Raw genomic sequence first — 72,089 nt, forward strand, 5'->3', positions numbered from 1 at the left:
ACCGGTTTGGTATAGGCAAATGTACCCATTTGAAAGATTCATGAAGATCTTGAAAGGGTATGTGTGAAATCATAATCGTCCTGAAGGGTGTATAGCCGAATGTTATATTGCTGAAGAGGCTGTGGAATTTTGCTCGGATTACATGTCTAGTGTGCATACAATTGGGATCTCATCAAGGTATCAGCAAGTACAACTTACTAGGCCTCTATCTAGCTCAATATTACACTCAACTTGTCATGATGAGTTGCATCAAGCACATCGTTATGTCTTGGAAAATGATGTTGACGTTGATCCTTATATCGAGTAATTCTCTTACTTATTTATATTTATTGCACTGTTCTTACATTCTACTAATTAACTTATTAGTATTCCATTAGTTAACTTATCCCTAATTTGTTCATTAGGGAGCACATGGAATTTTTGAACTCAAGCTTTCCTCGTAAAGCCAAATCCAAAAAGTGGCTACAAGATGAGCATAACCGGACGTTTATTGGCTGGTTACGTGATCGTGTGAGAGCAGTTGCAATTCCAGCTCTCAAATATCAGAAAGATTGAAGTGGATAGCGCGCGGACCTAGCAATCAAGTGTTGAAGTACTCTAGTTATTTGATTGATGGAGTTACGTATCATACAAAAGAGCGCGATGATACACGAGCTGTTCAAAACTCCGGAGTAAGCTTAGTTGCACAGACAATGCAAGTTGCTAGTGCGAAGGACAAAATTCCAATTGTGTAGGACATGACTTTCTATGGAGTTATTCAAGAAATTTGGGAACTCGATTATCATAATTTTCAAGTTCCGATGTTTAAATGTAATTGGGTTGAGAATAATACTGGTATTAAAGTTGATGACCTTGGTTTCACGTTGGTAAACCTCAACAGAATTGGATTTAAATCTGACTCTTTTATCTTAGGGAGTCAAGCAAAGCAGATATTCTACATTGAAGATCCTCAAGATCCTGCATGGCATGTTGTACTTGCCACTCCTACTAGGGATCACATGGAATACATAAATGGTGATGAGTTGGAAAATGCTACAATCCACTATCCAAGTTTCACAGGAGGGTTTATATCAATGGAATCAATGGACGTTGACGCCATAGATGAAAATGAACCATCATGCGTTCGTGAAGACTGTGATGGGACATGGATTGACAATAATTAAGTGTAATCTATTGTTTAACCTGTGTGTAAATTTTATTTGTTGATCTATTTTGTTAACATATTTATTCTTATTGTAATATAACTATCATTTGTCTTCATTCTCGCTTTATTTTCTCTATAATTTAAATGCCTAACAGGTTGCTGCCTTTTGCAGGAAATAGGGTTCTCATCAGAATTTGGATGTGGACAATATGGCAGCTAATGCAAAGAGATTACTGAGGATTCAGAAGGCTAAAGAAAGTTCTTCATATTCTACCACTAACAATAGTTGTGAGGGTCAAACTTCAATGAAATCTACAGAAACGGAGTCAACTAGAACATCGAGGGGGCGTACACATTTGGATAGGCTTGTTAGGCTAAGGGTCCAAGGAATTAAAAAGGATGTTAGCTTCAATAAAATTGGACAGTCGGTTGGAGAATTTGCGGGTAAAATGCAAAGCTACATTGGCGTTCTCGTTCGAGAAAAGATCTCAATAACTTACAAATCATGGAAGCAGGTGCTAAATGATGTTAAAGAGTTAATATGGGAATCAGTGAATGTAAGTTAGAATGCTTTGAGAACTTAAATGAGCAGTAGGCTGTGGTTATGCTATATTTAACGTTCTTGTTAAATTTTTGATGTGTTTTTACAGCTGACGTACAATATTGACCCAACTTGGAGGAAAGGATGTTTAAATTCAGCAAATAATAAATGAAGTCAATATAAAGCTTTTCTCACTCAAAAGTTTATTTTCAGCAAGCTAGATAAACCTGATGAGTTGAAAGATCCCCCGATTGGCTATGGTATTTCACAAGAGGATTGGAGTTCCTTTGTAATAACTCGCATGTCTCCCGACTTTAGGGTAAGATTCATAATTGATTTTAATTTTTAGAAGATAGTCCTAATGGTCCTTAACTGATGTTCTACAATAGGATCTTTATTTAACATAGTGTGATTCATTTATTCGCTATTAGTTTTAAAATTTTCAGTTCTCCACCTTCTGAAAAAAAAACCCATACTTTTACTCCTTTCTGAAATCTTTACTTTTGTGATAACATAAAGTCGAAGAAACAAGCAATATGTTTTTGATAATGGCTTAGATAACATTATCTCTCTTTTATTTGCTTTGTTTCTTAATAGAAGAGATAATTGTTATAACAATACTTCTAACAGATAACATTAATTGTTTCCTTGTGTAATTCTAAGGCTAAGGGTTCTCTAACTGTTTGTTTCCTTGAACCTTCCATAGATTGCTATTTTTTCTCTACACCACAGACAATTTGCATTAAAGTTCACATATATATATATATATATATTGAATGTTGATAGTGAACTTAATTGATTTTAATTTTTAAGTAGAGAGTAAGTGATGAACAAAAGAATAGAAGAAGGCAGAATGTATACCCTCATCGGCTGTCCCGTAAAGGATATGCACGTTTCGTTGACGAAATTGTGAGTATGTTGAAGCTGGTGGTTTATTTTTGAATCTGATTTTGTAGGAACAGGGCGTGATTCATTTTTTTTGTAGGCATCTGATTTATGTAATGATGATGATATAAATCGAGCTATTGTTTGGAAGAGAGGACGAGCCAATAAGGAGGGTGAATTTGAAGGCGATGATCTCAAAATTACAGCAAAAAAGATTGTATGTGATACATGAAAAATAACTATTTTTTATTGATTAATTTTGTTGTTAGTAACTATTTTGTTTGTCTGGGCATGTTAGGATGATTACGTTCAACAAAAAAAGGAGGGGACGCTGCGCTTTGAAGGGGCTAGGAAAGATATCCTCACAAACGCACTAGATTCTGAAGAACATGTTGGGCGTGTTAGGGGGATTGGAGGTCATATTACTCCAACAATCTATTTTAATGTTTCCAAAATCTGGAATACTCCTCTGCAGGATGGTGACTTAATCCTTCATCATCAAAAGGAGTTGTTAGATGCAAAGAAGCTAATCTCAGAACAAAGTGCACGGATAGTAGAACAAGATACACGCATATAGAAACTTGAAGAAATGTTAAAAAAGGGTGGATGCGACTTTGAGTTTGAGGAGAAAGGTAGTTACTCGGTGAAGTTGCCTACCACGAGTGAGGATAAGATCAAACCAGAGAAGAGTAAAATTTTGAATGATGAGGACATGCAAGTTTTAAGCAAGACTGAGTTTTTGCAGGTATATATGTATTTAATTGTGGATACTTAATATTATTTTCAATAATGAGTCCATCAATGTGTCACATGATTGATTGTCTTCTAGGGTATGCCAGTTGCACTGTCACTGGAATCAAAGTCCAATATTGTGGCCTATGGTACAGTTATTCATGCCAATGGGGATGGAAAATTACTTCATGGTGTCCCGTTACCCATGAATTGCATGTGCGTCTCGATTGATGAGGTTGTGGAGAATTCAGCAAGGTTGCCCTTTCCCATTCCAAATGAATGTGACACCATTGGTGGCGCAATTGGGACCCATGTTGCTTGGCCTGCACGTTGGGTAGTGATGAAAAATGAGGTAAATTTCTGACTCATTCGGCCACCACACTGTGAGTACAAATTTAATTCTTCATTGGGAATTTTTGAGGAATCATTTCAGCAACCACAAATTTCCAGCTTCTGATTTGGTCAGTGTATGGTTTTTTGATTTTTTTTTTTCTCATTTGCTTGACATAGTTGTTTAGCTGGATTTTTCCAATCAAACCTTCTTAGATTTTGATGGAAGGTTGTACGTATTTGTTGGATACAATTTAGTAATACAAGATATATAAGAGCTAGCACACACATGTAATCTGTACATTGAGGTTACATGCATGAACAAGAACATTGATGGTAATTGAAACCCAATTAAAGGGTTGTTCAGACAGATGCTGAACATAAGAGATAAAACTTTCTACTAACATATTTACATTTGCAATTTGTAGAAGCCTCAAAGGAAGAAAAGTGTTGCAAAAAGAAGTAATCATGTCTTGCCATCAAATGTGCCACGGTCATTACATTTATTGTATTGTTACTCTATGCGTGTTTTGGATAGCCCCGAAAAAACTATATCAATTGTTTTGATCATGATTTCTTTGACCATGAGTACGAACTGCTAGTGAACATTGAAGACATCACACCTATTTATGAGTTGGAGCCAATATCTACTAATTGTCTGGTTGCTTACATGTGGAAAGTTTTCACATCACTCATTTTTTTCATTTTATTTGTATTAACAGGCTAACATTTTTTTGCTTGAATGGAAGGTTTCTCTTCAAAAAGATGAAAAAAGAAAACAAGGTCGATAAATTCAGATTTGTGGATCCACAAACACTTCCAGTAATGCCATATGTATCCAAACTTGACAAAAATGAAAAGATTGAATACTTGAATAACTGGGCAAGTGTGTTAGCTGATAGGTTGAGTGGTGTAACAAAAAATCAGCTAGTTTTGGCACCTCATAATGTTGGGTAAATAAATATTACAATTTCATTTTTAATAGATTTATTTCAACAATTCCATTGAATTTATGTATTGACTATCTGTTTTGTGAATAGTTGTCATTGGATTTTGACTGTCATCGACCCTTATGTGGAGATGATTTATTTGTTCGATTCACTTAATCATCGCAATCGTTATGAGGACTGGAAATATGTAGTGGATATGTGAGTACATATTTGTTTTTTAATTAAGCATTTAATTTAATTTATTACTCATTTGTCAACTCTTGTTGTACAAAGGAGCTTGAAATTGTTCAATTCGAACAAGCAAAGGAAAGGGAAAAAGAAGCCTATGTGGGAAGTTGTAAAGGTTTATATATTTTATATACACACATATGTTTACTTGTGATTAATTTAAAACTATTTAATTGTGCATTATTTGTTGATAATTTTTTGTTAACATAGGGTCCTCGACAACCTGATGCTAAACAATGTGGGTTTTATGTGATGAAATTTATGAGAGAAATTATTGAAGGAAATGCTACCGACGAGATGGATTCACTTAGCTCAATGGTAATATTTGACATATTCTTAATTTTCTCAAATAATTTCTTTTATTTGACTTAGCTTCTTCATTACTGAATTTTTTTACTAAATTAATCTGGGTTTGTTAACAGTTCAAGAAAACAATTTACTCCAACGAAGAAATTGACGAAGTGCGATCCGAATGGGTGGATTGCGTATAGTACTAGACTATATTCATTACTAGGTATAAATTACAAGACTTCAAAAGATGGTTGAACACTTTATTTGTGACTCCATGACTTATTGATTTTGATTCCTTACTGCCAATAATTCTGCATTTCTACCATGAGCATAATTAGTTGACATTTCCCTTATTTATTGCCTCTCTTTGTGGTCCAAAATTAATATAGCTGGGTTGTGTGAGTAGCTTATTTAGTTGTTTCCGAATTATGCAAGGACTGACAATGTGGAAGTTATCTCTTTGTGAATTGTTAGATGATGACCTGTTGTATCTTATGAGTTGCTCTACAAATTTCTTGTTTGTACTCTCCTTATGGTTTTCGTCTATATGCCATGACTTCATCTTGTTTTTCCTCCTATAATTTAGTATTTTTGCTTTTTACAATCGCGAATGACAATTATGATGCTTCATCAAGCACAACTATGTTAATCTATATGCATGTTAGTGATTCCTTGAGAATAATGAAATGAAGAGCTTGTAAAGGCATTTCGTGTATGATCCATAGTATATTGATATACAAAGTATGATTTCTTAATAGTTTGCTCTATATACTTTTGCTTGGACGAGCAGTGTAAATTACCCGTGAATTGCACGTGCATTGCAGCTATTTTTCCAGTTAGATTTTCTTGTTTTGCTCTATATAATGCACGTGCAGTTGCAGTTGGAAATCTATTTTACCCTACCATAACTCATCATGATGATCCAATTATTTTGGTTCAAGTTTTAATTGGATAGGCTTTTAACCCATGTTTTTTACTTTCACTTATGCTTTTGTGATGGGTCTGTTTATTGCAGATCAATTTGCAGCTCTTGGCAACTTGTTACTTGCAAAATGGGAAAGTATATTGTGCCTACCAGGTCTCAAAGGTAATGCAGTTTGGAAAATGACACAGAAAATTGCATGAATATTTTGTTTCAAGATGTTAATGGATGTAATGCGCTTTGCATGGATTCTATTGATCTTGCATGATAGTTCACTTAAATAATGTTAGCTGCATGTAGTGCTAATTATTTAGTAAACTATGCTAAGCTAGGTATCACTGCTCCTAGAAACTTTGGCAGAAATCAACTCCTATGCCACAACAATAATATCTTAGTTCAGTTTCTAAAGGTAATAATACCTTTTCACTATATACATTCTCTGGTACATTTTATGCTGGTTTTAAACTTGCACTATGTTTCATGAAATCATGACTACTATTGTAAAGGGTAACTTAAATTTACTCTTTAATAAGGTGCATGGTTTCGATAGTTAGAAACGATGTTTGCCTCACTACTGCATTGCTCTGATGTGGAAGTTTAATTCATAATTATAGACACAAAATAATGGTTATATCACATTTGCATACATCTATGGTTGCCTCTTTTTATTGTATTCATATTCCTCCAAGGGCAATACATGTTAAAGAGACATTCACCTTCCTCTTTACTTAAGACAACCTTGTTGTGGATAGTTCTGATTTCCATTGCTACAAGCTCACTATCTTCCTTCTTCATTCTACTACCACTGTTAGGAGTAATATCTTATCAATGCAGATGATATTTAGTGATCACCAACCAATGCCAAAATCCACTGTCAGTTAAATCTAGGTGTATGAGTGATACTAATCTTTTTTTTATCATCTTTTTTAGTTACTAGTTAAATACAATAATAACTTTTTGTAAAATTTTTAAGAGAGACATAGATGACATCTTGATAGGCTCCTCAGGCATCAGACCTTCCCTACCAAAAGTCTGAGTTCTCTATTTTTACTTATTAGCATTGTTCATTTTTCTCTTGCAGGTCTGCCAATTCGTGAGGCGGCTTGAGTTTTTTTGATGCAAGAAGTGAGCTTTGTTAGATGTAGTTCGCCTTGCTATTTTGTAAATTAAAAGCCATATGGAGAACAACAAATGGAAAACATGTGATTTAGTGTATATGGAGAGTAATGGAAAACATGTGTATTTTGATGAGTAACAACTCATTTTGTATATTTTTGTATATGTGGCTACAAGACGAATTATATATGGATGTTTATTTTGGATTTAATGTAGTAAATATTTAGTTTTGTATTGGTGGTTTGCTTATAGTAAAATAAGATTGGTTGTTTGGTATTAATGAACATTAAAGACAACAGTTAAAAATGTTGTAAAAACTAGGTAAACCACAACGAAATTTTTTTGTAAAAAGTGATAAAAGATAACGGTTTTATCCGTTGTAAAATATATTAAAACTGTTGTTAAAAAAAAAAAACATGTCAAATATTATCTACCACAACAGTTTATATCTGTTGTAAAACGTATCTACCACAACGGTTTATTTCTGTTGTTGAAATTATCTACCACAACGGTTTTAAAACGTTGTCGTATCCTTCGTAGCCAAATTTTGGGCACATAAACAACAACGGATAAAAACCGTTGTCAAATGTCTACAAAGACAACAGATTCAAAACCGTTGTCGTAGGGCAATACATTCTACAGCACCCTCTGTTACAACGGTTTTTTTACCCTACGACAACGGATAATATCCGTTGTCATTTGCAGTTTTTGTTGTAGTGGGATATAAAAAAAAATCAATATACAAGATTAAGAAATAAAAGATCAAGCTCAAGAAGTAAGAACAAATATAATCAAGGTAAATATAGCAACTATCTAAACATAAATCATACACTAAGATCAAAGTACTAAAGAAACAAGGCAAAAAGTACCTGCCTTTATCTGCAATTCGTATTGCAATAAATCTCACATCAAGATACCCATTTCAAGATCAGAGTCCCTATTATCTCCAATGGTGGTGGTAATAACCCGTGCCCGCGGATGAAACATCTCAAGGCCAGTGATAAGATGGCAGCGTTAGATTTGCGACGTCGCGGACTTGTCTTCGCACTGAGGAGATTGTGGTGAAGGATGTCACCACTATCGGCGGCCATAGCCCGTTCTCGTGGAAGAGTCATTGGCAATTAGTACAGGAAGCTGTTAGGTGGTGGCGGCATGGATCGAGGAAACATGAGGCGATCAAGGTGGCGATGAAGGCGACGATCAGCGGTCGGCGACGTCGAAGCCATCGGGTGGTGGAATTAGGGGCCAAGGCACGGCTGAAAAGGGAGCTTGGGTGCTGGTGGAGGTGCATTGGGAGAGGGCGGTGGTGAAGGGTGGATCGAGAAAGGAGAAGGGACACTGATGCTTGCAGCAATTCGGTGGTGCGATGTGGCGTGGTTTGCGGTGTCGGGTTTAGGGAGGATGAGGGAATCAGGTGTGGAATGAGAGAAATTAAACTTTTATATATATAGGTCTTAGCAATTAAACCCTAGGTTAATATTCTCAATCAACTCCCACTAAATAGATATACCAAACATATTTTCTCCTAAATCAATATATCCGTCTCCTTAAAACGTGTCATATGGATTCCGTTTAAATACAAAAAAAAAAATTCTAGAAAATTTTGTAAAGTTATTTCTCTCGTAACACTTATTAGTTAATTTACCATATCTTACATATTATCTCTAATTAGTGAGTTTAATTGTAAGTTGTGCATATGAGTACAAACCAAATCCATTAAAGTAATCTAACTTAAGCTTATTGGATTTCGGGTTATTATATGTGAGTTCAATGTATAGAATCCTTTAGCTTGATTCGTTATCATTTATGGGCTGATAACGGATTGGTTGCCTATATAAGAGGAGGTTTTCAAGAGTTTAGGGGATCATATCTTGACCTATCTTCTTGTTCCTCATTGACAAGAAACTTTTCGACGCTGTCACCCCTAAGCCCCTTGGATGATCTTTCTAGTTTACATTTATTTCTTCTTCTTCCTCCTCAGGATCTTCCAGACAATGTAAAAGATAAGGAGAATGACTCTTCAATCAGGTTCCTTGTCATTTTTATTTATGCTTATATATTATGTTATGTTTTTGTTGAAACTAGATCATGTCTTGTATTTTCTTGATTTGAATTCTTATTTCATTCCTAGAATTCATACAGCTAGTAGAAAACTCAAGCTCTATCCATTGGTATCAGAGTCACTTTATTTCTTTGAATTCCATGGATTAAAGTTAGGATTTTTTTTGTCAATCTTTTATTTTAGCAATTTGATCATCAAATTACTATAATAGAAAACCTAAGAAAAGCTTGGGTTTTCGAGTTTTTTGCATTTTCATGAAGAACACAAAGAACAACGAGTGAACCACCACTTCTTCGTCAAAATCGCAACGTTTGATCTAATTTTAGGTCAAAAGTGATGGTGTAATCGATTGTCTTGGTCGAGCAATTGATTACCAAGTCTAAAATTGCAAACAGAATCATCCGAAATCGATTGACTTCGGACTTAATTGACTTAATCGATCAGTTGATCCTAATCGATTACGTTAGTTTAGTAATCGATTGGAATGACTGGATTAAATATAGGATTGATTTTAATTGATCAGTTTAATCGATTCGATGTATCAATCGATTGATAGCTCTGAATTACAATAAAATAACTTGGAATTGATAAATTTAATCAATTGATATGAATTCAATCAATTAAGATTAAAGTTTAATTGATTAACGGTTGAAAATTGTAATAAAATCGATTGAAATCGATCAGTCCTGATTGATGAATCGAATAGAATTAAAGTCCAATCAATTAAAGAGCCTGAACGAGTGGCTATATCAATCTTTAATCAACTGATTTCTTTTTAATCAATTGGGATTATTTTTTAATCGATTCAGTTTCCTTATAATCGATTAAACGATTTCTTCGTGAAATAGTAACTTACTATTGCCACATGTATGTGAATGCATAAAAAACCGATTAACGTTGTTTCAACGTGAGACAGTGCACAAGAAAAAAACAACATGCATTAAATATTTATTTATTTATTTTTAATATAAGAATAATTAAATAGTATTAAATAATACGATTTAATTATAAAACTTAAAAAAATTATAGCATGAACATGTAGTATAAAATAGATTTTCAGATTGATTAAGATAATAGATTAGATCATACCAACTAATTATTATAAGATATCAATCGATTAATAAGTCTAATTTTAGATTGTTAAGGTTAATTAAATAATTTCTATTCTAATAAAGTTCCTAAAATTTTCTTGGATCCATCGACACAACGTGTCATTAAGTTGAACTAATATGTTGGCTCAAAGGAAAACACCTTAAGTAAGTTTAGTGTATTTTATGTTGGTGGACATATATCTATGCTAAAAGTAATCATCTCAAAGGAAGATTACTTTTATACCACATATATATACAAGGTAACTTACAACTATGGAACAAAAATATTATTTTGTTTAGATCATATACAAAATATGTCGGCCAAAAGGAACACATTATGTGGCTGATTAATGTTGTTGTGACATATAGACCAAATATAACTTATATAAAGTATTATATTATGCGCATAATGGATCAATCAAATGTGTGGTCAATTAAAATTTGAGTTATATCAGATAATACCACTAACAAATTATATTTTAATCCACTGAATAAAATGCAATTAATGTTGTATTTGTTATCTCTCAAAGAGCACATTTATATGTATTTAAAATTTTATTTTATTGGTATAATTTTATATTATACAGGTTCTTAACTTTAATTAAATTGTGAGTTTAAATAAATTTCTCACTTTAATTTCAGTGTAATCTGTAGCTACCAGTATTAATAACATCCCAACATTAATTAGTTCGAATTTTGCTGAATGGAAATTGATCCGGTGGTAAGAGGGGGCCCCGTCCGCTCGGACACTTGTATGGTTGAGGTGGCCGAACGCAGAGGCGCCTCCGTCCGACGTCTCTTCCGGTTAAGGGGAAGATCGTCCTCTGGCTCGGAGTCCCCTTCCCGAGCGACAAGCTCCCGACTGGAGGTTGCTCCGCCCATGAACTCCACGGGAGAGGTCTGAGCGGCAGACTCCCCAACACCCGCCTCGCTCTCACCCTCGTGAGAGCCAATCGAAGCGATGCCCAATCACTCCATTTCTTTGGCCGCTGCTGCCTCAATCGCTTCGGCCTTCTTCTTCAAGATGTCGAACAACACAGATTCCATCACGATGTTAGCTGCGAAAGAAGAGGAAAAAAATCAGTTAGACGCAAAGTAAAGAAACCAGTAAATTCCTTACCAAAGTTGTTCGGGAGTTTGGTTCGGCTCGGGCTCAGACCGAACATGTACATGACACCCTCCGGTAGCAGTTTGTTGATATCGAGCTTCAGGTCGACCAGCATATTTGCGGCTTGGAGATAGTCTGGTCGGGTCTTGTATCTCTTCAGCTCGAGAGAAGTAGGGGGTCTGACCTGCCACTTCGCTCGGAAGGGAAGCCGCCCGGGGAGACGCAAGAAGAAGAAGTACTCCTTCCAATATTTATTGGAGGAGGGCATTTTGTCAAAAAAGACTAAGCCGATCCGAGACTGGAACAGATAAGTGCCCAGCTCGGACTGCTTGGGATAGTAGAAGTAGTAAAAGACCTCCGGACGGAGGGGAATGTTGTGGATCTTGAATAATACCACAACTCCGCACAGGAGGTAGAAGGAATTCGGTATGAGTTGGGCGAACGGAATGCCAAAGAAATTACAGATTTCAACGATGAAGGGGTGGAGAGGAAACCGCAGCCCGACCACAAACTGATCGCGCAAAAAACAAATCGCGTCGTGCGGCGGTTTGTGTGGGCGGTCGAAAGGTGAAACCAAAATAAGTTCGAAGTCGGAAGGGAGGTCAAAGGCGTCGACCAGGCTCTTCGCGTCCTGCATGTCGAACCGTGACTCCATGGTCGTGTACCATGGGCCAGGAGCGAGCTCAGGGGAATGAGAGGTACTGGCCATCGCCGGAACAGTAGGGAAAGCGAGGGTCAAAGAAAAACGGAATGACCAACAAGAAAAATGATTGGGATTGGAATAGTACTAAGATGCAAAGAAAAACATGAGAGATCGAAGAACCGAAGAGGGGAGAGTTCTTACAGAGGAAGGGATGATCGAAGAAGAAGGCGAGCGACTGGAATGCTGAGGAACAAGTTCGCCGGAGCATTGAACAGCATGAACACGATGACACGGAAGCGGCGGAGGAAAAGAAGACGGCCTTATAAAGGTTGAGCTCAACCGAGCGGAACCATCCGATCCAGGTCACGGGATCCAAGGAGCAGATCCGACCGTAGAATTCAAAAGGCCAAAAGTCACATCAGCCCTGACAGCGCGAGTGAGCGGTGATGGCTGTATGGCCACGTGGCGTCGACTCATGGGTCACATTTAATGAGCCCCATTACGTCGGCGTGGTCGCATGCTCAGCCTTAATAGCAGGGATTTGCACACATTCCAAGGAGATTCTAAGGACCGGCGAGCAAAACTTTCCAAGGGCCAGCGGGTGTCATGCCGAGCGGCAGTGCCCATTCGCGCGGTGCCCGATCGGATAAGACATTTACATCAGTTACAGAACGGTCGTCGCGTCGCCAGGCCGATAGTCCAGTCAGTCGAACTTGTAGCCTCCTTCGACTAGACTTGAAGGGAGGCACGTAATCCAGTGGTAAGAGGGGGTCCCGTACGGGGAGTTATTGAGGACACGTGGAAGGCGGTCAAGGCAGTTAACTCACGCGGGTGGTCGGGCAGATCGCTTGGCCAATCGGGGATCAAACTTAGGTAGCACCCGATCGGCGCAGAGATAGTCCGACCGTGGGTCGGGCTTTCGACGCTCATGAGTTCGCATATGATGGGTGATACGTCGAGCGTCTGATCCGCTCGGCATAGCCGCAGAACAATGAAGTCCACATTTTGTCCGAGTATAGGGCCGAGCGGACTACCCGCTCGGTCCGGTATGCGTCCCGCCCGGACGCCAGCATGGCCGAGCGGCTCTCCCGCTCGGCACGGTAGCAGACAAAAGATGCGGAAGAAGACAAAGGGGAAAACCGAAGATGTCCTTCTCGAGACACACGCCGTCGACAAATAGCATGGTCGGCCACCGGACCGGATAGAAGATCGTACTGTGGAAGTTTCCACTGTCACGTCAGGGATATGCTTGGATAATTGAGGTATGGCATCAGACGTACTTTTCTGACATGACCATTTCTAGGTATGCCTTGAGGGGCGTGCATGCCTCGGAGAGCGTGCACGCGCCCTCGCGGAGCCCTATATAAGGGCCCTCAACCTTTGGCGGAGGTATGCATTCACATCTACAGTAGTTCTTGATCTCGTTGCTATGCTTCTACTTCATCTTGCCATTGCCTGACTTAAGCATCAGAGAGTCGTCGCCGGGAACCCCTTCTCGGCTTGGCTTTGTTGCAGGCTCACCGGAGGTCCATGTCGTCAGCCAGAGACAACAGATAGTGTCACATCCCCAGCGTCCATCGACTCATCGCTCAGACAGGATCAGAAATAATACGTGATTATAGCTTTAGGCTGCATGGATTTAAACTATGTATTAAGGAACGATCGCCCCACATCTTTGACTAGTGAGCAAAGTGTTGAATTTCAGCTGTGGGAGAAATCAAATCGCATGTGTCTGAGTATCATGAGACTTTCTATACCGACACCAATAAAGGACTTAATAACAAAGGGAGGAGATGCTAGAAGTTTTCTTTACCAACTAGCAGATTGATTCACCACAAATGAAAATATTGAGATTATCATACTTCTTACGAAGTTGGTAACCATACAGTACAATTGTAAAGGAAACATAAATGAATACAGAATGGAGATGTCTAATATAACAAAAAAAATCCAAAAGCACTAAAACTTGATATGCCTGAGAATATGTTAGTATATTTCGTCTTAATGTCTCTATTTACACGACTTGCTCTTTTTAAGATATCGTATAATACTCAAAAGGAAAAGTGGGAATTGAATGAGCTTATTCCTCAATGTGTACAAGAGGAGAGAAGACTAAAGATTGAGACATCTAAGAGTGCTCACTTAGCATCCAATTCTCAAAGTGCGAGCAAGAAGTGAAAGAAGATCAATAATAAAGGAAAAGAAAAACAAACTCTAGATTCTGGAGGCAACGGTCATAAGGAACACAAGATGTAGGATAATGAATTCACTTTTTTCTTTTGCAAGAAGAAAGGTCATATGAAGAAAGACTGCCTCAAGTAAGCTAATTGGAGTATAAAAAAAAGGTAAATTTCTTAACTTTGTTAATTAGGAAGTCAATTTAGCGATTGTATCTACTGATACTTTGTGGATAGATACCAATACTACTGCTCACATAAGTATCACTAGATAGGATTGTCTTAAGAGCTAACTTTCTCTTGATAGTGAAATATATATCTATACAGGGAATGAAAAGAAAGCTAAAGTCAAGTCAATTGATGTTTTTAGGCTTTGTTTAGAAAACTAATGTCTTTCTAGATTTAGAAAAATATATTTATTGTATCATTTTTTAGATGAAATTTAATTTCAATTTATTGTTTAGACAAATCAGGTTATTCTTATTCATTTAGAAATGAAATCTTCGGTATTTTCTTTAAGTTAGTGTTGGTTGGCAATGGTTCTTGGTTGATAAGTTTTATAAATTGAATACCTTTACTCCTACGGTTGACAATGTAATAATGCATAATATAGGTATGAAATACAAATTGAACGATGAGAATTCTTCTTTGTTGTGGTATAAGCGTTTACGACATATATATCCAAACAACATCTAGAAAGGTTAATGTCACATGGAATTCTCGATTTTCTTGATATGTCAGACTTTGATGTCTGCATAGAGTGTGTTAAGGGGAAGACCACTAACAAAAGGAATAAGAGGCTAGCTGTTGTAGTGACATTTTAGAACTAATGCATACGGATATTTGTGGACCATTGCTTAAGGCATCTTAGAATGAACACATATATTGTATTAGCTTCATAGACGACTATTCTAAATTTGACTATTTGTACCTTATTCATAAGAAGTCGCAATCTTTGGACATGTTTAAAATTTTCAAATCCGAAATTGAACTTCAACTAGGAAAGAAAATTAAAGTCATCCAATCCGACCGTGGAGGTGAATATTATGGTCAATATGATGGATCAGGTGAACAACATCCAAGACCTTTTGTGAACTACTTTGTTGAGTGTGGAATTGTGCCTCAATATACTATACCTGGTACACCCTGTCAGAATAGTGTATTTGAGTGTCACAATCGAATCTTGAAAGACATGGTGAGAAGTATGATGACCTTCACTTTTCTATCAAAATCTTTGTGGGGTGAGGCACTCAAGACTATAGTTTACTAACTTAATAGAGTACCTAGTAAGATAGTAACTAAAACCTCATTCAAGATGTGGATGGGTAAACAATCTAGCATTAGGTATTTACATGTCTAGGGTTGTCTATGTGAGGCTAGACCTAACATGCCTAATAAAAGGAAACTAGACTCAGGAATAGTTAGTTATATTTTTATAGATTACTCTAGGAAATTAAGGGGTATAAATTTTATGATCCATCTAATAGACTATTCTTTAAAATGAGAAACGCCAAATTCATTGAGAACAGTGGAAGTGATAAGGTCAGGGAAGTATCTTTTAAGGAATACGTTAGCGATCATCCTATGGTCACTACTAGTGCGATCAGTAGTTGTGTGGTTACCATATCGCACACTATAGGTATCACACATCCAGTGAGTATAGTGAACCAAGATATTCCTGTAACATCTCCAATGTAATTGGAAGAATCTATTACTCAAAGTGAGATATTGCCTTATATTGATGAGCAAAAACTTTAATCACCTCAGATACAAGTGCCTTTAAGCCTTGGTCGAATGTCTCTTTTATAAGGGATGAAAGACACTTTCCAGAGGCAAATTTTTATCCCGACAAATTTACTCCTTATCGTCGATGAAGCCTTATGCGTTATCCAACTGAAAGCATCTTCCAAGCTCCCGAATGTGCTTTCTATGAACAGTACTCAAAGCACTTCGAGTAATGTTCGTTTGAGACATTTTGTGATCTTTTGTCCTACAAAATGTGTCAGTCCAACATAAGCAAAATATACCCTGTAAGATAAAGTTATCACAATAAAAATAAACAGTAATAATTAGTTTCTGTCCTTTTAAGACTAGAAACTAGTCAAAGCCTCAATTTAGATTTTTTAAATGGACATAAATTGAACTGACGCCTACTGTTCCTGTAACACCCACGAAATTATAGGATATATATATGAATATTATTTTTCCTTAGAGCATAGAAATGAAAAGAATAAGAGAAAAGGGAAAATAAAAACAAAAATATAGAATAAGAAGAGGTGAGGTCAAGGATTGAACCTTAGATAAATTGATGAATGATAACCACTAGGATAAGGAGAGATATTTGGATAGAAAGGAATGAAAAATTTAATTAAAGGAGAAAAGAAAACTAAGCAAAAAAGAGCAAGAGAAAACCAAGTTGCTTACCTTCTTTTCCCTCTTGGTTAAGAAAAAGAGCAAGCAAAAGAAGAATTGTCTACTTCCCTCCCTCTCTCTATTTTCGTGGGAATTAAAGGAGTGGGGGAAAAGAGGAGTTGAGGGAATGAATGAAGACATGTTTCATTTGACAAAGGGATAAATAGGTTTAGAGAAGAAAAACAAGGGATTAAATTCTTTTTCTTCTTCCTCCTTCTCCCTTCTTCATTCTTCACCGAACCAAGAAACCCTTCCCTCTCCTCATTCCAATAGCTAAGTTAAGTTCTTCTCCAAGGAAGCTAATTTTCGAGAAGAAACCTTCAAGTTCTAGCCCTTCCAAGCAAAGGAAACAAAAGGAGGTACAAGAAGAAGAAGTTTCCTCCTTCCTTGGCACCTAGAATACTTTTCTCTCTAAGGAAAACCACAAGCGAAAGGATGTAAGTTTCCCTCACCTGTGGTACAATAGCTCTTGTTTGTTCTATGAAGATTTGGTTACATAAAAAAAAGAAAAAAATCTAAGAAAAAACCTCATGAAGAATTTCAATCAAGATAAGACCAACGGAAGGACCTAGGAAATGTAAAGATCTAAATTTTGGCATGCTCGATATGTTTCTTGAGACATGTATTTTATGGTAGGGATTTATCCCATGTTTCTATGCTAGAATGTTTAGTAGAACTTAAATCCATGATCCTAGATTTTTCGGCCAAGCAAGAATAAAAGGATTAGGTAAGTTTAAGCCTCAAACTAAAACATGCTCCTTTGTTCTTATGATAGATGCCCTATGATAATGGTATTGTTAACATTTTCTCCTACTTGTTATGTGGATTGGAACTTCATCTCAAGCTCATGAATATTCGGCCATGATAGAACTAAGGGCCTAGGAGAGCTATAACTTAAAACTAAGCATGCCATGTTTTCCCTAAGATAAGATATGAAGCTATTATGATATGATATGCCCATGATTGTATGTTAAGTTGAACTCTATTTTCATGTCTATGAAGGTTCGGCCATGTTTAGATTTGAAACTTAGGAGAGTTTAAAACAAGTCTAAGATACTCATGACCTTCTTGATGAAATGATATGAAACTAACTTAATGTTTTTAAGTTTATTTGTTGCATGGAAATTTGGTTATATGCTTGATAAGTTTCGGCCACATCATGATTTAGGGCCTAGGAAACTTAGAACCTAACTCAACTATGCTCATGTTATTCCTTGAATTATTTACTATGAAAGTTGTTTAAGGTTCTCATGCTTTTAGGACACTTGAACCCTAGTTTTAAGTCCTACAAGTTTCGGCCACATCTTGTTTAAGGGCCTAGGAAACTTAGAACCCAACTCAACTATGCTCATGTTATTCCTTGAATTATTTGCTATGAAAGTTGTTTAAGGTTCTCATGCTTTTAGGACACTTGAACCCTAGCTTTAAGTCCTACAAGTTTCGGCCATATCATGCTTAAGGGCCTAGGAAACTTAAAACCTAACTCAACTATGCTCATGTTATTTCCTTGAAATGTTGCTATGGAAGTTGTTTAGGGTTCACAAGCTTGAAGGATAATTTTTAACCCAATGTATGCTTGATAAGATTCGGCCATGATAAGTTGTAAGCTTAAGAAACCTAGAACTCTACCTAAACATGCTCATGATGTTTCCTTATGGTGTATGGAATAATACTTGTTAGGGTTCACATGTGGGTAGGGAGTTTTTACTTAAAACCTAATCTATAGGTTTCGGCCACTATAAGACATTAGGGTTTGAAATCTAATATTGTTTCCCATGTACCTTATATGCCATGTTTATGAGATTTCTATGCTTCTATGTTTAATTATGCACACTTATGATCTATACATGATGGAAACTCTTATGCTATGCTGTGTGTTATTTATGATGAGCTGTGTGCCCAATTTATATATGATATATGTGATGAGTTGTGTGCCCAAGTTTACATGCTATTATGATGAGTTGTGTGCCCAAACTATGCATGTATTTATGATGTGCTGTGTGCCCAAATTTTACATACCATTATGATGAGCTGTGTGCCCAAAATTCTATATGGTATGATATGATAAGAAATATGAAGTGCAAGAAATGATAATAACCATGATATGTATGACATGCTACTTTACTTTATATGGCTTGTACCAAGGGTGGGCTTCATAAGCGCCCCAGGGTCGATGGACTAAGAAACGGGCCTCGTTAGGGATGGGCTCCTAAGTGCCCTTAGGTCGATGGACTAAGAAACGGGCCTAGTATGTATGCCTTGTAGGGTGCAAGACTTGCTACCTTGGACCTACATGGGACGCGCGCATTTATGTATGTGGTACAAGCCGGGGCCCTAATCATGTTATGATTATGTTTAAGTATGTATGAAATAAGTTTTCAAAGGACATGTTGCATATACTATTGCATGAATCATGTTTTTGAAAGTCATCTTGCATAACACATTATGATTATGTTACGATATACCATGATGCCTATGATATGTTATATTATGCTAGGATGAACCTTATGATTATGTTTTGATAGGTTATGATCATGATCATGTTATGCTAGAATGCACTTTATGACTTTATGAGGATATGCCATGATACCATATGATTACGTTATGATATGATGCTTCTATACATGATATGATGAGTTGTCTTTACGCTTTATGCATTGAAGTTTTATTTATGCTATACGGTTTTTGTAAGTAGGAAAGGATCTTACTGAGCCTTGAGTGCTCACAACTTACTTTCCTTGTACCACAGATAAGGGCAAAGAAAGAATGTACTAAGGGAGCAGCAGGAGGGGGCAAGAAGGACGTGTGTAGTAGTGACTTGGCTAAAGAGGAAAACCTGCTTTTAATTAATAAGAATTATGTTCATGTTGTTTCCTTTATAACTCTGTGACACTTCATCATGCTCTTTAGTATCATGGTCTAAGTTTATGTTAAGCATGTTATGTGACTCATATGATAGGTAGTTGATGATGATGTGTTTAAAAAAATAAAAGAAAGGTTTAAAGAAAAAATATATATGCTATAGATAAGACTTTCGCTGTATAAGAAGAAAAGATAAGTAACCCCCGTCAGCTTAAACAGGAAGGGGCGGGGCGTTACAGTTCCCTCAATCGGGACGTGTCCTCATTGAATCACTCTCCTCCAGTACTTTACCTTCACTTACGGAGTACTACCTCCTTGATGTCCAATCTGACCCACTAGGTCTTCTTGCTAGAATCGCACATCCGAATTTCACCTATCGGGAATCGAACATCCTAACCTCCTGTCGGAATCGCACATCCAGACTTCGACCCATCGAGAATTGAACATCCCGACCTCCTTCCAGAATCCGATATCTGGATTTCACCAATCAAGAATCGCACATCCCGATTGGACTTACTGTCTAGTTTATGATCCTCTTGACTCGTCAAATTAGTCAACCCTACGCACTCAGTAATAAGATTGGATCAACAATATATCTAGTTTTAATTTATTTATCATTCATCAAAATTTAGATTTGATTATTAATGTCAATTGTACCACCACTTGTAAATCCATCGCTGCTAACTCTGTTGCAGGGCATTCCATAAGGCGAACAACTACTCAATTCCAATCCCCTCCTGGTTTCCAGAAGCACCCGTTGCAACATCTCTCGGGATTCAGTGGCGGCCTATCTTCATCCCCGCCCGTGAATGCAACATCATCCTTTGACTATGACCGAGGGGATATTGAGGGGGCGATCTCCGTTCTTGAATCCTACTGGCAAGATGTTGAAGATGCTGATAGCGATGCAAACTTTGCACACTTGCCCAGGCCAATGCACGAGATCACCATTTCAACTAATGATAGACCAAAGCTTTTGAGTTTTCTGACTTCATTATATTACTTGGTGAACTTGGCCTTAATATTAAAGAAACACGTGCATTAATTCTCAACGAATGATGGTCATTCCTTGGATGTGTTTGTTTGTTGAGGGTTGGCCTTGTGAGGAAACTGAGCAAAAGGATTTGTTACAGTCTCATGCAAAAGGACATTTACATGATGGGGAGATAAATTTGGTCAAAGTCTCATGCAAGGTCTCTTCAAATACAGAGTCCACAGCATGAATGATATTTTTTTGTATTCAGATATCAATAGATAGAATTGATGTGTGCTAAATAGATTTTTAGTTTCTTAAGTTTAGAAATAAAGTCGCATTTGGATCTTGAAAATTCCTAAACTCCAGTAGCTATTAGTAAATTTTACCAAATTAATACTATATATATGATCTTTCTCTTAAGTTACCATCTAATACTACTCTAAATTCGAGAACGAGTTCTTTTCAACCCGGAACGCTGATATAAGAGGATTCGTTTGATTTTTTTTATTATTTATGATAAATTATTATTTTTAAAATTTTTAAGTTTTTTAGTATTTTAATTATTTTTGATAATTTTTATCTTTTATAATTTTAAATTTTGAGTCTATTTAGTGATTTTAAGATTATAAATCTGTTATAAATTTTTTTTAGTTAGTATTTTTTTTCATTTCTTTACAAATTAGAAATTGGGGTTTAATCATCCTAGGATATTAAATAAATGTTTTTTCTAAAAAAATTTAAAGGACAACGATTTCTTTTCTTTTTTTCTCCTCAATTTCTCTTCTCGTCAACGAGCAAGATAATCATTATCCTCCCCGACATCATATCCATAATAGTTATAAAGCTTGAACACTTATATGAAGTTGAGGGATAAGATCTACGTGATCAACATATTGTTTGATGGTGGCGGCGATATGTATGTTATAGTATAATGGAGGGGGGATAAGACCGAGATAATCTCCAACAACAAGAAATTATACTGCTTGATGATCATCATGGAAAGGAATCACCATGACGATTGAGATGAGTGTGCTTCCAGAAGGTTACAGTTTATTCACAGAGATATATATCCCAGTTGGTCACATCCTGCTTCCTTGGACTGTCGCAGTGGTGTATCCTGCTACTGCCTCCTTGACACTTGGGTCCATTATTTATCGCCAGTCCGCCAGCCATTTTTGCTGATAGCGGGTGGAATCGCTGGTTGCTTACTAGAGCAGACTTTTAAACAAGTGTATGCAAATGAGTTTCCACTTATGTTGCATACAGATGGCAATTGCTCACAGACAGGGACAGCTACCATCCCCTTTACATTTTAGTATCTTCATTCCCACTGTTTTCGTCACTGTTGATACTGAGCCTACTGTTATGAATGGTGGTGGAGATTACAGATGCCTTTACTATGCTCTTCCTGTAGCAGTTTTTATTATGCGTACGTAGTGTCCCGAACGAGTGAGAAAGTTGTCTATTTAGAGCAAGTGAATCCTCACTCTTTCCAGCTTCCCCCGCCTAAACAGGGTCTCGATCCAGTGCTTCAAGACCTCAACTAGTACTGTTAAAATATAGGACTGTAAATAAGTCGAGCCGAGCCGAGCCGAGCCGAGTCGAACTTAAAATTAATCAAGTTTTTGAAATGAGTGTTCAACCTTGGCTTGATTTATTTTTTATGAGTTTGGGCTTGTTTGAAGCTTGGCTTGAGCTTGGTTCGTTTAGATGTTATCAAGCTCTCAATTCAAGCTTGGCTTGAGCTTGGTTTGAGCTTAGCTTGAGCTTGGTTTGAGCTTGGCTTGAACTTGGTTCGTTTAGATGTTATCAAGCTCTCAATTCAAGCTTGTTTGATTGTTTGAAACTTTTAATTGTTTGATTGGTTATTAAGATTAATAATTTAAATTTATTTATTTATTTATTTATTTTATTATTTATTTAGGATATTGAAAAGAATTTTATTAATAAATATGGTTCATGAACATTGTTCACGAACGTTAACAAGCTGAACACATATGTATTCAAACTTGTTTGTTTAGCTTAACGAGCTGTTCAAGCTTGTTTGTTTAATTAATCTTATGTATATTGAACGAACATAAATAAGCTCTTACCAACCGAATACCAAATTTATTCACGAATGTTTAGTTCATTTACAGCCCTATTAATACACAAGTGTAAGATTGTAATTTCGAAAGTTCAGCGGGAATTAAGAGGAACATTTTATCCTGAAAATTAACTCTACATGCAACTTGGACCAATCTATAATTTCTACAAAGATATTAATTGCTTGTTTTTGTCCCATACTGGCATGCCAGGGCTTATATATACGCATCCATGTTTCTTTTTGGAAGTTGTTATGATTGCGCATAAGATGAATCCAAAGGCGATTTGCTTAATGAGTTTTACATCATCTGCGACGACAGACTGCGACCTAAAAGATGATGGAGCTTCGCTGAACCCTTCAATGGCCGGCACGCTCGTCAGTTGAGCACTGAAAAAGACAGTGAGAGAAAAAGCTAACGGCGACCTAGCTGATCATGCATGAAAAACGAACTTTCTGCAGGGTTTTACTTTTACCATGAGGTGAATAGCTAGAAACTTGTCTTGTTTCCGGTGATGCCATTACTTTGGCTCATGTGGTGTGGCTCGGGACAGGCAACGGGCGAGCAGCGACAGCAGGTCTGCACAGTTTGATACACCGACGTTGACGTGATGCGTTTGTCTTGGCATGGGCGAGAGAGGTTCCCTCCTCTCGCCCAGTCCCTTGTCTGCATCGGTGTCAGTGTCATTAATTTATACTAACGCAAGGCGTCAGGAAAACAGAGGGAAGGAGGAGGGAGGTGTCTCTTTCCGGATTCTGCTGGAACGTTGTGGCACTGAAAATGTGGCCATGCTCGATTCATGATGGCTGCCCACTGGAGCGGATACGGTCAACAGATTGCCGTACGCGTTGTCATGAAAACAAGGGGAAAAGAATGCTGTCTGAGTCTCTGTCTTCCCCTAGTCATTTTAAATTTCAGCGTGGCCTCTGCCCTCTTTCAGTCACCGAGTTTCTTGGATAATCATTTTTATAAGAAACAGAATTATCTTAGACCATTTTTATAAATTTATTATTATTATCATTATTATTATTATATATAATGAAATTATATTTTGGCTTGAAATGTCTACTTATGTTTTAAGTTGCTGTAAATATCAATGATTTTTACTAATTATTATATTTTCAATTTTCATTTGAATATTTTGAAACCCTATGTGAATACGAACATGTGACTAACTGAATAATTGAAGAGAAGTTTAATTTAAATTAATGTTATTTTATGGGATGTTCATAGATATATGTAATATTAAATTTTATGATCGAACTATGCTATTTTAAAATTTCATTATTTTCGAAAGGGGTATACATGCATGGATTTGCCCCTAAATATTTATTTTTTATTTACAAAAGCCTCCAAAAATTTTAATTTTGTCATAATACCTTTCAAATGTTATAGACCCTAGAAATTGTCTAAGTCATCACGTCTAAGATTTTGTAAAGTATTATTTAATAAACAATATAAATTCTAGGAACATTGCCATGTATTTTGCAAACGAAAGATAAACAGAATGCATTTTGACAACAAACGCAAGTTTTAGAGGAAAATAAATTCTTTCAAAAAGTAAATTATCTTGTAGCCTCCTTTCCCATAACAAAATTCTACAATTTATTGTCAATTTATCATATCACTACCATTTTTCTATATCATGTAACAATTCAATTGCACTAACCATATTATAGTATCCATTACTAGCTAATGCATATTGCTAAAGAGTACTGCGTGAAGTTTAGAGATGATTTAAATATAATTAGGCTTTGGCATAGAGGACTTCACGTAATTAAACCTAATTAAAAACAAAGTTTATTTTGTCACTATAGTCAATTTGCCTTCAAGGAATATCAACATTGAAGGAGATTGAAAGACTATATATTTCGAGTGTTTTGGGTTTCAAAACTTCAAGGAGTATGAGAAGCTCTATCAAAGATCCATTTAAGGAGTGCCAAATGGGCATTAGGAGTTATATCTTGTGAATTGAGGAAAGTTTGAAGTTTTCACTTTTCAATGTTTACTTGTTGGTGTTGTTTTGAAGAATGCATTAGAATTACATTGGACTAACTAACTATCATTTCTCTACCTTTTCAATTTGTATATATGCATTAGAATTGCATGCTAATCCCATCTCACCTAAATGCCTTAACATACCTTATGATGACATTCATGCATGGGTATCAAATTAGGGTTCATTATGGAGACTTTAGGGCTCATAATTAATAAAACCTTCAAGTGTTAAATCATATATGCTTATATAGATTCGGCGTAACCGAGCATAACCTCCCCCATGTCTTGACCATTTGCACTAATGGCTAATAGTCACCCGTGATTTACCTCCTCCGTGTTGGCCTAGGGACGGGTTGATGGGGGCGCTGGGGGCGAGCGAATCGTCTTTTTGCCACATATATGCTTATATAGACTCCTCCGTGCCACTTGTCTTCTCAGTCATCTTGATTTATCTTCTCTGTATTGATTTGAAACGGCTAGCGGGGGCGTTGGGGTGAACATATTTATTTTTTTTTTTCACATGTATACTTACATAGACACACCACACAAATAGTATTGATTAATAATTTTATATCTATATAAAGATTGATTTTTGAGCCCATGATCATATAATTGGAAAACACCATTAAAGTAATAAAAATACACAAACCAAGAACTTTACCAGTCGACACTTAGCATTCCACTTGATTAATAGATGGAAGAAGATTGTCGAATTCAGTTCATCCAATCAATCAATCAATTAGTGTCGTGATTGGAGCTCGTGGACGGAGATAGTTTGGACGGCCACTGCTTCCTACAAGAATGGCACGTGATTTGGAGAAGCACCGACGCAATCCGCTTCTTCGCGCGCTCCCTCAACACGTAGGCGTTCTCCAGCTCCGCCCGCGCCTGCTGCCGGATCCGCTTCGCGTCGGCGAACTCCTTCTCCGCCGCTTCTTCGTCGTCTCTCGCTTCCGCCGCCGCATTAGTAACTCCCGGAGGCCCGATCGATAGCTGCAGCTCCGTGGAGGTCGCCGCTTCTTCGTCGGGCGGGATGGAGACGCGAAGCTCGCGGCGGAGGAAGCTGTTGTAGGAGGTGGCGGGGAGCAGCTGGAGCTCGAGGTTGTGGTGGTGGCGCACGCGGTGGTCGTTCGGAATAATTATTGGCGGCGGCGGCGGCGGCGGCCGCATGAACATCGGAAGAAATGGCGGCGCTGCTGCTGCTGCTGAGTTTGGAGCCACTGCGGCGGCGGCGGCGGTGGAGGCGGCGGCGATGGAGAGGGCGAGTGGAGGCCGTGCTGGCGATTGGCTGCTCGGCCGTCCTGCTCGGTTGGCGTCGCATGAATCTTGGTGCTCTATGAAACTCTCTACTCTGCATGCAGTAAATGCATGTGTATTAAGAATCAAAGATCTACCTTTCAATGTTTTGATTTAGAACATACGTAAATTCCTGTTTGATCACAACAATATCTTTAAAATCAGAATATTACTCGATTCAATCGATCAAATAAGGAACTGAAAGTAATCATTTGATATATATATAAAATAGATACTGAAACTTTGATATAAACTAGTAAAAAAAAAATGGAAAAGTGTTCTTGTTTCAATTTTCCTTTTAAACTAAGATTTATCAATGATTATATGTCATCTAAAATAACAAAATAGTATATATTAACGTATATTAATTAGTGTCTTCATATTAATATACATGTTATTTTGGAGTTTGTATAATACTTTGGGATTGGAGAAAGGATAGTGGGGAAAAGGGTCTCCAATTAAATTCTGGGATTAATGTGGGCATTTAATGGCGTCGCAGAAAATTTTAAGCATGAAAGGAACCAATGAGTATAACTAGAATTGGGAATTGTGTAGCTTGTGGGTGCACATGATCAAATTAATTTGTCAGAACAAATTCATTAATAACGATCTCCATTACAAACTCCATCTGAAAATCCTGACTAGATCTTCCACAAATCTAGTTAGCATGCCTTTGGTAAGAGACATCCTGTTAAATTAGATCTAGCTTCTTCATATGGGGAATGCATGCATCTATCTTTAATCAAGGATCTAGATCTTCTGTTTTAGTTTTCAAATTGTTTATTGTAACACTAGATGAAAAGGTTGGGGAAAAAATGACTGATTTGGAACGTTTTAGAGTGCTCCAAAGAAGAGCAAGATGATGTAGGATTTGCCAGAAATAGAAAGGGAAAAGGATAGATTTTGATTTTGATTTTGTTTTTGGAGATTTGAGTGATTAAGAAGGATTGTAAAATTAATAATTAAATGAGTGGCCGGCGTTACTTGTACCTGGAGAAGACGCGGCCGCAGTCGCAGGAGTGGCCGCGGGTGCCGCAGGTCTTGAGGTGGGCCTTGTAGTCGGAGTGGACGGCGTAGGCCTTGCCGCACCGGTCGCAGGCCCACTGTCGGTGGTTGCTGTGCTTCCGGCGGAAGTGCTTCTTGATGCCGACGAGGTCGCCGAGCGCGTGCCGCGGGTCGTGGTGCAGGCAGCTCGCCTCGGGGCACACGAACACCCGCTTGGTATTCCTCCCCGACGCCTCGCCTCCCTGCTGGCGCCGCACCAGCTTCCACGGCACCTTGTGCCGCCGCCGGTGCATCTGCAGGTTCTGCTCCCTCTGGAACCCCTGCCCGCAGATCTCGCACACGTACCGGTCCGCCTCCAGCAGCGTCCGCGGCGACAGCGACACCACCTCCGCGTCCGGATCTGCACTAGTACTCAAACCCCACGTCAGTAACCTGTTCGACGAAATGCCCCTGTGAGTTTTTCCAATTTTTTATGCTATAAGATTCTCATATCCATACCTGGAGTTCCCGCAGGCCTTCTCTTTCTCTTCCCTCCATTGATCTGATCCATAGAAGCTATCGTAGTACTGTTCTTGGGAGGAAGGGCAGCAAACTTGGCAGGGTTGGAAGAGCTTAGCATTTGTGTGCTCTATATTTGGAATTCGGATAATAGATACAAATCCAATGCGTGTTAGAAATTCGGAAATGGGCGAGATATTAAAAAACAGTTGTAGTGGACTAGTGGCGAGGGAATAATAGAAAAGGACTGAGACAGCGGGCGGAGAAAGAGAAAAGAGATGAGCAAATAAATAGAGTTATGGACAGCAGTTACACAGAGATGGTCTTCCCTTAGGTGAGGTGAGTGAACCAGTCTCAAACACCTAAAGCAGAAGCCTGAAGGCAGCTTTCCAAAAGCTAGCTCGTCTTGGGCGCCCGTCAATTCGTTCCAGGATTAACAGGAAAGATATAAGTGAATGGAGGATGAGTTATAGGAAGTATAAGGAATTACACCCTGCCAACCTCGCGATTCAACCACCAATCTCAAGTGATAAATCATCATCCAATTACCATCTCAGTTGAATCCGTGGGGGCTAAAGTTAGAGTGTGAGTGGCAAAAAAGGCGAAACCCTCGCCCTCAGGACCCCCGCCGCACCCTGCCCAGGGTCATCACGAGGGAGGTAAATCACGGTAACTCGGTGGCAAATACGCAGTGGGCCGAGACTTTTTGCACAGGGATAGGGAATAAATCCCCGTTGCCCTGCGGACTCGAACCCATGTTCTCAGTGGCAAACTTCCACGTCTTTACCAGCCGAGATAATCCCGTGGGGCAAGTTAGAGTGTGAGTGAGTGTGTGTGGGGAAGAGAGAGAGAGAGTAAGAGAGGGAGAGAGTGGTCACACAAAGCTTGAAACTTGAGCCCACCAATATCAGAGTTGGGTGGTGGTGACAGCAACATACTCGGCAAGGAAACAAAAACACATACATATAATTTCGTCTCATTATTACTCTGCCCATCAGTTTTAATTATGTTCATGAATAAATATCTGTACTTGGAATTCCAAAGCCATTGAATCCTGCAGCTCAAATTAATCTTACTGGTGTTACTGAGCTAGCTGTTATCAGGCATGGCCCGAGAATCACTACAAGAACAAAATGACAATGGAAACAATCCATCAACTCATTGATATATGTTCTGGTTCGGTAAACTTAGAATCTTGTTTAAGGTTATTTTTCAGTATTATTTATTTAGAAAAAGTTGCACAATGACCCACTACGGCAACCAAAATATGGCTGGATTATCTTAACCTTGAGCGCTGTTATTTCTCAGCAGAGTTAATAGGACCAGTTGAGAAGCTTTTGGCAGTGATGATTACTGGTAAATACTAGTCGTAGTAGCCTAGTGAAGGATGAAAGGTGGTCCTAATCATTGTTTAGTTAAGAGAACAGATGACTGGATTAATTAACCCTAGCCAGATACATAGCTGACACAAAAGTTTTCAGCGCACAACATACAATTTGACATCTTTTAATATAAGGAGAATCATGTGGGTGTTTTAGTGATACATTCATTTGCCCCAGTTGAAATCTTGGAGATTCCATTTTGAAGGAAAAGGAAAGAAAATTAGTCGATTCAAGCGGCTTGGTTTTGTACCCAAAATCAAAGTATTCCCCCTAATTAAACAATATCATCTCTAGCAGGTCTCCAGTTCTTCGAATGAGAGGTCTCTTTGAATCATGTTGTTGTTATTATTGTCATTATTATTATTTTCTTATAATTTTCGGTTGAAGCATTTGAGAAAGTTCTGAAGTGTATTTTAGTAATAAAAGAGTTGTATTTAAATACGATAGGGCTTGAAGATAAATTGTAAATTGATTTATCCAACATTAACTTTTGTATTATACTGATTACTCAACTATAAAGTTTGATCTTTTAGAGGCTTAATTTTTGTCCTCTCACTCTCATTTGGAGTCTATCATTCAATGTAGTGGATTTAAGGCTTTGAATGCAATGAGCTGTTGTTGTTTTTGTTTTTTGTTTTTTGTTTACATCTAGAAAAATCATTTTTGTGAGGATTGAAGATACAAAACAACCTAAGAAGTGGAGACTCTTAGCATTAATATTTTTTATTTCATTACATGAAGATCATGCAATTAAATTGAAAAAAAAATATCACATGTCTTTCCACACTTCAGATGCAATGCTATTTGGTTGATGTATTTAATAATCAGTCTAATAGTGATCATTTTTGTTGTTGTACATGGATAATTTAATTTCGGATGAAAGTTTCACATCAATGAACAAGATTAAAAGTCCAAGAGGCAATCCTTTAAAACATATTAAGGATCCTTTAATATCAAATATGCATGCCAGTGATTCAATTATAGGGAAGTTTGTCTACACAAAATTTTTTACTTAGTTTAGAAAGTTTATTTTACAGTCAATCAATCCAAATCTAGCAAATGCTCCTTTTTTGCATGATATACATAAAAACTATAAATTAAATAAAGGGATCTATTTACGCTAAATGAAAGTAGCCTGTTAAAATAAATAAAGAAATTATAAATTATAAGTTAAATAAATGTAAATAAAGATATCTACTAAAATTAATTAAACGAAAACATATGTAGTTTAATGTGAAAATACATATAAAATAGTTGCACATAACTAAATGAAAAAACCTAATTGAACTAGATGAAGGTGTCACCTATAATCTAATAAAAATTTATATAGAGATACTATTTTAATTAAATTGCTTGAAGTCTTAAGCCTAATATTCACTAGAACTAGAATACAAAGGGTTTCATTCTAGGGGAAATTATAAAAGCCACTTTATGAATTATCAAAATACATGATAAAATCTTCTATAGCCATTAACTTTACAAAATATACATAAAAATTTTATTCTCGTTGAAAATGTAGTAGAATTATGACTAATAATCTCAAAATATCTGAATTTTCACCATGTGCTACAATGAATTTTGATTCACTTAATCTTCAAAATCATATGAGATGTGAAGTTTTTATATGTGTTTTATGTCATTGAGCACCGAAAAGAAACAAAATCATGGCTTAACTGGAAGGCATATAAAATTATGGTTTAACGAATTATGATGATATGCCATTCAAGTACCCCCCAAATGATCTAAAATCACATGAACACAATGATACAACGAGAAATAAAGTCACTTTATAATTTTAAGATCTCTTAGCCATTTGGAAAGCACATAATTATGGCACTAGAAAGAGATGTCGTCATCACAAGTTTTATCAAAATGTACAAGCAATGCACAAGAGAGTGGGAAATAATTAATGGAATATATTGACCCTCACAATATTTAGAACATGATAGATCTGACAAATTAAGGACTCGAACTTAAATATAATCCATCTCTCAATCAATAGACATAGTTCATGTGTTAAAATCCTAATCTTTCTATCCTTATAAACTAATAATACAAATATTTATTAACATATGTTTATGTTAGTCTTTTGAATTTACTCATTTAATTATTAGACAGTTCTTATTGAACAAACTAGACTTGCAACAGAATTAATCCAATCTGTTTACACACAAGAATGTATCAACAATGCAGTCAATTAAAAATTATTTTCAGGGATAAATGAAATTTAATTAGTGAAATAAACAAATTGCAGAGGATAAAAATTGAATCACACGTGCGAGGCTACTTAGAATTCCATGATTGCTGCACCAAGTGGCCACCCACAATCTCTCCATAATAATATATATCATATATATGCTTTTGCAACTTTCAGATTGCCTTTACGAGTACGAAGTACAAATCCCATGGTATAAAATCAAATCTCATGATGATGCCACAGGATTCGATCCTAATGCATAGACTATTTGTTCAAAGTTTGGTGAGTCGAATGTTAAATGTGGCTTGTGTTACTCGAATGAAAAATAGATAAATAAATGAAATAGTGTCTTCATGTTAGACATAGAAACCATGACAAAGTAAGTTGGAGTTAGTGTTCGTATACTAGCAATAGCTGTCACTCAGCATCGTCATATTATAAAGGTGGATCATAATGTAAAAGCAGTGAGTAATGTAAAGAAACATTTCACATCAAACAACTGATGGAGACTGGACTCAGGAGGATGGTTATCGAATTGTTTCTTGAGCCAAACAAAGGAATAAAGCCATCAGCATTTTCCATCAAATGCTCGAGCTTGGTTCCCACTTGAGCTCGAGTACTGTTTACTCCACAATGATTCGTTAGGACAGGTCAACAACAAGGTCAAAAGGCAGCTGAAACCATGGCATGGGGATAGTCACTGCGGATGATGCTTCAGTTCCTCTTCCTTTGTCCCTTGGCTATGCCTTTGGTGCTCTCCGGGCTTTACTTTTTGGCTGACAAGTCCCTTTAGCTCGAGGGGAAGAGGAACCCTCATTCCATGTGCTCCCATCCCTCTCTCCCCACCCTCTTGGTGCTGCATCACATCACATGAAAGACAAAAAAAATGGAACAAAAAGTGATACGAGTTATTTATGCACTCAAAGGTAAAGCAAGTGTGTCAGTAACACTGGAAAGAAATAACTGACTAGAAGAAAAAGTGCCACAAACAGCACAAAAGCAAGGCCATGCTCAGCAAAGACAAGCAAAGGTGCTCTGGAGGAAAATCATAAAGATAAGAGAAGGATCTAAAAAGGATATGTGTCTTTTTGTGGTACATTGTTTCACATAATAATGTTTTCTCTCCTTCACCCACTTTAAGCAAAGGTAAGCCAAATCATTCAAATTGGCATAAAGCTTATGGGGGGTGGGGGCTTTGTTGTCTTGCTTTATGGCCAAGGCCACTTAGAAAAAGGCACAAAAGGAACCAAAACAGGCCATGTGACCCCTGCATGATGTTAAATGCAAAAAGTCAAGACCATGGAATCTTTGCCATGGTTACCACACCCCCTGTAAATGCCAAGCTGTTAAACTCCTTTTTAGCTTGCAGCAAAGATTTTTAGATACAGAAAGTGAGCACAGGCTGCCTCTTTAAGTAGATTCATTAGTCACATCACAACGAATTGGAATTTGTGCAGTGCAAGCTGCTTCAGATAGCTTTTGCTCATGTTACTTCCAGAAATGTTTAGCCATTGGCCGAGTTGGTGCATGCTTCACATACTTCATCTTAGGATGGAATCTTGTGGCTTTCAAAATGAGTTGCATGTTGAGGCTTGAGAGCTTATGAAGATGGAACTGAGGATGTGCACTAAATCAAGTTGAGATTGAAGTAATTCAAATCAAGTTAAGAGCTTCACGTTTGTGAATTCCAAGGCTCCGGGGCATGCCAAGTTATCTTAACAGTTAAGGAGAGAATAGCTGCAAAAGTAGGGAGAGAAGGGAAATTATATTCACAATTTCATCTCTAATTGTCTCTGAATTTAGCAACAAGTGATCAGAAAAGAAGGGGAAAGAAAAGGATTTGTATCATCCCCTGGACAGCAATGAGGTTATCATGAATGCACCTTCATGGAAAACAGATAGTGGTATGGTGAGATTCTCTCACATAAACTTCTGAGATTTTGATACGGTGATAAAGAGAAGTCCGTCCAGTATAGGTTAATTGTCTAGGAGAAGGTTAAACTTAAGGTGGTCAATATCAGAGTGTCAAAAGCTTCGCCTAAGGAAGCCTAGCGGAGGTCAACTACAAAAGTCGGTCGGGCAGACAATGTCTGATCGGCAATAGGCTTAGTCGAGTTGACTGCCCGTCTAACTCAGAACAGTATGGTAAAATAGTCAGACGCTTAGTACGGAGCGGCAGAATGCCAAGAGACCAGAGCGCTTGCCCGATCGGGAGGCGACAGTCAACTATACCCAATCGTCGTAAAGAAGAACAACCAAGGATGACCGAGCAGAGAAGTCCCCAGCCGAGCGACTACCCCGCTCGGTCGAGTAGCAGGATCATCATCGTATCTCTCAATATCCTTTTGGAAGATAGTGTTGCTGACACAAGGCATTGTCAATAGTCAGATCGTACAACGAAAATTTCTAGTGTCTTGTGAGGGATATACACGCCTTGTTAAGGTATGGTGTCAAAGGTACTTTTCTGACAGATCCTTTCATAGGACACATTGGAGAATGTGCTCACGCCTCGAGGAGCATGCACGCCCCCCACCAGGGCTCTATATAAAGGAGGGTTCATATACCAACGGAGGTACGCGTTATTCACTATTTGCGCTTGTACTACTGTTACTCCACTTTCTTCTACAGTTCTGATGACTGACTTGGGCGTCGGAGGGCCAACACCAGGAATCCTTTCCTTGACTCGGCACTGATGTTGCTTGTTTTGTAGAGTGGACGCGGTCTATATCCAGTCAACGCAGCAACCATATTTCCAATTAATCACCTTCCCATTTTCAGACGGGATCAATATTCATGAAAGAAGAACTTATGCCAACCACTTCCCTACATGAATTTAATCGTGCTCATGTAAACACACAAGAGATAAAAGAAAATGGGTTTGGACACTCCATTGGTGTACCGGGCTGCAGACAAGTTTTGAACAATGGTTGAGATTAGAAGCTTCACAAAAATGTCATCAATGATAAGCCATAAGCAATATGGTGGTTGTCTTCTTGAGATCATTTTCCTTATCCAAAAGGTATATGAATATGAAGCTTGCATGGACATAACCGAGTTGATATTTAGATAGTATATTGCCACATAAGAGTAGAAATCGAATCCCTAAAGGAACAATTTCTTGGATAATAAAATTCCTCCCATCTAGAGAGGTCGCTCAGTCAGCATAATTTATTCCCTTCTTCTAACTATGAGACCAGTGGTGAAAGACGGTTGCGGTGAGCAAGTCATCTTTTACCACATGGTACATGAATATGACTATCCATGACGGAACACTGACCAAAGGATGTTTTGCCTGACAGTGTAAGTGTCCTTAACTGAGTAAGCTCTAAACAATACATCTTATACTGCTTCAGAGTATGCCAAACCTTTGCACAAGTAAGGACCTCCGAATTGTAAAATTGTTTCTCTAACCAACTTCAGATGTCGATGAACACTACTAAAAAATGTTCCAATATTCAAAACTCGTTTACTCCAAAACATAGCAAGTAGCTTAACCAAAATTTTGATTTTTTTTTATAAAAATAAGATTATGTTGTAGTTCCAAGCTGATCTGCTTCACATTATGAACTTTCTAGTTCCTAAAATATTTCTCAGGTCAAATTGGAAATAAAGGAGTAATCCCATTCTAGCACAGCAGGAGCATCCCATTAGAACAAAATAAGATTCTATTTGAGGCTTCGATGAGTAATTAACAATAATTTGTAGCTATATGGATTCCTGTTCTGCCAAGCTCTTTGATAGAGAACACAAATAACCTTAACAGATGAAAGGTTGAGCTTGATAGAAAGAGTGATGTCAAGGCTGCAGCTCAACTGTAAATACCAATTGATGGTTTTGAAACAGCCATAATCACACTGTACATTGATTGGCAATGTTCTTAGCAGTCAATACTTGAGCAAAACCCAACTGAAGCATACTCATTGCTATTGAATAAACCTCTTCAGATGTTGATTCTTCCTTTGCATACTTTACAGCATCAAGATAGAGTTCACTATATCATACACACTCATCCAATACAAGGCCATTATTGGCATCTTTGGTCCATCTCTTCGATATGTTAATACTCTAGAAGGGAGCAGACATGAACTGTTAAGTAATAATATCCTCATTGTTGGTGGCAACAAACTTGCAGATGACACCATCTTCTATTTTATCAACAAAATAACCGAGTGATTCCACAAATTCCTCCTGAAATACATCAAATATTGTTCTTGTACAAACATCCGCCACTTGTTTCAGCATGTTTGATGGTGCACTCAGAATTGGCCTAGTATATGATGAAGCTAGATCTTCTAATGCCTCCCTTTCATGCAAACCTGCCATAGCTGTTCAAGCAAAGAAGCAAGCGGTAGCAAGGATGTTTTTGTATTGAACTACTCAAAAAATTTGATGAGGCTTTCAGGTTTATGGGTTCCTGAAACTTCTGCAGCAATGCATCTTTTGTCTAATGTCAAACAGACGTTGCAGTCATGAATTTTCACCAAGGTCGTACTACTTGATTAATGCCAACCAACATGACTCAAATTTATCAGTTGTCCCAGATTCATTGACACCCTTTTCAAATTATTGTTTGAAAGTATTTCGAGACGTATAAATATGAGACAACCTTTCATTGCACTTATGTTAAAGAAAAATTCGATCTTGTCGCAACTCAAGTTAGGTGGACCCTACTGATCCCGGGTGATTGGGCGGGCCCCTCTGACCCAGGTGAATCCCACTGATCTCTTTGAGTCACCTTAGGATACTGTCTATACCGGTAGGATTGAATTTTCCTTATTTAAGATTACAGATCATATGACGTGTCATCCTTGAAATTGCTGAAACCGGATGGCGTCCACGCATGGTTATGATACAATTGCCAAGAAGCCAAACAAATGAAGCTTCCGACTCATCTGTAACTCTTTATCTCATTAATAATATTCTATAATATACTGCCAAAAAACAAACTGTGTCAAAATTAGGAACGTTATTAAATAAAGGATGCTTGAAACAAACGCATATTTCTATGGTATAAAATTATGTTTAACTTAAAATATAATTATGTATTAAAAAATCAATAAATCTTATTCTAGTTAAAAATCTCCATCTTCTCAATTATAATACATGCATGTATGTACATATAATTAATATATATAATATCAGAGCCGTACTTGGGTTCGACGAAGCCTGAAGCGCATACTAAAAAGTGACTCTTTTACTACAGTAACTAATAATAAAGTTCAATTTAAAAATAACATATATACTAAATATATAAATAAACTAAAAATAAATACATTACATCAATAAAAAATTAATAAATATTTAAACTAATTATATAAACACTACTCGTTTAGCTATTTTAGAGATAAAAATATTTATTAAATCTGCATAATTCAATTGTCAAACTCTTTCTTTCTCAATCGATAACATTGATAGCTCATTTAGTGTATCATGTAACACTGAGACCAATGCGGTAGCCGCAAGCAGTAGCAAGGCGATAAGTAGTGACCACTATGCAATTAAGTCGCAGTTCGCACAAGTGACTGAGGTAACGTGAAACAGCCTTGTGCTACGCAATTAGGTCACACGAGCAAATGTCAACCGCTAGCCCGTATAGAGTAAGATAACCACTGCAAGAATCGATGCGATTAGGTCACACAAATGATCCTTGTTGAACAATTATGTTACAATTAGTGTCACGTGTTGCAAGATGAAGAAGATGGTCGAAGAAGAAGATTATGATTACCTCTTGTTCCGTAGATATGGGCCTTGGTAGAAAGAATGTTGTAGAAGAAATCACGTGCAAGTTTAACGGTCATTTAAGGTCCATGTCTCTCTTTTTTTTAGCATAATTAAAAAAATGGGCCCTTCATTAGGCTGGGCCCTGAGACGATTGCCTCTCTGACCTCATAAAAATTACGACTATATATATATATATACATACATGCATATATAATTAATATATATATATATATATATATAATATTATTAAAATGTTCATGTATATATTATCCATACATCAAATTCTGAGTATTTAACACTATATCTTTTTATTTTTACATTTAGATATAACTGTAATATTTCTTCTTTATATACACACTCTATTCACATAAAAAAACACACATTTCCCAATATCTGATTCCTAGTGAACATGCATTTAGATCTTCCGACAATGAATATGCACTAATTGCATTTTCTTGATATCTGAATTGCAAATTGCTTCCCCCCCCAAATGACCATTCTACCCTCTATCTTTTTTTTTTGATTTTATTTTTATTTTTTTTTAACTCATACTTATATATTCATACTTATATATTTTTAATTTTTAATTATTTTTAATTATTTTTATTTTTAATTTTTTTATTCATACTTATATATTTTAAAATTTTTATTTAGTTTTATTTTTAAAATTAATTTTATTTTTAATTTTTTTCATTCATACTTATATATTTTAAATTTTTTATTTAGTTTATATATTTTAAAAATTTTATTTAGTTTAAATTTTTAATCAATTTTATTTATTATTTTTCATTAATACTTATATATATTTTTAATTTTATTTAGTTTTATTTTTTAATTAATTTTGTTTATTATTATTTCATTAATACTTATATTTTTTTAATTTTATTTAATTTTTATTTAGTTTTATTTTTAATTAATTTTATTTATTATTTTTTTAATTTTTTAATATTTATTTAGTTTTATTTCTTTAATCAATTTTGTTTATTATTTTTTTATCAAATTTTTTAATTTTTTTTATTTTATATAATTTTTAAATTACTCCCTTCTTTTAAATTACATTCCTAATTTGACACTTAAATTACCCGCATCCAACTATTAACACATATCATAATCTTCTCTCCCTTTAAATCATCCCTCCCTCCAACCATTGACATATAACACATGTCAGAATCTCTCACCCTCTTTAAATTACCCATCATCCAACCATTGACACCTGTCAAAACACTCTCTCTATTTAAATTCGTCATTCTTCAACCATTAACACCTGTCAAAACACCCCCTCCCTTTAAATTACCCCTCTTCAATGCTTGACATATGTCAGAACCTCCCCTCCCTTTAAATTACCCCACTTCTAACCCTTGACACATGTCAAAATCTTTTATCCTTTTAAATGACCCTCCTTCCAACCCTTGACACATGTCAAAATCTCTCATCACTTTAAATGATCCCCTTTCAACACTTGGCATATGTTAAAATCTCTCATCCCTTTAAATTACCCCCACTTCCAACTCTTGACACATGTCAGAACTTCTCACTTTCTTTAAATTACCCATCATTCAATCCTTGAACTCTTGACACATGTCAGAACCTCCCCTCCCCTTAAATTACCCACCCTTCAACTCTTGACACGCGTCAAAACATCTCCCTTTAAATCCTCCTCTCACACTTCATTTTTAGTCACTCTTCATTCACACCTCCCTTCACTGTTATCTCCCTCTCAGCTTCTCCTTCTCTCTTCCTGAAAATATGGATGACTATTTGGGCTTATTTTGAGATAGTTGGTCAATTGAGAATGATGTTCCTAGTCAAGATATCTCCAACAACAGTCGCGATTATACAATCGAATTTACCACAGATCAGGTTAGTTATTATCATTGTTTTATGTATATTCATTATTTATTTTATAAGTAGAGAAATTATATTAAGATTGATAATGTCATACTTATACATCTTTGTTATATTTTTTTATATAGATATTTAAAAGTAGAGAAGATATGATAAATTGGGTAAAGGCAGTTGGTTTGAAGAATGGTATTGTAGTGGTTATTAAAAATTCTGCTAATTTAAAAGGTGGCAAGTTACCAAAGTGCCATCTTATGTGTGAAAGAGGTGGAAAGTATAAACCGCCACGATATCTAGTTGATGGGCAATCCTTAAAAAGAAATACTGGGACTAAAAAATGTGAATGCTCATTTGAGCTACGAGGTATACCAATACCTCCAGATGGTGTGATGTGGGGTTTAAGGGTTGTTTGTGGTTTTCATAATCATCAATTAGCAGAATATATTGATGGACATGAGTACCCGAGTAGGTTAAAACCAAAAGAAAAAGAATTTGTGCTTGGCATGGCCAACAGCACCACACCTCGTGAAATTCTTTGTATTTTGAAGGAAAGAGACCCATCAAACAATACGGGGATCAAAAGCATTTATAATGCTATTTTCATAAATAAATCCGCTAAACGGGGTGGTCTAAATTCTATTCAGTATGTCTTGGACCAATTAGTCAAGAAAGAATACCTCCATAAATACCGTACAAATCCAGACACCAAAGAAATCACAGATATTATTTGGGTTCATCCAAAAAGTCTAGAGTTGTCTGTCAACTTTTCATCTGTGTTGATCATTGATGTCATATACAAGACCAATGAGTATCGGATACCACTATTGGAGGTTGTGGGTATCACATCCACAATGCGAACTTACTCACTTATGTTTGCATATCTTAGTAATGAGAAGACAGAGCAACTGACATGGGCATTAGGTACATTAAAGAAGTGGATGGTTGAAAAGAAGGCATCGTTGCCATTGGTATTTGTTTCAGATCGGGATTTATCGCTTATTAATGCAATTGAAACATGTTTTCCCAATGCACGTCACATCCTTTGTATTTGGCACATAAACCAGTGCGTAATGAAGAAATGCGCCCCTATGCTTGGTCTGGAGTGGCAACATTTTTATGCATCATGACACTCACTCATTAATTCTCGACACAATGGTCTTATCAGCATAAGTGGGATGTCATGCGCAAAGAGGATCAACGATTCGAGGGTGCTCTAAATTATCTTTGGGATACATGATTACACCCTTACAAAGAGCGGTTTGTTTCAGCATGGGTTGATACATGTATGCACCTCGGGAGCAATTCAAATCAAAGGTATAGTCATTTTATAGTTTTATTATTTAAATTTTGTTCATTATTGTAGTATTTCAATTCTTTTCAGTATTTAAACACAATGCATTTTTTTATTACAGGGCAGAGTCTGCACATGCGAGATTGAAGTTATATTTGGGAGATGTCATGTCATCCCTACAGATATCTTTTGAAAAAATACATAAGATGTTGAGAATTCAGTTCGGGGATATTAAGAAGTCGTTCGAAAAATCTCTGAACATTCCACGCCATCAACATTTACATGATGACATTTTCAGTCAAATAAGGTGTCGGATTTCATTAGAGGCAATGGAGTTGATTTCTGGTCAGCTAAAATGTATTGAGGAAATATCTCACCAGCTATCCGACAGATGCAACTGTTCTATCAAAATTATATACGGATTGCCATGCGAGCATGATCTTGCACATTACCAGTATTTTTCCATTTCAATTCCGCTTCAGAGTATCAACGCTCATTGGAGGAGATTGTCGATGCACGCACATCAGTTTAATGACGAGGGAGCAGGACCTAATAGGACATCCCACGTTGTTGAGATATTAGATGGGATGGATCCATATATGCGAGAGCATATGATAAACAAGTTTCTTGATATGATTGATCCATCTCAAAGTACATTGCAAGCTCCTTCATACAACACAGAACATAGAGGTCGACCTACGGGTAGAGATGAGCAAAGTGGACGCCACATGTCTTCTTTCAGAGAAGCATCCACTTCAGGATCTAGGGTTTCTCAACCGATTGCAACATCTCAAGGGAGAGGAAGACGTGGAAGAGGGTCGAAGGTTCGCAATACTCAAACGACCCATGATCACTCTCCAGTTCCACCCATCCGTAATACTTATATTGAGAAATTACCCGTGCCTCTGCAGCGTTATATTTCTCACACTGTTGATGTTCAACCTGATGGTCATTGTGGATTCAGGGCAATAGCTGCACTAATTGGGTATGGTGAAGAAGGTTGGGTTCAAGTACGATTTGAGCTTATAGAAAAGATTCAACAAAATAAGAATCTATATGATCAACTTTATCCAGATCCAAATTTGGTAACCAATCTATTATTCTCATTGAATTATTTCAAGCAGTGGGCACCAGAAATATATTGGATGGACACTGATCCTGTCCGAATCGCCGAACCAAAGGACGCTGGGCACGTGGCGCGCTTCTAGTTGATGACGTAGGCCTCCGTCGGGTCACGCGAAGCTCCGGCGAACCTGCACAGAAGTCGGGCCGGGAAAGGTTCCCGGCGGCGACCCTCCGACGCTCAAGTCAGACAAGCAAACAGTGTAAAAGGGTGGCTCCAGAGATGTTTCTTGCGCGTACCTGCGGCGAAGTAAGAGGCTCTATTTATAGAGCGAGGAGAGAACTAATGCACGTTCACCGAGGTGTAGACGTGTCAGCAACCCATACTTCGGTATGCGGTTGTCAGAGAGCTTACCTGACACCATACTGCTACAGTCCGAGCATGTCTTCGATGGGACAACAGGACACCCCGTTACCAGATTAGGAGTATGACGTAGCCATGCGACTTGACGGCTGTCAGAGGGTGTTCCCTTCGTTTACCCACCGCCCGGCTAGGACATCCGTCCAGCCGACCGGGCAAAGAACGGCGTCCGGACGGCCTTAATTCCCTTCGTCGGCCGGGCGGCACGTCCCTCCACTCGGTCATTATGTACTGTTTCATTGAGCGTCGGAACCCTGGTCCTTACCAGGGTGCTTTTTACTACCAGATGTCCCTTTCTTCTAAATCCGGTCGGCTCGTCCTTCTCCGGCGGGCCACTGGGCCCTTTGACCTCCCCATGGTGTTGACCCCTCGTTATGGGATTCCGGATTCTTACCACCGGATCACTTGCCTCCCCCTCGAGTCTAGTCGAAGGAGGCGAAGTCCGACTGACTGGACTGCTGATCTGACTGAGCAATGACCCTTGCCTTAGTCCGCTCGGCCAGGCATAAGGATACTCATCCGTTCGGCAGTGTCTTGCCCGTGCCTTGTGCTTCTCTCGGAATCCATGTCCCATGCTCCCCCCCACTATTTATCACGTGCACTGCGCACGATAAGGGGAGCTCATTAAATGCGGCCAGTATCCAGTTGACACGTGGCGATCGTGCGCTTGTCAGCGTATGGCGGTGGCGTCACTTCCGATGGGACAACCGCCGTTCGAAATGAACGGCTGGATGATGATCTGGGTATCCGTGACCTGGATCGGACGGTGGACAATAATGGCGGCCGTCCATATAAAGCTCCCGACCCATGTTCCTCGCCGCATTTCATCCTCCTCATTTCCAGACACCCTGCTGCTCCTTCTTTCGCCGGCAACCTTGTGCTCAGGCTTTCCGGCGACCACACGGCTTATTCTGACCATCTCCCTCGCTTGTAAGACCCTTTTTCTTACTCTCGACGTTTTCTTCTTTCTGTTATTCGTCCCCTTCAGTTGGTTTCCTTCCATTCTCTGCTTGGACCCTCCTTTTTTATCCCGCATTCTTGTCTTTTGATCATGACCAGCACCTCGCAGTCGGCCGGCGGCGCTCCGGGTCTGTGGTATACGACCATGGAGAGCCGTTTTGACGAGGAAGACGCATTACGTCTCGTTCGGACTTACGACCTGCCGACCGACCATCAAATAGTGCTAGCCACGCTGGCCGATCGGCCTTATGAACCGCCGTCCGACACTGTTCTTTTCTTCCGAGACCAATTCCTGGCCGGACTGCGTTTTCCATCCCCTAAGTTTTTCTTAGAAGTTTGCAACTATTTTCGCATTCCGCTTGGCCAAGTGGTTCCTAACTCTATTAGGCTGCTGAGCGGAGTGATAGTTTTGTTCAAACTGAACGGCATCCCCTTAACCCCAAAAATTTTCCACTACTTCTACTATCCCAAGCAAGCCGAGTGGGGTACCTTTGTTTTCCAATCTAGGATAGGCTTCGTCCTTTTTGATCATATGCCGAGCTCCAACAAACATTGGAAGGAGCATTTTTTCTATATACATTTCCCAGAGCGGCCAACTTTCCGCACCAAGTGGCAGACGGCCATGCCCGCGCAACCGGAGCTCGGCAAGTTTAGAGGTGACGCGGACTATCTCTATGCAACCGAACGACTAGTCGGTCAGCGCTATCATATTGATAAGATGCTCCTTCCGGGAGTAATGCATATATTCGGCTTGTCTTCTACCCCAGCCGATCTGCCCTGTAGCATGAGTAAGTTCCCTTATCTCCCCCTTTATTATGTTCTAACTGATTTATTTTCTGCTTCTGTAGCTGAAGTCATGTGGCGCGCCAAAGCTACCGAGAGGCTCAAATTGAAGGCCGCTCAGATTGAGGCGGTGACGAGCAAGGAGGCCGCCGAACGGGGCCTTGCTCCGGTTGATCCGGCCGGCGAAGAAGGTGCTGGGACACCAACTGTCCCTGAAGCTTCAGACGTCCCCGCTCCTCCTGATGAGGCCGCGGGCGGCATAGAACCTCCTACCGAAGCTGTGGTGGAGGACCGCTCGGCCGATGATGTGCCGCTACGCACTCGGAAACGTCGACGCCCGGATTCCACACCCGCCTCTACATTTGACGAGCCACAACCCGAGCGGGGCGCGGATGTACCGGTGCTGTCCGGTACGGTTTCCCTCGAGAGTACCCCGACCCCTCAGGGTTCTCCGAGGGCCAGCTCGGAGGTGCCGTCCCCCAGCCCTTCAAGAACTTTGCGCCGTATCAGGCGTTTGGGCGAGCTTCCTTCTTCGTCCACCAGCAAAGCCGATACTTCCCAGAGCGAGCCGAGCGGCCAGAATTTAATAAAGACCGTTCTGCGCCTCCCCTCAGAGGCGTACATGGCTGCTGCTGGTCGGCCAGTGGTCCCCGAGCAGCAGATTACGCTGACGGGCCCTCTTGCACAAGCTTGGATAGATGCTCGGCGTCGAATAGCCAAGATGACTCCCGGGCAGCTTGGTGACAGCAACCTACAACAGGCCACCGGGGTATGTTCTCCTTTTCTTGGTTGGCCTATTCGAATTATGTTTTTATCTTGCGCACATTTGCTGGCAGAACTGGGTGGAGCAGATCGCTATTAGCGATCGATTAGGCGAACTGGAGGACGAGTTGAAAAAAGCTGCGGGGGGCAACGGGCAGTCGACGGCCGCTTCGGAGAAGGCCAAAAAACTACTGGACGCCGAACGGAAAAGGGCTAACGATTTGACGAGCAAGGTCGTCCGGCTTGAAGCGATGATCAAGCAACGAGATAAAGATATCAAGACGGCAACCACCCGGAAGCTCCAGGCCATCGATGATATGGACCGGATGAAGGTGGAGATCAGGGGGCTGGAGCAACGCATCAAAGACTTGGACGCCTTGCTGACCACCGAGAAGGAGAGTCGATCGGCGGATCTCCAAAGATTCGATGGAGACTTGAAAGAGCTCCAAGTCGCCAGTGACGCCGCTCACGCCACGCTCAAGGAATACAAAGAGGGGGAGTTGGCCCTCGGAAGAAGTGAGGAAGGCGTTCCTCCGCTCGGAAGACTTCGGAGAGAAGTTCACCGACAAGATATCCCTCACGTTCGAGGAGGCGATCAAGGCGGCGGTGGACTATCTGAAGACCAAAGGTCACCTGCCTGCCGAGCTGACCATCCCCCCCGAGGATCTAGCGAGCGTGATGGACACCATCCCCGACGCTCTTTTTGATTTTGATGTGTGAAGAGCGTTTTTATAAACTTTTTTATATTCCCGTCGTTCGGCCCGGCTTATCTCTGTAATGACTTTTTTGGCTTGCATAATAGATAATCTTCTGTTCCTTTCACTTTTTATTTTAGCAAGAAACTTTTCCCCCATCACGACTGTGTTCCTTAAAACTCTTCCGCTCGGAATCTCGCTATGCCAGACATGATCTGTCTTTAATGTCTTTCATCATGCGGCTGAGCAGCCGCTCATCGCGCAGACGTCGCTTGTTTGCCTTTTCCATTCCGATTAACCATCTTTTGCTTCGCGCCTCACCTCAAAGAGGTTTTCGCTGGATTTTCGCATGCGAGCCGCTCGGACGTTTATAGACGCCGGCTCGTCTCTCGATATTTAACGTCGGAGCTCGACGGCGTGGATATTTATAGCCGGTCGGCGCGGCTCTTGATCTTTAACGACGGGACTCGTCGGCCTTCCGCTCGGACGTTATCGGCTCGTCTCTCGATATTTAACGCCGGAGCTCGACAGCACGGATATTTATAGCCGGCGGCTCTCGATCTTTAACGACGGACTCGTCGGCCTTCCGCCGGACGCTTATAGACGCCGCCTGCCTCGATATTTAACGCCGAGCTCGACGGCGGATATTTATAGCCGGCGCGGCTCTCGATCTTTAACGACGGACTCGTCGGCGCGGATTTATAGACGCCGGCTCGTTCTCGATATTTAACGCCGGAGCTCGACGGCGCGGATATTTATAGTCGGTCGGCTCTCGATCTTAACGACGGACTCGTCGGCCGTTTATAGACGCCGGCTCGTCTCTCGATATTTAACGTCGGAGCTCGACGGCGCGGATATTTATAGCCGGTCGGCGCGGCTCTCGATCTTTAACAACGGGACTCGTCGGCCTTCCGCTCGGACGTTTATAGACGCCGGCTCGTCTCTCGATATTTAACGTCGGAGCTCGACGGCGCGGATATTTATAGCTGGTCGGCGCGGCTCTTGATCTTTAACGACGGGACTCGTCGGCCTTTCAAGGCTAACTCCTTACCAGGTCGAGCGACCTTGGCCTTCGTATCATATCCCGCGCTAGAACAATATTTATGCACGGCCGAACAGCACGGATCATTCACTTACGAGTTTAAATATATAACCCTCCAGGCCGATCGGCTCGGGGGCCTTCGTTCTCGAGCTCCTAGCTCGGATATAAACCTCCCGGCCGATCGGCTCGGGGTCTTCACGCAGTAAGCCGTTTGGCAGGGAATGCTCAATGCGCTTTCATCTTTTTGCTTCCTGTATTACAAGTACATAGGCGACTAGCATATACACCAGAATAAATTACAATCGTACACCTTTCATCCAGCTCGATAGGGCTGGAGATGATTTGCACTCCACGGTCGATCCAGCTGCCGCCCGTCCTCATCCTCCAAGTAGTAAGCGCCCGAGCGGAGTTTTTCAATAACCTTGAAGGGACCTGCCCAAGGAGCTTCCAGCTTGCCGACGTCGCCGACCGGCTTGACTTTCTTCCAGACGAGATCGCCGACCTGGAATGATCTGGGGATTACTCGGCGGTTGTAGTTCTGCTTCATGCTCTGCCGGTATGCCATCAATCGCACGGACGCCCTAGCTCGTTCCTCTTCGACCAAATCCAGCTCCATGTTCCTCCGCTTAGCTTTCCCCTCATCATAGCTCTGGATCCGGACGGACTCAACGCCGACTTCAACCGGAATGACTGCCTCACCGCCATACACCAAATGGAACGGTGTGGCGCCCGTCCCTTCCTTCGGCGTCGTTCGGATGACCCACAAGACGCCCGGCACTTCATCCGGCCAACTCCCTCCTAAATGGTCGAGCCGAGCGCGCAGAATATGAAGAATTTCCCGATTGGCTACTTCGGCTTGACCATTGCTCTGGGGATAGGCCACGGACGTGAAATGTTGCTCGATGCCGTAACTTTTGCACCAGTTCTCTAGCACCTTGCCTGTGAATTGCCGTCCATTGTCAGAAACCAATCGGCGAGGGATGCCGAACCGACAGATGATGTGTTGCCAGATGAATTTTTTGACCATCTGCTCGGTGATCTTCGCCAGCGGTTCGGCTTCCACCCACTTGGAAAAATAGTCGACGGCCACTAGCAAAAATTTCCTCTGCCCGGTCGCCATCGGAAATGGACCGACAATATCCATTCCCCATTGATCGAACGGGCATGAAATGGTGGATGCCCTCATTTCTTCGGCCGGTCGGTGGGAGACGTTGTGATATTTCTGGCACGAAAGGCATGTAGATACTGCCCGAGCGGTGTCTGCTTGCAAAGTTGGCCAAAAATACCCGGCCAGGAGGATCTTCTTGGCTAACGAGCGTCCGCCCGGATGCCCCCCGCATGATCCTTGATGCACTTCCTGGAGGATGTAAACCGAGTCCTCTGAGCTCACGCATTTCAACAACGGGCGCGAGAAAGCTTTCTTGTAAAGCTGATCGCCGATGAGTGTGAACCGACCGACCCTCCTTCTTAGCAACCGGGCTTCATACGCATTGGATGGTGCGGCGCCCGAGCGGAGGAATTCTATGATGGGTGTCCGCCAATCGCTTGGAAATGTAAGGCCCTCCATTCGGTCGACGTGCGCTACCAACAGTACTTTTTCAATCGGCTGCTGAATGGTGACTGGCGTTATTGAGCTCGCGAGCTTGGCCAGTTCATCGGCTGCTTGATTTTCTACTCTGGGTATCTTATGGACAACAACTTCTTTAAAATCAGTTTTGAGCTTCTCAAAGGCTTCAGCGTAGAGCTTGAGCCGAGCGCTATTGATTTCGAAGGTGCCAGAGAGCTGCTGAGCAGCCAATTGCGAATCCGAGTGGAGGATTACCCGACCGGCTCCCACATACCGGGCAGCCTGCAAGCCAGCTATGAGGGCCTCATACTCTGCCTCATTGTTGGTAGCTTTGTAATCCAGCCGGACGGATAAGTGCATCTTTTCTTCCTGAGGAGAGAGCAGCAATATTCCGATCCCGCTTCCGAGCCAAGTGGATGATCCATCTACATATATTCTCCACATAGCTTCCGGCTCCGGCCTTTGCACCTCAGTCACAAAATCGGCCAAGGATTGAGCTTTGATAGCCGAGCGGGGCTGATATTGGATGTCAAATTCGCTCAGCTCTGTCGTCCATTTGATGAGCCGTCCGGATGCCTCTGGATTCAGTAGCACACGTCCGAGCGGGCTATTAGTTTTGACAATGATTGTGTGCGCCAGGAAGTATGGGCGAAGGCGCCAAGCGGCGAGGACCAGAGCGAATGCTAGCTTTTCGAGCCCAGTGTAGCGAGATTCATCGTCTTTTAAAATGTGACTAAGAAAATATACAGGCTCTTCTCCGCTCGACCTTACTAAAGTTGAGCCGATCGCATGCTCGGTTGAAGACAAATACATATAAAGTGGCTCACCCGCCATCGGTTTGGCTAATACCGGGAGAGAGTTCAGATACGTCTTCAAGTCTTCGAACGCCCGATCGCATTCTTCATCCCATTGAAACTTAGTGGCCTTGCGCAAAATTTTGAAGAAAGGGAGGCTCCGGTCGGCGATTTTGGAGATGAATCTGGACAGAGCGGTTATCCGACCGGTCAACCGCTGCACTTCCCTTGTATTTCTTGGCGGTGACATATCTTGTAGAGCTTTCACCTTGCTGGGATTGGCTTCGATGCCCCGCTCGGTTACTATGTATCCCAAGAAACGTCCTCCTTTCGCTCCGAACAGGCACTTCTGAGGATTCAGCTTGACTCCATACCTGCGCAGCGTTCGGAAGGTTTCTTCCATATCCTTGAAGAGGTCGGCCGCCCGGACGGACTTAATTAGAATGTCGTCCACATAAACTTCTAGGTTCCGCCCGATCTGCTCTCTGAATACCTTATTCATCAACCGCTGATATGTGGCTCCAGCATTCTTCAGTCCGAACGGCATCACATTATAGCAATAAGTGCCGTCGGCCGTCACGAAGCTGACTTTTTCTTGATCTTCACTAGCGAGCGACACTTGGTGATAGCCCTGGTAGGCGTCGAGCATACAGATCAATTCGCAGCCGGTCGTAGAGTCCACCAGCTGATCTATCCGGGGCAGAGGATAAAAATCCTTCGGGCAAGCCTTGTTAAGATCCCGAAAATCTATGCACACTCTCCATTTGTTGCCCGGCTTGGAGACTAATACTACGTTCGCCAGCCAGCTCGGGAACTGCACCTCGCGTATATGACCGGCTTCCAGAAGCTTTTCCACCTCCGCCCGGATGATGGCATTCTGCTCGGTGCTGAAATCTCTTTTTCTTTGCTTGACCGGCCGAGCGTCCGGTCGGACATGTAATTCGTGCTGCACGATGCTCGGCGAAATTCCGGGCAGCTCATGTGTCGACCAGACGAAGACATCATGATTTCTTCTGAGGCATTGGATCAGCTCCTCTTTCTGCTTCTCCCCCAGATCGGACGCAATAAAGGTTGTGGCCTCCGACCGGGTTGGATGAATCTGCACTTCCTCTTTTTCCTCATAAATTAAAGTGGGTGGCTTTTCGGTGATGGCGTTTACCTCGACCCGGGGCGTTTTCCGAGCAGAATTGGCCTCTGCTCGGACCATCTCGATGTAACATCGCCGAGCTGCTAGCTGGTCTCCTCGTACTTCTCCCACTTGGTCCTCCACGGGGAACTTGATCTTCTGATGAAAAGTTGAGACAACCGCCCGAAATTCGCTAAGCGCCGGTCGTCCCAAAATGACGTTGTAGGACGAGGAAGAGTCGACCACCACGAAGTTTATTGTTCTCGTCCTCCTGAGCGGCTCTTCTCCCAGCGAGGTAGCAAGCCGGATCTGGCCGACCGGCTGCACTTCGTTACCCGTGAACCCGTAGAGTAGAGTCATCATAGGCAGCAGCTCGGCTCGATCAATTTGTTGGTTGCTACTCGGAAAACCTATAGGTTCCACTGTACAAAAATTTTGTACAAAGGTCTGAACCTTTTCCTAGCTACCATGTGTTCTTTTAAATTAAATTTTGGATCGCCTGCGGAACTTAACACGTTTGATCCAAAACTTAATCTATTTGTTCTTTTAGGTTTTGACTTGGATCTCCTGCGGAACTTAACACGTTCGACCCAAGTCTCCTTAAGTTATTAATTTCATTAAATATTAATTTCCATAAAAGGTTCCCAGTACTGACGTGGCGAGGCACATGGCCTTCTTGGATATGGGAGCAACCACCACCGACTAGACAAAACCTTTAATAGAAAGCTAATATTTAATTTCCTAAAATAACTTTAGGTTAACCAAAGAGAACAATCAAATCACAAGGAAAAGAAAAAACAAAAGAACACAACATCGAAAAACACATTCGAAATTCTAGAATCGTAAGCCTCTTGTATTTGGTATTATTTCCATAAATAACTAGTATGATGCGGAAAGAAAAATTACTAGTTATACCTTGTAGAAAAACCTCTTGATCTTCTACCGTATTCCTCTTCTAACCTCGGACGTTGTGTGGGCAACGATCTTCCGAGATGAGAAACCACCAAGCACCTTCTTCTTCTCCTAGCTAGGTTCGGCCAACACAAAGAAGCTTCACCAAGGACGAAGAACAAAACACCAACCAAGCTCCAAGGGATACAAGCTTTCTCTCCTTCTTCTTCTTCTTCTCCAAGTAGTATCCGGCCACCACAAGAACTCCAAGCAAGAGATAAGTTTCGGCCACCACAAAAGAGGAAGAAAGGAAGAGGATGATGATGATGGCCGGCCATAATAAATTTCAAGGATGAAGAAATTCGGCCACCACCAATGCTCCAAGGATGCTAGAGACAAGACTTGCTTTCTCTCCTTCTTCTCCTTCCTTGATCCGGCCACAAACAAGAGCTCCACCAAGAAGATAGGTTTCGGCCAACAAGAGGAGAGGAGAGAAAGAGAAAGGCCGGCCACCATACCAAGGAAAAGAGGGAGAAAAATAATAGAAGTTGTCCCCCATGAAGGCACCCCTACCCCTTCTTTTATATTCCTTGGCTTTGGCAAATAAGGAAATTTATTTATAATAAAATTTCCTTAACTTTCCTTGACAACAATTAATTAAGAAAAAATTAAATAAATTTTCCTAATTAATTGTATGTAGCCGGCCACCTCATCTAGAGCAAATAGGATAATTTTAATCAACAATTAAAACTTCCTTTTTTGTCTTTGGAAATTTTTTTAAAAAATAAAATTTCCTTTTAAAAATCCCTTCATGGTTGATAAAAAGAAATTTCTATAATTTTAATTTTTAACATGTGAATAATTCTTTAGAGAGAAAATAAAATATCTTTCCAATCTACAAATAAGGAAAGAGATCTAATCTCTTTCTTTTAATCTTTTTGTAGATCTTTTAAAGAGAGATATTTTAATTTTAATTCTCTGTAATAAATTATATCTTCCACATAATAAAAATTAAAATTAAATTCTTTTTAATTTAATGGGGGCCGGCCACCTAAGCTTGGGTTCAAGCTAGGGTTGAACCAAGGCTTGGCCGGCCCTAGCTTGAACCACAAGCTAGCGTGGCCGGCCCCTTTCTCATGGGTATGAAGGTGGGTATAGGTGGGTATAGTACTCTATAAATAAGAGGCTACGATAGGGACCGAGAGGAGGAATTGGTTTTGGTCTCCCGATAAAATTAAGCATCCCGTGTTCGCCAACACACAACTTAATTTTATCAATGATAATTCATTCCACTAGAGAACTATCATTGAACTACCGCACCAATCCCAAATTACATTTTTGGGCTCCTTCTTATTATGAGTGTGTTAGTCTCCCTGTGTTTAAGATATCGAATGTCCACTAATTAAGTGAGTTACTGACAACTCATTTAATTAATATCTAAGTCCAAGAGTAGTACCACTCAACCTTATTGTCATGTCGGACTAAGTCCACCTGCAGGGTTTAACATGACAATCTTTATGAGCTCCTCTTGAGGACATTATCAACCTAGTATCTCTAGGACACAGTTTCCTTCTATAATCAACAACACACACTATAAGTAATACCATTTCCCAACTTATCGTTTATTGATTCAACGAACTAAATCTCACCCATTGATAAATTAAAGAAATAAATATCAAATATATGTGCTTGTTATTATATTAGGATTAAGAGCACACACTTCCATAATAACTGAGGTCTTTGTTCCTTTATAAAGTCAGTATAAAAGAAACGACCTCAAATGGTCCTACTCAATACACTCTGAGTGTACTAGTGTAATTATATAGTCAAGATAAACTAATATCTAATTACACTACGACCTTCTAATGGTTTGTTCCTTTTCTATTTTGGTCGTGAGCTACTGTTTATAATTTATAAGGTACTGATAACATCATCTTCTGTATGTGACACCACATACTATGTTATCTACAATATAAATTAAATGAACAATTACAAACAAATGTAGACATTTGACCAATGTGATTCTTATTTCTAGATAAATGTTTATACCAAAAGCTAGGCTTTTAGTATATACTCTAACACAATTTGCAGCTGATCGAACGCCCTCTTGAATATGATGTTGACTGAGCTCCCTGTGTCAATAAATACGCGGTGAATAGTGTAATTAGCTATTACCGCTTTGACAAGCAGAGCATCGTCGTGGGGTACTTCAACTCCTTCCAAGTCCCCGGGCCCGAAACTAATTTCGGGTCCTTCCGCTCGTTCTCGGCTACAGCCGACTGCATGAATCTGGAGCCGCCGGGCGCTTGCCTTTCTAGCTCGGTTGGAGTCTCCTCCGGTCGGCCCGCCAGCAATAACGTTGATCTCGCCTCGGGAAGTATTGCTTCTATTTTCTTCTTCCCGAACGGACGGTCGAGCCCGTTCTCTGGACGCTCGGCGATTCTCTTGCCTAGGAGAACGATGCCGATCGGGATATTGTTGTCGTGGCCTGTCAGATTGCGTCCGATTGGCTTCCTGAGTTCTCTGTCGCCTGTCGACTGAGGGAGACCGCCGTCCAGCATTCCGAGGTACAGGATGAGCCACGAAGGGAAGACTTCGACAATCCCTTGTGTTGTGCGTATCTGTGCGGTGGAAGGAGCAGAACATTGGGGTCCATCTCTTTTTTGGCTTAGGCCGAGCAGCGGCTACCTCTTGTACGTGTGATCTGACGTGGGGGTATCGGATTGCTTCAGCCCTTGGCCCTCTGGGCAGCTGCTGAGCGGTAGGTTGTTTCCGTTCGGACTGAGGAAGCCGCTCGGCTGGAGTTTCTTTTTTCCTGGCCGCCTGTGCTTCTTGCACGTTGATGTACTCGTTAGCCCGATGTAGCATGTGATCATAATCCCGGGGCGGCTTTCGGATGAGCGATCGGAAGAAATCTCCATCCACTAGGCCTTGTGTGAATGCGTTCATCATGGTTTCTGAGGTGTCCGTTGGAATGTCCATCGCTACTTGGTTGAATCGCTGGATGTACGCTCGAAGCGATTCCCGGGCCTCATGCTTGATGGCGAACAGGCTCACGCTCATTTTTTTATAGCGCCGACTGCTGGCGAAGTGGTGGAGGAAGGCCGTCCGGAAGTCCTTGAAGCTGGTGATGGATCCGTCCGGCAGCCTTCGGAACCACCGTTGAGCCGATCCCGAGAGAGTGGTGAGAAAAACTCGGCACTTTACTCCATCTGTGTATTGATGGAGGGTTGCCGTATTATCAAACTTACCCAGATGATCATCCGGGTCTGTTGTCCCATTATACTCGCCGATCGTCGGAGGCATGTAGTGCTTGGGCAAAGGGTCTCGTAGAATAGCCTCTGAAAATTGGCGATTGATCCGCTCGGGAGAGGCGTCCGCTCGGGGGGCTTTCCCCTTCCTGTCATCTCATCTAGGCATTTCATCCGAAGAAGATCCCCTATCTCTGTGAGTTGGTACGACTTCAGGGGTGCGGAACAGGGCCCGATGAAATGCGGCGGTGGCAGGTGGGGCTTCCGCTCGGCCACCATATGCTGATGTTGCTTGCTGCTCCAACCGCTCGGATGCTGCTTTCTGTTTTAGCTCTACGAGCTTGGCGGCCCTTGTCTCGACCAGAGCGTCGAGTTTCTCGTTTGAAAGCGTCACCATGTGTTGTCGTCCAGCTTCGTCCATTGTTTCCGATCGGATGCAGGAGCGTTCCCACAGACGGCGCCAATTTGATCCTGTCCGAATCGCCGAACCAAGGGACGCTGGGCATGCGGCGCGCTTCTAGTCGATGACGTAGGCCTCCGTCGGGTCACGCGAAGCTCCGGCGAACCTGCACAGAAGTCGGGCCGGGAAAGGTTCCCGGCGGCGACCCTCCGACGCTCAAGTCAGGCAAGCAAACAGTGTAAAAGGGTGGCTCCAGAGATGTTTCTTGCGCGTACCTGCGGCGAAGTAAGAGGCTCTATTTATAGAGCGAGGAGAGAACTAATGCACGTTCACCGAGGTGTAGACGTGTAAGCAACCCATACTTCGGTATGCAGTTGTCAGAGAGCTTACCTGACACCATACTGCTACAGTCCGAGCATGTCTTCGATGGGACAACAGGACACCCCGTTACCAGACTAGGAGTATGACGTAGCCATGCGACTTGACGGCTGTCAGAGGGTGTTCCCTTCCTTTACCCACCGCCCGGCTAGGACATCCGTCCGGCCGACCGGGCAAAGAACGGCGTCCGGACAGCCTTAATTCCCTTCGTCGGCCGGGCGGCACGTCCCTCCACTCGGTCATTATGTACTGTTTCATTGAGCGTCGGAACCCTGGTCCTTACCAGGGTGCTTTTTACTACCAGATGTCCCTTTCTTCCAAATCCGGTCGGCTCGTCCTTCTCCAGCGAGCCACTGGGCCCTTTGACCTCCTCGTGGCGTTGACCCCTCGTTATGGGGTTCCGGATTCTTACCACCGGATCAGACGCTATGCCTTTGGGAATTGTCATCGCATCAAGGTACAATCTTGTACTTCATACATTTGGTGAGAATATTGGGAGTTGTTTTACTCACTTGCCATTAAGAACTCCTCCAGTTTCAAACCAAGAGCGTCGAGAAATAGCTGTTGCTCATATTGGCAATCACTTCGTACAAGTTTTCTTATATCCTCATTATCCTGTACCACCCATTCCAACTTGGTGGTAGCAACATTCATCGTATGAAGTTAAAGGATGGGTCACTCGTTACAGGACACACGCTCATTTGTGGTACGAAGTAATAGGTGCACCACCACCAAATGCATCGGGAGCAGAATTTGAAGGCAATATTGATTAAGATTTCTATTTTTATATGTTTATTTTGTATTATTATTACATGTACTCTTCATTTGGAAAAAAAATATGTTTGTTCCTAAGTTATGAATGTGTTCATTATTAATTGGTAGTATTTTTTTTAGTTTTAAATATAAACTAAAAATAAATAAAAAATTATAAATATATAAAAAATTATTGAAAAAAATAAAACTCATAAAAAATTGATAAAGAAATTGATTAAAAAAATTAATAAAAAAATAAAATTAAAAAAAAATCAATTGAAAAATATATGTATTATGAAAAAAATAATAAATTAAATTAATTAAAAAATAAAAATTAAATAAAATTTATATAAAATTGAAAAATAAAGTATTGATAAAAAATAATTAATTAAAAAAATAAAATTAAATAAAATTAAAAATATAATTATATGAAAGTTATTTTTAAATAAAATTAATTAAAAAAATTAAAACTAAATGAGAATTAAATGAAATAAAAAAAATAAAAAAAAAAATAAAGAAGGTTACATGCATCTTTTGGCGGGGAGAGAGAGAGAGAGGAGGTGGAGGGGGTGTGCGTTGACGAAGCAGCTCTCAATTTTGAGTTCTCAGAGTTGGCGTGTTGCCATCAATTTTAAGTTGTTGAACTATGAAAGACGAGACTTGTTTTCTCTCTCCAATTTCTACAAGTCCGTTTTGTTCTGTCATGAGAAACTACAGACATTTCTTATTACCATCCAAGATTGTCACTGAGAAAAATAGAGAGAATCAAAAAGGAAAAAGATTTTCACACTTACCTTTCGATTTCATTTGCAGATAAACAATCCAAATTTGTCTTCTTAGCTTGGAGAAAAGAAAAGAAAAGAAACCACCTTACCTCTATGGAACACTGGTTCTACCTCACAGAACAAATGAATCTTATGGTCACTAGAAATCATTGAGTAAGATGGCCAGAAATGAATATGGTATTAACTTGAAACAAAATAACAGAAACAAGAAGGCTCACTAGAAGATGGCATTGCATTTGTTTTGATTGACATTAATGCCTCTTGGAATAATATTGAACGTCCAAAATAATCAACAAAAGTAGAAGACAAAACATATGTATATACATAGCACTATGTTTAATCCAAGAAGACAGAGTCAACAACTCTTTATATAATGTCAAGGCACGCACTTTAGGAAGGTAAAATGCAGAAACTAGAAAAGCTAAAGTACTCGGAAGCCACTACCTAACTGAAGACTAGCATAATGTGTACATAGTATGAAAAAGATATATTTCTCCTCAAGTTAGAAAACCTGTCCAGCATAAGATAGCTAAACTAACGATTCTGTTATCATCATAAGTAAATTGATATGTAAAAGCTTCTTTGCTTGAGGATTCTTGATCATTGTTCAAACACTAAAATTGTCTTGCCCATACTGCTAAGGAAAAACCATTCCACAAATAATCCTAAGGGGTGGATACAGTTTTCCTCCTTCCTTTCAAGTGTGCAGTGGAAACTGCAGAATCCTAATACCTCCCAGCCTTCCAGGCTCCACATTGGAATCCCTCGATCCAAAATTCAAAAATGCCACAAAGTTTCCCTCTTAGAGCTTTTATTATCTGTGCAGCTACAGCACATGAACATATTTTCACTAACAGATTAATGGGGCACTACAATAAAGTTTTGCATGTTCCTGCAAATTAGCAAAACCTTAATAAAGCAGTGTGCAGGTGCAAACCATATATTCATTCTATCCCTTCTAGAGGGGAAAAAAGCTTCTTTAGAACTGTCTTAAAAACCTACTCCCTCCCTCCAGGCAACACATCCAAATCCCTCAATTGAAAATTCAAAAACGCCCCATAGCTTCCTTCTCAGTGCTTTATCCTATGCATTTATTGCACATGAGCATATTTTCACTAATAGATTCATGAAGCAATACTATAAAGTTTTAAATGAATTCAACAAATTAGCAAAACCTTAATCAAGCTGTGTGCAAGTGCAAACCAGATAATGATTCTGTCCTTTCTCGAGAGAAGAGAAGAAGAAGAAGAAATCTTTAGAATTGTATTAGATGTTCAGTATCCTAGCTATTTATTGAATCTTTATCAAAATAACAGAGCTTCATAGGTAAATAGGAACATTGTTTGCAAAGACAGTAAAGTCCAAAGAGATCAAGCAATAATACATATTACCAAGATCTGGAGCAACAAGGGGGCTCATAGAATAAAAGACAATTGCTAATCTGAAATGACAAAATAAATGTCATATTCCCAAGGCTTTAAATTTTGATTGGGAAAGAATTTACATTCCTGGTTTAACCAAGATTTCTCTACAAGACCACTGTGTGTTCCAACCAAAATCTAAAACCAGCAAACTTAGTCACGATGCATAGTGCCTTCCTCCACATCAACTTGATTAAGAGCCAAAAACACAATTTCATTTAGAAATTGCCAATCCTGGTGCAATAATACAGTTGCAAATAGTGTAAACTCTCACTATACTTATCAAATGGGAGACATCTATGATCTGCCTTAGAAACAATTTCTATTACATGGAGAAAGTTAAGCAATTATACAATCGTATAAAAAAAAAGAAAATAAGGCATAATCACCTACTTCAAAACAAGCAAGTGATTTTACATTATTTGTCATTTTCCATAAACTAGATGCTGCCAGTAGCAAGTGCACAAAGTAAAGACTACCTGCACTTCATAGCAAACATAACTATTATAACTATCATCACGTGGCTACAGGTCAAACAGCAGAAAACACACATATAACAAGAGATATCACAAAGAGGAAGAAGAAAGAGAACTGTTTTGCATTAGATGAAAAAGTCATTTAATTAAGACAACATTCTTTTGATTGAAACTACAAGTTTTGTTGAGAAGGAAAGAAACTAAGGTACCCATAACCTGAGTGTTGGAACCCCAATAAACATTTCAGGTTGCTAAAACAGAAACAACGCTCTAGCTATTCCAAAGTACCTTTGCATTGAACAGACAAACATCCACCAAGGAAAGATCCAATGCAAAGGACTGATGAAGCCACCCAACCTTTTAACCGTTACCTGATAGTGACAAACTTATTGGTACCATGTTTGGCCCAAAATGTCCTTAAGTCGATGGGATTAGAAAGGTTGTATCCTTCTCCAGCAAGCTTCTCCAGGACCTTCTTAAATGCACCCTGACTCATTTTTCGACCAGCTATTCGTGCTCCACGCCTCTTGGTATTCATGGGGAGGGGGTGCATTGAAATGCTAGTGGTGCAGCAAGCTGATTGCCACCCTCCAACACCCCACCGGTAGCACTGTTGTGGCTTTCCAGTGCAAGAGCAAACTGGAGTTGGAATCCTTGAAATATCAAAATCAATTCCATTAATGACCATTCCTGTGTTCTTCTTTGCAACCTTCCCATGTGAAAGTGAGCCATTTGGAACCTCATTGTTTGGCACTGTGACTTTTTTAGGCTTCTTTGCTTTTGGAGATTTAGGTTGGCGACCCCTTGACCTTTTCTTTGTAGGAGACTCATTTCTACTACAAATGATCCCCTTAACTGCTGAAACCCTATCATCCTTTGGCTGAGGATCTTGATGCTGAAGCATTTGAAGATTGTGCATGGTGGGAGGTTCAGGAGCGAAGCCAAAAGTAGGGTGGTGCAGGTGACTCATTGGCAAAATGTGAAAGTTTTTGCCATTATCATTACCTTGGTGAAACCATCCATCTCTCACAACATCGTTCTTGCTAACTTCACTGCCATGAGGATTCCATCCGTCTCTCAAAAGTTCGTTCTTGCTAATGTCGCAGCTATGATGATTCCATCCATCTCTCAGAATGTCATTCTTACTGTTGTCAAAATTATGATAATTCCATCCATCTCTCACAAAATCCATTTGGAGTGATGGCTCAGGAGTGGCGCAGTGCCGACGAATAAACCCACTATTTCCCATAAGGGGCTTCACATCGCGCTCCACCACCGAAGGCATGAGCCGAAGACCAAGATTTCCCTTTAAAGAAGGTTCATAGTAGCCCCAATTCCGGATGCCTAATCCATCTTCGTCGTCCATTTGAGCCGATAGAAATGACCAAGGTGGAAGGAGAATGTTAAAAAGGCAGGCCTTTTATAACTTTTTTCGATCAGACATCCGATACATTGCCATCATCTCACGAATCTGTATAAATCAAACAAAATAGAAATGACCGCTGCCCGGTGAACTAACAATAAGCAAACAAAAAAGCGGCATCTTTGAAGAAACCCACTCGTTGAAACCCGATCGAAAAACATCAAAAAGATTAAAAGATCGATCAGATCCCGACGCAAACAAATCCAAGCCCTGTTCATCCACATGCACACGGAAAGCTTGAAGTTTTAGGTTTCCAAGCCGAGATCTCGCAATGAAGATGCTGAAGCTAGGCAAAATCTAAAATGCAATGGAGGAAAAACAAAAGAGAGAGAGAGAGAGAAAATGCAGCATAAAGTTTGAGGAAAAAAAAGACAGTGCAGAAGAGGCGAAAAATTCAAAAACTCACCTGAGATTCAAGAGAGAGAGAAGACAGGACCGCCCTTGCAACTAGAGAATCTAGGGTTCCTTGCGTGCGGAAAAAATGGGAAAAGGGGCGGAGATGGATTTTTGACGGGTGCTTCCTGGATAAATGGATAATAATGAAGGAAGGAAAGACATTTGAATAGACATAACAGCAAGACAAGTTATACACGTGATTTCATGAGAGAGCCAAAATCAAACAGAAGTTCAAAGGACACTTTTAATTTTCAAAAGTCTCCTGCCATAATACTTACTAATTAAAATAGTCTGCTCAATATTCAAGTTATATATATTATAATAATTTTAATTGAAATTAATACCAATTAAATAATCTGTTTACTGAGTAAAAATTTAATCATAATTTAAAAGTATTTATGCACTTATGGGTTGATATAGATGGTATTTAGTATTTACTCCAATAAATTCTAAGATGAATTCTCCGGGTGTAAAATATTTATATAGTTTGTTCCAATAATTTAAAAGCATTTATAATAAAGCATTTCTGTCTTCTTTTAAAATTATAAAATACATTTTTAATATCTTAAAGAAAAAGACAATTGAGAGGAGGGTGACTTTTACGCTAATCTAATTTCTTCTTTTTTTTTAATGAAATAATTTTTAAATCATATAGCTATCCTTCAATCGATTGTTGTTGAGTTACTTGAGTGAATAATTATTTGCTTTTTATTTGTCAACTATGGACTATTTGTTACGTAGGCAAGAGTTGAATTTATAAATATAATTTGTATATCTGAGTTTTAGAATAAACTTAATAACTATAAATTATTAATGACGAGATTATTGATAAAGAATTATTTTTATCATTTCTATCCTTAAAAAAAAATATATCTCACAACAGACCACGGCGGTTAAAGATGAGAAAATTTATATAAATCATATTTATAAAAAAAGATTAATTAGCTTACTTTAACTTACTGTCACTGTGTTACATTATATTAAAAATTAACATACTAAAAGAAAAATCATTAATTAAATAGTTGTCCTACTTTGTGCACTGCCACGATACTAAAACTTGAAATAAATTTTATTTTATTAATAAATAAAATAAATTTGAACCTTCACCAATACTTCCCAATTTATCCGATTAGCTAATAGAAATTTTTCATAAGAGTGAATCAATTATCCCTAAGATTAGTTGGTCATATGAACAAAATAAATTTTATAGTGCTCTTAAAAACATCACATTTGAAAATGACAAATATAAATATTATTATAAAACAATGTCAATATCAAATGATATTTTTAATTACCACCATAAAAGCCATTTTAAAAATGAGATATGTCACATTACTGACAAAGGGCGCGGGACTGACTCATCTAATAAATTAAATACTTAATATTTAAATTATAATCAAAGATTAATTTATAATCAAAAACACCTGCACATTTGATGTTAACTACAAAATATGATATAACATCCAACAAGATAAAACTCTGTGGTTTTTATAGAATAGAACTTATCAATTATTGAATGAGTATTGATTTTTACGGTAAATTATTTTTTAATATAGATAATCATAGAAACTGTTATAATAATTTTTCTTCCATCTTATTTCGAAGAGAAATTTCGTAGCTAAAAATGATCATTCCTTTGTTACAATAGAAACAAGAAGCATTAAAACAAGACGAATCTGTCTATCAATTAAATGATAATACTTTACATTTTCAATCTACATAATTCAAAAATGATAGAAATATTCTTATTTTTCATGATAAATTATATTCAACTTATAATGCTCCAACTGACTTCTCAAATAATTAATTCTTGCTCATTGAAATCACTGGGATAAAATTGCTTTGTAAGATTGTAAATACCATCAACATTAAACAACTTAAAGTTGTCTCGAGATTCCAAAGCAACACTAAGTCTAAGAAGTTTTATAGTCCCATCATTGAATCTGTTATTTAGCTCTTCCACTTGAAAATCTATTGTAGTATTAAATATAGTAATGGTGCTCAAATGTAATAAAATCTTTTTGCTGACACAAATGTCCTGTAGTAAATGTATAACAAGGTGGCAAAAGGTGAATACACTCGCCCTCAACGCCCCCGCCAACCCGTCCTAGGGCCAACACGGAGGAGGTAAATCACGGACGGCTACTAGCCTTTGGAATAGTGACTAGCACGTAATGGAGGCATTTACCTCGGCTTTGCCAAAATTCGAACCCCAAACCTCATGGTGGCAACACCTCATGCGCTAGTCACTAGACTCATCCGAGGGGACGTAGTAAATGTATAACAAGCATTTATATTTGGTATCTCAATACCATTATTTTCATAAACTAATTGCACAATCATTAAAAGAATATCATTAACCTTCTGCTTTCAAAGAATGAAGTAAAGCTTTTGTAATTGAGATAGGATCCATTGTATTTAATATGTCTAAAGAATTTTCATACAAAGTTCGACAAAACAAATATGTTATCCCCATAATCTTATGCATCAAATATAAAATAAATATGAAATCAAATTATCTGAGCACAATTAAAGAACTAGTAGCTTCCCCACGTATAGAATTCGAAGATGCTTCCTCCACCATGTGCTCAAGCACAACAATTACTGATTTATACATATTAATCGTACTATAAATCAACTCAAAATGAGAACTCCAATGCGTCTTACCAGTTCGCTGCAAAGTACCAATCTGATTAAGGTCAGTACTGTTAGATCGTAAAGTTCGTTAGAGGAGGAGGAGAGGGGGGAGGGGGTGAATAGCGATCTTCAAAAATTCGTTAGTAATTCAAGTAAGCAACGAAAAATAATAAGCACAATGCTAACAAAACCAATTTTGCTTGATTCGGAGCCTTTGTCGACTCCTACTCCAAGGCCCGCACGTGAGAGTGCTAACCCATGAAGACTATATTATGGATGTAAGCATCATGGATGGTTAAAGTGGATGAGGTCTGATACTGGACTAAATGAAGACACTAATGATATACATTTTAGGAAGTTGCCAAGAGTGGAGTCAAGGGTGGGAAGTGAACAAATTGCTTATCCTGGACATAATATGGGAAATTGGAATATACCGTTTATGGTCTGGATATTAGTGATAGTGAACTTAATTCTTTTGGCTATGTACTTATTTTGTTTGTTGGTTCACCTGGTTAAGTAATACTAGTGTTGTAATATGATAAAGAAATGTAATTATGGATGATGTCGACATTTGTTTTTTTTTTATTTATGGATGGATATTAGTTTTGTGTTATGCTTATTACTAAACTTGTTGAAGAGATGAAATAGAACCAATGTCTATCCTTTAAACTTGTGAGGGATTAAACCATAAGAAGAATTAGGCCAAAAATTAGGATACATTTTAGGGAAAATGAAACTTCCATGGAAGAGAAACAAATGAAACACTTTCCTAGTTACCAAATTGATCTGTTCATGCAATCAAGTTGATTGATAAGCACCAACTTTGAATTTATGAAAATTGATTAGTTTTCAAAAAATGACAGCTAAACAATGTTTTGGATGCACCTTATCAGCGAGACCTTTTGTAGCAAAATCTTGTAGTGTGGTCTCAACATCACCTGGATGTCTTGGTCCACATGGCAACCACATACCCTCACTGGTCATGTAGAAATGTGTGGCATCCTGAGCTTTTCGAACTGGCAACCACATACCTTGTTTACTATCTTCTCAAGTAAACAAAATTTTAAGGGTTTTATTTAATCTTCTCTTGATATTTATCTTCCTTTAACTTTCTTTCTTCTCTTGTGAACAAGCCCTTAGGTAGACTTAGGCCAGTACACCAAATGTTTAATACATCTCAAAATGAAATCAGACATCTGTTTTTTTACTATATAAAGATAGATGAGCTTATTTATAAGTTCTTGAGAAATCAAGAACACTATCCTATCATGCTAGATAGCATAACTTACTAACAAACCAGGTGTACATCAAAATAGAAAATGGGGAACAAAATTGCACTAGTAAGTGTCAAAAAATGAAATAAACAATGAGAAGCAAATAAGCACATTTTTTAAAATGGAAAACAAATATCCTTAGTCTGACCTCTAATGTACTTAAACTGATTAATCCAAAAGGTTCAGACTATAGAATAGATTTGCAATAAGAGATAGCATAAACCAAAGTCCAAATTCTAAATTCAAGAGGGTGGAAGATAAACTGCATCATTAGAAATCTATGTCTATGCTCCAGCACATGCTGTCAATATACAATGCAAAAGGCGTTTTCATACTTACAGTAGTCATTTCCATGCTCCAGTAGCCATTTCAATCACAGCTTACAGTAGTCGTTTCAATCACAGCTTCTGAAGATGTGAAAACATAATAAACTCTCACAAGCAGTATGCCACCTTGCACATATTAAACTATCTCACAAGCACTAAATAACCATGATATTGCACTAACAATTATCTCAACAAATAAAATAATTCAATTACATCTACTAAATCCAACTAAAATACATGGTATCAATTAACAACCATAGCCTCCAAATTGTGACTGTGATTGATACGAGTGTGCATTGGTTGCTCTTAAATTAACATGCATCGACGATGTCATCCTGCTTTTCTGAAGAAAGGTTTTCCACCCTGGGCAAGACAGCTGCAATCTTCCAAAAGAGAACCTGAAAAAGTATGCATTCTAAAACAGTATGCATTAGAAGTATGCATTCTATACCAAATTCTTTAGAAGTATGCATTAAATACAAAAAAAATGCACTAAACCAATTAAACATACAAATAAAGGAACTAGATGAATACTAACCATAGATAATTACATCCTAGAGCATGTTACTAGAATCTGTAACAATAAAGATAATTTATTAATCTCATTTTCTCAATAAACAACAAACGACTATAATTTAACAAATTAAAAATTTGATAGTACCCGCAATAGATCCCAAATCAAGTTCATATGTGTCGTCAAGACTGATATGATTATTATCTTCAATTGATCTGATAATTTACACATTGTCATATACAAAATATAATAAAAATAAACAAATATAATAAAAATGAAAAATAAATGAATCGACACAACCCCTTGTTGCAAATTGGGACAGTTACGCTTGTCATGTGATACTCCTCATTGTCCGCATCCACGACAAAATCTAGAATTTGATGTAGATTTCTCCTTTGATGATTTTAATCTCTTCCCACATCCCTTAGTTCTTACTACAGAAGGATCAATAATATCAATGCTCTCATCAATAGATTTTTTTGTTGACTTCTATCACTGCATGTTGTACTAATAGACGTCTCTTGAATTTCATTGTAGATACAATCGAATTGTTCATCCAAGAATGTTGTCCTTTCATTACTCAAAGATGCATCATCAACTAACACAGGAGCTTTATAGGACAACCTCGAATGCCTTGACATCAAATACCTTTCTGAATCTGGATCATCAATGGCATTTTGCTCCCCTAAAGCATATATTGCTCCAACTTTTACATTTCGTGTCCATCGTTTGAGTATATACGTATCAGGCAAATGAAACACTTGGTTGATATGAAAAAAAAAGCTAAAATATGTCTACATGGAATGCCATCAAACTCAAATTTTGAGCATCTATACGATATGTAATCCCTTTGTTTATCATGCGTGAGCACTCTTGATTTTGAGGAAGAAGAACTTTGAAATTTCATCACGTGGTAAACATTTACAGGAGTTGCCTCAGTGGTTTATCACTATGACTCTCAGTCATTTCACTTTGAAACTTCAGCCATTTCTTTTTTGTGTACAGTTTAACCATTTGAGTTTCTATTGGCCAGGTTGTATTAACCTTGGGTTGCTCATTCATATCAATATGGTCTGCAACTAACTCATTGTGTCTTTGATGTCTCAATGTTCTATTAAAATATGTGATAAAATCCATTAATGAGTTCTTATTTGAGACATATTTCTTGAAAAATGCATGTGAGCCTTCAGATCTTTGGCTACTTGACATTCCTGCAAAAAATACATGACTAAAATATGTCAGCACCCATCTGTGTCTCAATTCATACATCAAGGACAACCAATCATTTTTCTCTAAGTTAGCATCCTTGATAGTCTCATCCCATGACTTCTCAAAATCATCAGGTGTTGTAAAATTTACAATAACGTTCTTTAAGCTATGATAGTGGTTTCGAAAAGTCAAAGGGTCCAATTTATCTTCGAATTTATTTAATATGTGTCACAAACAATATCGATGCACTATTTGAGGGAAAACTTGTGCAATTGCTTTTGTCATAGCAGGATCCTGATCAGTGATGATAATGTTTGGTGCTCCTTTAGGCATGACTTTTGAGAATCTTTAAGCAACCAAATAAAAGACTCAGTTTTCTCATCATTAAGAAACCCGCAACAAAAAAAATTTGACTGATGATGATGATTAACCTCTACAAATGGTGCCAAAATTAAGTCATATTTGTTGGTGTTATATGTCGTATCAAATACAACTACATCACCAAATACACTGTATGCCTTCCTTGATACATGATCAGCCCAAAAACACCTACTAAATCTGTTATCTGAATCAGTCTCATAATCAAAGAAAAAAAGCTAAATTTTTCTCTTGTTCAGATGTAAAAAACTCTATCAGTGTTTCAGCATCAATACCCTTTTGTTCATCTCTTAAATTTTTCTCAAAATTTCTAATATCTCTTTCTGTGCAAGTGACCCCCTCAGGCCCTCCATACTTTATCTGCAATATTCGCATTTGTTAACAAGTTGGTACATCAGCCTCTGAAAACTATTTTGTCAATGTTTTCTTTACTGTTGAAATATTACGATGTGAGCGTAGCAAATGCACATTTGATGGAGTCGAGAGTGGATGATTATGGGTTTCTATGAAGTTACTGACAACCCAATTAGGTCTGGCCTGTTTCTTGACAAATGCAATATTCGACTTACAACCCGTTCTAACTGCGCTACATGCTCTTTCCCTTGATACATGATCAACTTTTGTATGTTTACTCCACCGCATTAGATCTGTATGCCCCTCTTTAAAGCAAACAATTTGTTTCCATGTCACTTCATTTGTTATCTTATTTTTCTTGCTTGTATTTATCCTTGAATTAAATCCAGCTTCTCGTGCATATTGATTATAGAACATGTATGTCTCCTCTAGTGATGAGAATTCCATTTCAATTTTTGGCTTTCTTTCATCTGCAACTTGGGAAATGAATTCTTGATCATCAACTGTATTTTTTTTCATTTCTGAAGCTCCTCGCATTACATTTGATAATATATAAGCAGATAAATAAAAAAAATATAAGCTATTTTTTATAAAGTCAAAATTGCAAACAAAATAATAGAGAAAACGACTAAATTGAATAAGAAGAAATAAATAACCCCTAAAAAACTAGATAAGTCCCTAAAGATGTCCTCTTAGTTAAACAAAACGCTCTCGTTTTTTCAACTATTTTATTATTTTTATTATTATATTTTTGCTATTCTGTTGGTTTAAGATTTGGGATAGGGATTGCAAAGCTAAACTAGTTGGTTTAATGAGAACTGCCTAAGGGTAAACTAATTGTTGAACTCCCAAGGCATGAGCAATTTGTCTATCTCTAATGCATTGCAAAGCTAAACTAGTTAGTCATTCCAAAGCAGTGGAAATATCTACACTACTATGTTGCTTGGGTTCTTTCTCCGCGCACGACGCATGTTTTTTCAACTATTTTGTTTTTTGATATTGTACATTACAAAAGACATAAATAATCAGATATTATAGTGTACCGTCGAGGAGAACAAATGAACGGGCGTGAGGTGCGGAAAAACCCTAGCTTCAGCTTGCCGATCAGAAATCCCCCAGTTGTTCCGCAACGAAGGAGGAAGGTGCCTGTGGGTTATCCTCTTCGGCGGGTGCGTCGCGACGAAGGAGGAAGGGGCGAAAACCCTAGCTTCGGGCAGCGACGGCGAAGAATCGCGAGGGGCACGACGAGGGAAGGCGCCTGTTGATTTTTCGATCGACGAAGGTGGAAGGAGGACTCTTCGGTGGGTGCGTCGCGAGGAAGGAGGAAGCGGAAAAAAAAGTTGACGAAGAAGAAATTAGAGCTGGGGAAAAAACTGACGTGGAAAGAAATTAAAAAATTACTGCGGGAAAAAAAAAGTTGATGCGGACCTGTCACGAGGGCAGGTCCGCAGCAGTCTGCAAGAACCGTTTCGCAACGGAACGATTATATATATATATATATATATATATATATATATATATATATATTCAAATTTATTTATTTAGTTAAACTAATTATTCAAATTTATATTCAACAAAAGTAAATAAACTCTTGGTCAATCATTCGGTTCTTTTACAATCTACCAATGAGCCAATCCAAATTACGACTTTTAACTGTTGTAATCATTAATAAGTCGTAGTGAGGCGTGAATGTAAGGTAGCAGAAAGCTATAGAGTATTATGTACATGAAGGCTTGTTCTTTCAGCACTACTGTAACCATCTTTCTCAAATAAATGGCTTCTTTCCGAGTGAAACCTTTCCGAGAAGAAGCTTCTCAGCGAGTTAAAACTCCTGAGGACCTCAACATTGACAGTGAAGGTTCCTCGCACTGGCCGATGGTCGGAGAGTTTGGACTCGCACCGATCATATCGTTCTTGCTTTATTCCTTCACCATGCCAGAGAATTCTATCACACCTATACAACACCAAAGTTAATGTTACGAAATAACATAATTATGTCATCGCCGTATATAGACTGACCATGCCGGAGCTCGTCTTTTCTCGCCTTTTTGGCCTTGAATGAATCCGTGGTAGTTATCGGAGTTTGGGTAGTATTTATACGTAGGGAAAAATGCTATGCCACCTTCTTGCCAATCTTCAAACGCCCTTCCTTTGGAGACCTCTGCTCTGAGCTGCAAGCATTTGTTTGAAGGTAAAAAGAAAGAAAAATTAGACTTTACTTCAGTGATAACAGAGTAGCAACAATTTCAACCAAGAGTGAGTTACCTAATTAATACCTCATCTTTCTGGAGCAACGTGTTCCACTGTTCATCCTCTACCAAGGATCTCGTCGTGGCCTCAGGCAAAGAAATTCTATAATTCAAATCACCAAACAAGACCACTCGTCTGCAGGCATTCAGTACCACAAGAACCAAATTATTGGTTTCGTCGATTTGCAAGTATATATGAAAGAGCTCGAACAAGATGATCAATTTGCTGCCTAGATTAGGGGATCCTAGTTGTGTTTTTATTTCAAAAAGTAATATAAAAAATCTATTTTTCTGAGGGAACTTCACTTCAAATTGCATGATGATGGATGGTTTAAACTTACTCATGATCTAATATCTTTTGTGGCAAATCAAGGGAGGGACCTCGAGGGAAGCTGGTCCTTGAGAGAATCTGCACGGCGTCTGAGTTCCTGTTCATCTTGTCTCCTTCCTTTCCCCCTGAAGCCAGATGGCAACACACGAAGCAGAAGCTCGTCTCATGCAAGAAAAACCTCACTGAGATAGCGCCCTGCGTGCGAAAATTGTTGTGTCATGATCTGTCTAAATGAGGAGGCTGAAAGACATGGAATACCTTGTTTCCAAGGCATCCCAAGATGCCACAGCCAATGCAAGAGACCCCTGGGTGGCGAAGGTAGCACTGCAGCTCACGGCGCACCCACACTGACACCAGAACGCCCACCATCTGCTTACTTATAATGCAGCGAAAATCCCTCACAAATCCGCACTTGGAGCTGCCTTCCTTGACCGGGTGCACCTTTTGCCTCTCCCCTGCCTTCCCTTCTCTTCCTCCTTCAAGGCCACATGAAGACCTGTTCAACGTCCTCCTTATCAGCGAGTTCCACTGTACAAGGATCCTCCTCTTCTCCTTGCCCAGCACATTCTTCGCGCTGAGTGGCACGACTTCTTGAAATCTGCAACCAAATTTTAATCAACTTGTTCAGTTAGGATTGCAGTCAGATGAGGAGATATTGACTAAATCAATTCGATTATTACCCCAACACGTAGATATCATAGTAGTTGTCTATGTCCAGCCAATCCTCCAAGTTCACATCCTCTGTAGGCAGAATTCCGCCAACATTCCAAGTGCTAACAAATAGTCTAGAACAACAAGTACTACTGGCATCATCAGAGTGGTCCAAGAAAAATGATTTATACAGAGTTTCTGATCATTTACTTGTATCTCCTGGTGTCTTTTTGAGCACCATATAGCTGCTTTGAGATCACCAGTTGGTCGAAATCAATGAACTCGAACGGTGTCTGGGAGCATGGGATGTCTGTAACAAATGAGTTACCACCGACAGGCCGCCTCAGCAGCTTGTTTGCCACCAATCTAGGCCACATAATCTGCTCATGAGGGCATATATAGTGAACCTTTTTTGATTGGTTTTGCAACCAAATTGCAGTGGGGAAGAGAGTTGAGTGCCTACCTCTCCTTGGTTTTCTTTCTCTGGCATGATTTGGTGTTTGCAGAAATGACGGAGGCTTGAAGATAAAGCCTACGGCTGTGATCCAGGAGAAAGAAGCTTCAAACTGATGAAAATGGCAATTTAAATAGATAAAACAGAAAGAAAGTCTTCTGAATTATTGAATACAACGAGAGCATGTGTACACATACATTGCACGCTGATACGATGCATGATTGTGGGGTCAGTAAGATGATGTGGTTAGGAGTCAAGATCATAGGATGGTCAGAAGTCAAGTTTATGTAGAGGTCAGAAGTCCAGCCTCCGTGGCTAGTCAGAAGTCAAGCTTACGTGGGAGGTCAGAAGTCCAGCCTCCATGGCTGGTCAGAAGTCAAGCTTACGTGGAGGTTAGAAGTCAAGCTTATGTGGCCAGGGTCAAAGTCTCAGCTGACGGGACGGTCAAAAGAGAGGATCACAAGTCGAACAAAAACCAACCTCGATAGCAATCAAGAACGGGGCCCACAGGTCAGGCACAGCTGAGGACTGAGCCCCACAAACCACGCAAAGGCTAGGCAAAGAAGGCCTCTGAAGTAGGTTGGGATACAGACCTGGCGTACAGGTCGGGACTTACCAGCCATGAAGTAGGTCGGGATACAGACCTGGCGTACAGGTCGGGACGTACAAGCCATGGATAATAGTAGACGGATGCAGGTCGGGAAACAGACCGGGCGTACAAGTCTGGACGTACAAGCCGTGGATAACAACGAATAGAAGAAGGCCAGGATACAGACTTGTCGTACAGGTCGGAACGTACAAACCATGAATAACAGTAGACGGATGCAGGTCGGGAAACAGACCGGGCTTCCATGTCGGGATGTACAATCCATGGATAGCAGTAGACGGATGCAGGTCGGGAAACAGACCGGGCTTCTAGGTCGGGATGTACAAGCCATGGATAATAGTAGACGGATGCAGGTCGGGAAACAGACCGGGCGTACAGGTCTGAACGTACAAGCCGTGAATAACAGCGAATAGAAGCAGGCCAGGATACAGACTTGGCGTACAGGTCGGAACGTACAAACCATGGATAACAGTAGACGGATGCAGATCGGGCTTCTAGGTCGTGATGTACAATCCATGGATAGCAGTAGACGGATGCAGGTCGGGAAACAGACCGGCCTTCCAGGTCAGGATGTACAATCTATGGATAGTAGTAGACGGATGCAGGTCGGGAAACGAAACAGACCACGCATACAGGTCGGGACATACAATCCATAGATAACAGTAGACAGATGCAGGTCGGAAAATAGACCTGGCGTACATGTCTGGACATACAAGCCATGAATAACAGTAGATAGGTATAGGTCGGGAAACAGACCGGGCGTACAGGTCGGGACGTACAAGCCATGGATAACAGTAGACAGATGCAGGTCGGGAAACAGACCTGGCGTACAGGTCGGAACGTACATGCCCTGGATAACAGCGGACTACGGACATAAGAAGGTCGGGGAACAAACCGGTCGTGCAAGTCATAACGTACAATCCATGGATAACAGTAAAGAGATGCAAGTCGGGATACAGACCGGTCGTGCAGGTCGGAACGTACAGGCCAGGGATAACAGCGGACAAAAGCAGGTCAGGATACAGACCGGTCGTGCAGGTCGAAACGTACAAGCCATGGATAGCAGCGGATTGAAGCAGGTCGGGAAGCAGACCTAGCGTCTAGGCACTACAGGACAAACAAGCCAAGGAATCGTAACGGCTCGTCAAAGAATGTCAGAGAATAATCAGTGTGTTAGGGAATATGCTAACAGTCGGGGCTCATTCCCCCTTTGGTTCTGTCGCCAGCCTATCAGGAGAAGTCACGTGTCATTCACTGTCAGATAAAGCCTGACAGCCGACATTCCCTGACACCCGCCAGGTCCCAGAAACATTCGTTGCAGTATAAAAAGGGATGTTTTGTCCCTTATGCAGGTATGCTCACTCGTCATTTCTCACTAGTCTTTATTTTTCGTCCTTTCTGGGAAAAAGTACCTGACTTGAGCATCGGAGGGCCTGACCCGGGGACTTTTTCCCTGGTTTATGGTCTTTAACGACTCATGGGCTCGTCTGAGTGTGCGCAGAGCCGCAGTGTCATCATCCCGGTCATCTTCCTTCGTCAGCCGCTCGTGCGAGCCTTTCCAGGGGGTGCCAGATAGATTCAATGCTGCAGCAACTTTCTGTCAACTTCCAGTACACTCAGCCCCGCCTCCATCCGACTCAGCTTCTGGACGGGATCACACGCCAATGTATGCAAACTGATGAGAATCATTTAAGGGAGACATAAGTCTCCTAAGGAGAGACAAAGGAGGGACTGGGGACCATGTCCATGGCCTCATTCAAGGATGTTGCTCAGCTGCTGTCTTCATGTGGAAAGAACTTTGTTTAAGCTGATCAGATAGTCTTACAGCATAGGGTGGGAGACGACTAGCTCGAATCCTGCAACTTGCTCTTAAATAATCTCTTCAACTTGGGCAAATTTCAAATTAAAAAAACATTCTTAAAATTAATAATCGGT

At 39.6% G+C, this 72,089-nt stretch overlaps 3 protein-coding genes across 5 annotated transcripts; all 3 read right to left on the reverse strand.

Annotated features, from left to right (window-relative positions):
* Positions 1 to 25,161: 25,161 nt before the first annotated feature.
* LOC122021976 (protein indeterminate-domain 14-like) lies at positions 25,162 to 27,817 on the reverse strand. Of its 3 annotated transcripts, none has more exons than XM_042580168.1 (3): positions 27,352 to 27,817; positions 26,839 to 27,253; positions 25,162 to 25,903 (listed from the first exon to the last, which is right to left on the reverse strand). In XM_042580168.1, the coding sequence occupies exons 1-3, from the start codon at positions 27,470 to 27,472 to the stop codon at positions 25,288 to 25,290; spliced, it is 1,152 nt and encodes a 383-aa protein (XP_042436102.1). In that variant the 5' UTR covers positions 27,473 to 27,817; the 3' UTR covers positions 25,162 to 25,287. The 3 variants fall into 3 exon arrangements, with proteins under 3 accessions (XP_042436102.1, XP_042436104.1, XP_042436103.1); XM_042580170.1 differs by having other exon boundaries at positions 26,839 to 27,285; positions 27,352 to 27,623; XM_042580169.1 differs by having other exon boundaries at positions 26,839 to 27,258; positions 27,352 to 27,468.
* Positions 27,818 to 57,446: 29,629 nt separating this feature from the next.
* Positions 57,447 to 59,342, reverse strand: LOC122021349 (protein Barley B recombinant-like). The gene is made up of 2 exons (XM_042579472.1): positions 59,181 to 59,342; positions 57,447 to 58,822 (listed from the first exon to the last, which is right to left on the reverse strand). The coding sequence occupies exon 2, from the start codon at positions 58,715 to 58,717 to the stop codon at positions 57,719 to 57,721; it is 999 nt and encodes a 332-aa protein (XP_042435406.1). The 5' UTR covers positions 58,718 to 58,822; positions 59,181 to 59,342; the 3' UTR covers positions 57,447 to 57,718.
* An 8,227-nt stretch (positions 59,343 to 67,569) lies between these two features.
* On the reverse strand, positions 67,570 to 69,583 carry LOC122021568 (type IV inositol polyphosphate 5-phosphatase 9-like). Its single transcript, XM_042579684.1, has 8 exons — positions 69,557 to 69,583; positions 69,304 to 69,473; positions 69,123 to 69,227; positions 68,701 to 69,040; positions 68,453 to 68,637; positions 68,139 to 68,247; positions 67,882 to 68,033; positions 67,570 to 67,816 (listed from the first exon to the last, which is right to left on the reverse strand). The coding sequence occupies exons 1-8, from the start codon at positions 69,581 to 69,583 to the stop codon at positions 67,570 to 67,572; spliced, it is 1,335 nt and encodes a 444-aa protein (XP_042435618.1).
* Positions 69,584 to 72,089: the final 2,506 nt, after the last annotated feature.

Source organism: Zingiber officinale, chromosome 9A (assembly GCF_018446385.1).
Source record: "Zingiber officinale cultivar Zhangliang chromosome 9A, Zo_v1.1, whole genome shotgun sequence".
NCBI lineage: Eukaryota > Viridiplantae > Streptophyta > Magnoliopsida > Zingiberales > Zingiberaceae > Zingiber > Zingiber officinale.

Bases quoted from the DNA above. Each gene is read 5' to 3' on its own strand.
- LOC122021568 (XM_042579684.1), bottom strand. From the start codon at position 69,583: ATGCCAGAGAAAGAAAACCAAGGAGAG. The intron at 69,474-69,556 runs GTAGGCACTCAA...CCTCATGAGCAG, and splicing joins AGAAAGAAAACCAAGGAGAG to ATTATGTGGCCTAGATTGGT. The intron at 68,638-68,700 runs GTATTCCATGTC...TTTCGCACGCAG, and splicing joins TGGGATGCCTTGGAAACAAG to GGCGCTATCTCAGTGAGGTT.
- LOC122021976 (XM_042580168.1), bottom strand. From the start codon at position 27,472: ATGCTAAGCTCTTCCAACCCTGCCAAGTTTGCTGCCCTTCCTCCCAAG. The intron at 27,254-27,351 runs GTATGGATATGA...GTACTAGTGCAG, and splicing joins AAGGCCTGCGGGAACTCCAG to ATCCGGACGCGGAGGTGGTG. The intron at 25,904-26,838 runs GTACAAGTAACG...TACTGCATGCAG, and splicing joins TGCGGCCGCGTCTTCTCCAG to AGTAGAGAGTTTCATAGAGC.
- LOC122021349 (XM_042579472.1), bottom strand. From the start codon at position 58,717: ATGGACGACGAAGATGGATTAGGCATCCGGAATTGGGGCTACTATGAA.